Source organism: Lampris incognitus, unplaced genomic scaffold (genome assembly GCF_029633865.1).
Source record: "Lampris incognitus isolate fLamInc1 unplaced genomic scaffold, fLamInc1.hap2 scaffold_91, whole genome shotgun sequence".
Taxonomy (NCBI): Eukaryota; Metazoa; Chordata; class Actinopteri; order Lampriformes; family Lampridae; genus Lampris; species Lampris incognitus.
The window spans coordinates 272,136-344,224 of record NW_026611585.1 but is presented as its reverse complement, the minus strand read 5'-3'; positions in this window follow the sequence as shown (position 1 = coordinate 344,224).

Below are 72,089 nucleotides of genomic sequence, written 5' to 3'. Positions count from 1 at the left end.
ATTACCTCGTCTACTGTATCTGTGGCGAACAAATCCATATTGTACGTGGTCAAAATATGCTTAGTTTCTTTCGTTCGTAAAACGCGCTTACCGAAATAGAAGCCATTTTGTAGATGGTCCCAGGCACGTTCGCAAGCCCCCCCCCCCACACACACACACACACACACACACACACACGGGACGTCATTTTAAAGGCCCAGTTGTCCTCCATATGGGAACAGGTCTGAATACAGCGGCATGTACAGTATGAAAGATATGAGCAAAAACGCCATGTCGACTCAAATGAACCGCTGGGTCTCAATGACACAGCAGCTCGCTCAACGGTAAAATGGCTGACGGAGCCTGTGTGGCAAATAACGCGCGGAACATGGCGCCAAGCTTGCAGGACAAAAGACAGGTTTTGACCAGTGTCTCTGGCCAGCCCCTCGCTCACAAACCTAACGTTACGTTTCCCAAGTTAAGTGGCGAAGACACGTTCAGGTCGGCGACATTAAAAAAAACAGCCATTTTAGCTATCCACATACACACAAGTTGTCTTCACTCCAGTTGGTAACCCGTGTTAAGGCCGGCATTAGCTGCTAAGTAGGCGTTATAACCTGATATAAGAAAAAATATGTCCCACAGAATACCACACAAAACAGCTTGCATTGACTTATGTGCACATTACATTAAGTCGCAACGTTATTTCTCAATCAGCAATATTCGGAAACTTTACATCTGGATAAAAATAAAGTTACCTCCTGTCACGACCTCCTAACGAAACGCAGCCGACACGGGCTCGTCACAACATGGCGGCGATCAGGATAATGACCTCCCATCACCCCACGCGTGCGTCCCGCCCCTAAAGCGCCCGCCAATTATATTCAATTTTTAAAAACAGTATTTTATTTCAAATTGTTTATGTGATGAAAGAATACTGTTTCAATTCTTCGTTTTCACATCTAGGCAAATATTACGTGTTATATGGGTCCAAATTAAGTTACCTGAATCTGATCCATCCATTTCCCTAACCGCCTATCCTGCTCTGAGGTGGCGGGGATGCTGGAGCCTATCCCAGCAGTCACTCTGACCTTTCAGGCTAAACACGATTTCATTTAAATTCCATTTAGCTGCAGTTAATTGCGATTACATGCGCTTGACCCATGCCAAACTCGGAATGACACAACTGAATCAGGTGTGTATATATACACTCACTGGCCACTTTATTAGGTACACCTTGCTAGTACCGGGTTGGACCCCCTTTTGCCTTCAGAACTGCCTTAATCCTTCGTGGCATAGATTCAACAAGGTACTGGAAACATTCCTCAGAGAGTTTGGTCCATATTGTCATGATAGCATCACGCAGTTGCTGCAGATTTGTCGGCTGCACATCCATGATGCGACTCTCCCGGTCCACCACACCCCAAAGGTGCTCTATTGGATTGAGATCTGGTGACTGTGGAGGCCATTTGAGTACAGTGAACTCATTGTCATGTTCAAGAAACCAGTCTGAGATGATTCGAGCTTTATGACATGGCACGTTATCCTGCTGGAAGTAGCCATCAGAAGATGGGAACACTGTGGTCATAAAGGGATGGACATGGTCAGCAACAATACTCAGGTAGGCTGTAGCGTTGACACGATGCTCAATTGGTACTAAGGGGCCCAAAGTGTGCCAAGAAAATATCCCCCACACCATTACACCACCACCAGCAGCCTGAAGCGTTGATACAAGGCAGGATGGATCCATGCTTTCATGTTGTTGACGCCAAATTCTGACCCTACCATCCGAATGTCGCAGCAGAAATTGAGACTCATCAGACCAGGCAACGTTTTTCCAATCTTCTATTGTCCAATTTTGATGAGCCTGTGCGAATTGTAGCCTCAGTTTCCTGTTCCTAGCTGACGGGAGTGGCACCCGGTGTGGTCTTCTGCTGCTGTAGCCCATCTGCCTCAAGGTTCGACGTGTTGTGCGTTCAGAGATGCTCTTCTGCATACCTCGGTTGTAATGAGTGGTTCTTTGAGTTACTGTTGCCTTTCTATCAGCTCGAACCAGTCTGGCCATTCTCCTCTGACCTCTGGCATCAACAAGGCATTTTTGCCCACAGAACTGCCGCTCACTGGATATTTTCTCTTTTTCGGACCAGTCTCTGTCAACCCTAGAGATGGTTGTGCGTGAAAATCCCAGTAGATCAGCAGTTTCTGAAATACTCAGACCAGCCCGTCTGGCACCAACAACCATGCCACGTTCAAAGTCACTTAAATCACCTTTCTTCCCCATTCTGATGCTCGGTTTAAACTGCAGCAGATCGACTTGACCATGTCTACATGCCTAAATGCATTGAGTTGCTGCCATGTGATTGGCTGATTAGAAATTTGCATTAATGAGCAGCTGGACAGGTGTGCCTAATAAGGTGGCCGGTGAGTGTATATTGTAGCGAATTCGGGGGTCAACGCAACCACAGGAACTGCCTCGGCCGGGAAGCGAACCCGTATCGCCCGCACCGCAGGAGACATCGCTAACCGCTAGACTACAGGGTCAGACCCGCGAGCCAGCGGCCAGCGTGTCTTCTTATCCATGCACGTTACAATATTCTGATTTTGGGTGGTGATGGATGAGACGCCAGTCAAAGCAGAAAAAATATTTTAAAGTTGAGACTTAACATTTCTGTGTGGTTCACACTTTACAGAACATGTGCGGGCCAGTTAATATAAGATGTCGGCCCACAGTCGGCCCACGTGTTATGCACCATTACAGTGCCACCATTGCCAGACTTGGCCCGCCTTCGGTGAAAACACCACTTGTCGATGGTTTAAGGGCACATTTCGGCCAGAGTCGTCAGCTATGTGGGAGGTGATTCTGGATGTATTCAAGAGCTTTTGTGGATTAAAGTGTTGTTGAAGTGTGACCATTATAGAATAATTCATTACCCAAACCGCTCATCCTGCTGTCAGGGTCGCGGGGATACTGGAGTCTATCCCAGCAGTCATTGGGCGGCAGGCAGGGAGACACCCTGGACATGCCGCCATGCCATCATAGGGCAGGAATATTAGTCTAACTGTTCTAATATCAGCTGTTCCACCATGGTTACTACCTCAACCAGCAGTAGATTTCTCTATATTGGATGGTTTACACTCAAAAAGAAACACGGTCAATGTGTAGGCTTATGTGGACACTGTTATAAATAAAATATATGAACACTATTTACGTTAATACTAATTAGGATATTGTAATATATCCATACTCCCGCTAAGAGGCGCTGCTGTTTTCAGGAGTTTCCGGGTTGTGGAGTTCTCTCATGGATGTATTAAAGTATTATAGTTCTACTATAATACTTCCTTGGGTTCTCTTTTTTTTGTGAAGATTTTTTTTTAACAATTTCAAACTTACAAACAACATGGCAATAACATTTCCATGTTCGCACAATAGGACCTGGTGCATACAAAGGAAAGATTGAAAAAAATAAAACAAACGAGAGGTTGAAATAACATCAATATAAAATACATAAAATTAAACAGGGCTAGGGCTTTTTGGTTAATTATATTCTTCTATTATACTAAAACGTTTTACTGCATTTTTTATTTTCATGACTTTAAGGGCCTTTGTATAAGCAAGAAACTCTCTGCGAAATACACAAAAGTCAGGTTTCACTTTCACATATTTTGATTTGTGTTTATAACATTTCCCGAAAATAAGAACGTCGTTGACCAAAAAGTCATCGTTGCTATTGTCCATGGCAAGTCAATAAACAATGTCCGTCCGAGAAAAGTTTTCCAGTTGGAAAACCCTTGGGTAAAGCCAGTCATGTACATCAAGCCATAAAGTTTCATAATTCACACATTGGAAAAATAAATGATCAGTCGTTTGAGCATCATCACAAAATACACAATTATTGTTTTCAATTCCAAATCGCTGTCGTAACAATTCACTGGCTGGATACACTCCATTTAAAAATTTAAAATGGATTTCCTTTGCTTTGGGATTTATGGGGAATTTAAGATATTTAGTTAGTAACATGTGAATAGTTCTTTGAGTAGACTTGTGAAATTGAGTTTCTGTAAGATACTATAGAGTATGAAATGTTATTAAACATATTTATATAATTGTTTTATTTGGGAATCTGACTTCATTAAAATCACAGCCTCCAACTAAAAGTTGTGGGAGACAAGGGGTGATAGAGTAGAATATGTTAAAATTCCTTTGATTAATAGATTTGGGGATTGCTTTAGTTATAGATTTAAATACGTAACGGTTTCCAATTAAATCATATTTAAGGCAGAAATTCTCAAACGATATGATACAGCCACTACTATCAACTACGTAATTGGGTCACTGACCAAAAACCTTTCACCATCCAGTCCTTGTTATAAAATGATTTCTTTTTAACCATAATATATCTATTATTCCATAATGGTGTATTATGTGGGGTGAAATTGCGACTGTATAAGAGTTTCTAGTATAAAAAGACCTGCTGGTGAACAAGGGAAAATTCAATCGGGAGTCTTTGAATACTGAAGTCACATTTAAGTAACAATTCTATACTTCCCAACTTCTTAACTGTTTCTCTGGGAAAATGGAACCAAAAGCTATTGTTGTTCAGAAAAGACTTTAGCCAATTGATTTTCAACGTTCCATTTACAAAATCAAAACCGATAGCTTGTAGGCCTCCATCTTTAAAATCTCTGCTCTCTTAACTTAGTGGATTTTCATTTTCCAAAGATAATCAAAACTGACCTGATAGATCTTTTTAATAGCTCTACTTGGAATAGCCATCGAGTATGCCAGATACATGCACCTTGAAATGCTTTCCGTTTTAGTCAAAAAGATTCGACCTAATAAACTAATGCCTCTCCATAACCAAGAGTTAAGTCTAGTTTGGCATTCATCCACTACCTTCCACACATTCATATTTTGATACATATTTATGTCCAAGTACTAAACAGTGGATTTTACAGAAATGCTGTATGCCTCTGTTAAATGACCCTGATGAACTGGCATTAACTCACACTTGTTCAAATTTAACTTTAGACCAGAGGCTTTGGAGAAAAATCTGAATCATTTGAAGTATTCCGGGGACTTCAGTTAGCTGCTTCATAAAGATGGTTGTATCATCTGCTAACTGGCTAATGATTACTGGTTTCCCAAGTACATCTAATGGAGTGATAGTTGAATTTTTAATAAAGACAGAAAGCATTTCTGTAGCAATTATAAAGAGAGAAGGGGAAATGGGACAACCCTGCTTAACGCCGCGTTTGGTTATAAATCAGGGTGACGTACCTCTTGGTAAAGAGACTGAACAATTTGTATTTTCATAGAGATTCATGTTTTGAAACTTATCCCCAAAACCTAATAACATTAAACAATGGCATTTTTTTTTGAAAAAAGTGCTCAATTGAATCAAATGCTTTATAAAAGTCAAGAAATAGAATAAAACCATCATCTTCTATTAAATGTCTATAATCTAAAAGATCAAGCATTAAGCAAATATTGTTGTGAATGGATCTACCCTTCATAAAACCAGGTTGAGAATCCCTTATAATTTTATGTAGATTCTTTTTTAACCTATTAGCATAAATAAGGGTCACGATTTTGTAGTCGTTGTTGAATAATGTGATTGGTCTAAGATTATCTAATATTTTGGGGTCCTTATGAAGCTTGGGAATTAAAGTTATTATAGCTTGTTTCATAGTGGAAGGAAATTTAATATTGTCAGTTGATTCTTTTAACATAAGAGAGAATGTAACTTTAATAAGTCCCAAAAATGTCTATAGAAATTGGCAGTAAGTCCATCCCTACCTAGAGATTTGTCTAAAGACAAACTCATTACTGCTTTATCCAGCTCATCTGAAGTAATTTCAGCATCACACAACCATACGAACACATCAACAATACAGAGAATAAGAGCTTTGATATTGTTGAAGAAGTCAGCATCCTGAACAGAAAAGGTTGAATAATACAATTTACTGTGTTAGTAATTAGTATTAGTATTGAGTAGCAGCAGAATACTTCACAACTGCTATCATTAAACGTTTATTGACATGCTACAGTACCAGAGAAAAAGTAAAATCTATGTTAACATTATTTTATTATAATGTTAAACTTTATTTCACTCTCTCTCTCTCGCACACGTAAGGAATCCAGCTTTGGTAAGGAATGAGCTTTGGCTCAAGACAAATCAAACAATAGCAAACAAACAAACCAACACAAAACCCATTTCTGTCACGTATCTGGAAAGAACCCAAAAGCAGACGGGACAAGCAGGTAAGGGAAGAAATCAAGTCTTATGGCCGGACTTGATGAAGCAGCAATCATTGGCAACGCTGTCTTCGGGAGGGGGGCGGAGTCGGCTTGTGTTCGTCACGTCAATGCGTCTCTGTGTGTGTCGGAAAAAACAGTGCTTCGGCCTGGAGTCGCCTTGTCACCAAAGTGGGGAGGCGCTCTCCTTCCAGACTGCCGGCCCTCGGACAGATGCAGTTGGCGAACGCATGCAGTACGAGGGTGGGTGTTTGAATTAAAATAGGGATCGATTGGCCACTAAATTGGGAGAAAAAAGGGAAAAATCAAAAATACATTTAGAAAAAAAAAAAAAAAAGAAATCAACTCTTCATCCAAGTGGCCCATCCCAGGGGTAGAGCAGGAGTTGGCTCAGTGGCAGGTAGACTGGCTGGCACAAGTCCATCAATGGCTACCTTCCAGCCAACACTGGTCCACAGTGGAGGCTTTTTAAGGGTGACGCCGATTGCTTGATGGCCAGCTGCTGTGCCGGGGTGAAGGAGGGGTCAGCAGGTGTCCAGGGAGAAGAGGGGTTAGGCTTGGGCTTTTGGCTCATGACTTCTATTTATTTAGCACTGGCCTACTGATCTGAGGAATGCTATAATGCTCGACTTCACTCAATGTGGCCAGGGGTGCTCGGGCTGGACCCGTCAAACTGGGCAGCGCTGGCCGCTGAATGTGGCCGGGGCTCGACAATGTATGTGGGCAGGGGTGGTCGCGCTGGCACTACAATCAAGCCCAAAGTCGCGCGACGTTTCGCTGTTTATGTACCTTCTTCAGGCGAGGCCTTATTCAACTAAGAGAGGCAGGGTTAAGCTTAAGGTTAGGGTTAGGCTTTTAAATCCGCATTCCCAAATACATTGCAATTAACCTTGTGCACTGTCCATCGACAAGGTGTTTAGATGGCGGCCACAGTCCCCCACCAACTACCCCACCGTCCCACGCAATCCAAAAATTCAATGGCAGCTAATAATGGTCCCTCAGTTTGGCTCAGTCGCATCATCGGGACCCCAATTTGGTCCCCTGTTTCACTACAACAAAGCCCAAAGTCGCGCGACGTTTCGCTTTTCTTCAACCCTCTTCAGGCGAGGGTTTAGACTTTTCCACGAGCGGCATGTCGGTGGCCTTCTAAGGCTCGTGAAAATCAAATCACTTGATTGGAAGCTGCCAATTTGCCATAACAATATGGAAGGACCTCTAAAATCTGTTGTACATACTTTGTGCTACTGCACTTACCAGCATGCTTTGTGTCTTGCACATTTCCTATGTTCTTGTGGGTTTTGAAACATGTGAACCAATGGAATGTATTTGCTCTTTGTATTTTTATTTGAATTTTGTTATTAGCCAATGATGTGGTGTGGAGTTGTTATGCCCGCGAAATCACGAGCTTCGCAACGGTCCATCTCCTCACGGAGAGGGAGGAGTTAGGCAGCCCGAGTGAGTACGACGAAGAGAGAGGGCCATTTTTCTGCTGCTCCGTCTAAGTACCCGTTTCGCGGAGACTTTATACACAGCCCGTGTACTAGGCCCGCATTTGAGGTCAGGAGTGTTGCGATTGGCCCGCGGTCGTATGCTTGCTGGTGGGCTTTGTTTTAGTATGCCGATTATTTTGTTTATGCCCCATAGCCAGTGTCGCCGCTAGCTAGCTAAGTGCATTTAGCATCCAGTGCTAGTGTGTTAGCTAGCCGACTAGAGTTGTGGAGGCTAGTCAGAAGTCATCGGGCTGCGCTGGACGGTGATCTAACTAGGGGAGCCGCTCTGCTCCATTCCTGGGACCTGTCAGCTATCCAAAGAGGACTCGCTTCATCTGCTCTATCTTCGCCAGGGTTGTTTGAACATTGCAACCTTTGGCCATCTTGCGGCGGGTGGAGGCTGCTGCCGGGGAGCCGACACCTGCCAGCTGCTAGGCTAGCACTACGCCTTCCATCCTCTGGACTGCACACAGCCTCCCGGTCGAGGAAGCGATGGGTTGTGAGTAACCCGAAAATTTCATTTATACTCACACACACACGCACACTTTTATCTCGTCGCCTGGGCATCGTAGCGGTGGCTGCCTTGCCCTCCGCTCAGAGAGCTGCTTTAATGTGCACCAACGGGCCCCAACGGAAAGTGCTGGGTATTTGTGTGTTCTTTTGATACTTTCTTCCAGTTTATTGTGACCGCTTGTCCCACCCTGTGTAATTTCAATTAATGTTTATTTAATCAGCAATACTACACTCGTGTGGTACTCTCTCTCTCTCTCTCTCTCTCTCATTATTATCAAATAAATCCTATTATTATTAATTATATTTCGGGTGTATTGGCAGCTCATTTTCCGCATATGCAAAGCCTAGGTTACTTATAGAGTGCTGGTAATAAGCTTGTACAGTAATTCAGTACACAGCAGAGTTATAAGATCTGCATTAACCACATGTTTGTTTCATTCTGGGAAGATATACCATTCACCAGCCTTAGCTAAGTGTAGTATTTTCACAGTGGAGGCACCGCGCTACTAAATTGATTATTATCTTGGTTAATTATTTCTATTATCAATTATCACTAATATTGTCATTAGTGACACTAGCCTACTAGTACACAGGAGGTTCAGCCAGCTCACCATTCCACCGCTGAGAACTCAGGATCCTGTTGCGCTATTGATTTGCATTGTAACACTTTAGTAACTGGTAGCATTAGGCTTTTGTCTTGTTTAAATGTGCTTGGCGTTGCCCGCCAGTGAAAAAGGGTTTACAAATAGCTTTACACTAGTCCAACTCACCGAGCAGGGGGCGACGTCCCTCTTTGTCGGAGTCCGTCGTAATAAGAGAGAGTGAACCACAGCTCCGCCTCTAAATACGTCACTGGGAAATATGACACCACCTCCGGAGGGCGTGTGCTTTCCCCCGGGACAGACGTTCCCTAACCATGCCGTTGTCCCGGGAAAATGGACCCGCCCATCTGTTGGATCGCCAGGTCTTTCTCCGGAAACACCGGATGACGACCCAGTCGCCGGGGAGGTAGGAATGGAGAACCTTCTCAGCTGGGGTGGGGAGAGCAGCTGCCACCTGTTTGGGAGACTTGGGAGAGAGCAGAGGAGAGATTACAGCAGTGCTGTAGCATAGCATGCTCGTAAAGAGCGGTTTGGGGAAGAGCTCCCGGCGCAGGGCCCGTTCCCATGGTCGGAGGCCGTCCCATGACAATCTCAAAAGGACTAAGCCCTGCTCTGGAGTGTCTTTGTTGCACGCGCATGTACATAAGTACCAGAAGACGTAAGAAACTGTCTCTGTTGCCAGAGAGCACCAAAGTCCACGCCGAAAGCGTAGCGTGAATCCGTGTAGATGGTGACAGACCAGCCAGCTGCCAGCTCGCAGGCCGCAGAGAGGGCCGTGAGTTCAGCAGCCTGTGCAGAGAGGTGAGAGGGCAACGAGCTGCAATTAAGGCAAGCGGAGGCAGAGCAAACGGCCCAACCAACCTGACATTGGCCGGTGGTAAGACAGCGGGAAGCCGACCCTTCCACAAAAAGGACAACGTCAGGGTTGGCAAGAGGAGTGGAGCTGAGATCAGGCCGAGGTGAACAAACAGCAGAGACAGCTGCAACGCAGTCGTGTGGTTCACCATCGTCTGGTGAGGGAAGAAGGGTGGCGGGGTTAAGGACAGCGCAACGTTTGACAGTGATGGTGGGCATGTCAAGGAGCACAGTGTTGTAACGTAGCCACCGGGCTGCGGACAGCTGTGACCTTTTCTGTTCAAGTAGGAGGAGCGGGACCGCATGGGGAACCAGGAGAGTAACATCGGAGTACCCCACGATGTCTCACGAGGCCATCACAGCCTTTTCAGCAGCAGCGACGGCTCGAAGGCAGCGAGGCAAGCCAGCCGCTACCGGGTCAAGTTTGGCGGAGAAGTAAGCCACAGGGCGCAGCTTGCAGTCCCCCATGAGACTGACTGCAAGAGGACGGAGATCATGCAGCCGTTGCGCTCATCCACAGTTTGAGTGAATGCTTGAGCGGGCTCCGGATAGCCAAGAGTTGGTGCAATTTGGAGCTGGACTTTCAGTCCCTCAAAGGCTTTAGTTGCCTCTGGGGTCCACAAGAGGACCTGTGAGGCGGGTGCATGAGAGTCAATGAGGGCCCGAAGGGGTTTGTCAAAGGTTGCAAATGCCGGAACGAACAAGCGACACAGTAGGAAGCCATGCCTAAGAACAGGGTATCTGCAGGTTTCACTAAGTTAATTTTAAGACTTTTTAAGACCTTTTTAATGCCACTTGGATCGGAATTTAAGACCAAGATCTACAACAAAATATATACATATGGTTGGTAAGCCCTAACGCCCAACAGCTGAATATTTAAACATTTGATTCGCGCGAGTGCAGTTTTATCGAAATGGTTAAACAAATGTATGTTTTGTGACACGTTGATGTTGTAACCGCATTTCTTGACGTTCAGACCGAATATTTAAAGATTTGATTCGCGGAATTTCGCGCGATTGCAATCAGATAAGCTGAAGTCCTCCTCCATGTTGAAAAAGCTGCCAGAAACTACACGCTGCTGTGACTGGTTGATTCGCTGTGAGCATTTGATGACAAAACAACGAATCACAGCAGAGCGCGCAGCGGAGGTCCCTCCCCCCTCCATCTGGCCGATCAATTCTAGCATCAACTTTTCTTCTTCTTCTCTCGGCTGCTATTTTGTCATGACTTAGTTAGCATTTGTCCGCCAAATTCTGTGTAGTCTATACCATTTAGCAATTAACCGCTCAGTAAAACCAACATCGGTATTCTTTTCGATAACTAGTTACATTAATATTACCTACAACCGTGAGTTGCAGGTAATATTGCCATGGTATCGCATCATCCAGGTCATTTCTTTGTCTATGGGGGATACATATTTGTTTTAATTACAGGGAATAGCATGCTATAGGTAACAGGTGCGCCTGATACGAACCTGGAATTCATGAAAATAGCATGTGTGTTAGAGTTTGTGGGAGACCCCAAGCGCACGACACCAGACAGAGATGGGGTTAGCCGAAAACTGGCGTACTTTATTCAAACATAGGAAGGCAATGAGCGACAAGGAAAAAACGGAAAGTCCAAGGGGGGAAAAAACTCGCGGGTAATCCAAACGGGAACAAGGCAGGATACTTCCACGGGGAAACCTTGCAAGGGAAAAACATGAACCAAGGGCTGGGATGAGTTCGTAGAGAAAAGGACCGTGAGAGGAGAGTCGCCGCTACTGCGGGGAGGTAACAACACGAACTGACAACGGGCACGTGGGAGGCCACCAAACTTAAGCCCAGCCCTGATGACTAAGCCCGGCCCTGACGAGCCGATTGGCTGCCGGCGTGGGGTGGGCGGGCCACGGTGCGGGGTGGGCGAGCCATAACACTTGTTTCCCTTTTATTTTCTTTTTTTCCCCTCAAAATTCACTTAATCCTACCAAATGACCACTTCTATTAGTGCGAGACCGAGGGTGAACAGCCGCTTAATTGTCAGTGCACGACCTCATCTGGTTTCAATAGTACGCGTTTTAAATGATCCTTTTATCCTTTAAAGAATTCTGCTTACCCGTGCGATGAATCTCCCAGGGTTTTGCTGAGGGATCTCAGCGACACCGACCAAACGGACCACCCGCCTCTCCCTTTTTTCTTCTCAAACCTGGTGAGGTTATTGGGAGATCGGTGACTATGTCCTTGTCCCGAGACGATCGGTCAGCCGGTTGTCCGTCTGGCAGAGCGACGTGAGATCCCGCTTCTGACACCAAATTGTTGTGGATTTTCCTTTATCCTTTTAATGGGCTCTTGCCCCAGCAACCTCTGGGGAGAATAATCATGGGACAAATATTGAAGCAAACAGAGAATCTTTAATGCATCTGCAGATGGAGAGCCATAAGGCCACAGAGAGGTTCGTCTATGAGGATATGCTCTGCCTCTGAGCTGGAGATAGTGGTTTTTTATAGAACAGTCCGTCGCGTCATACACTATGTTTCCTGCGTCAACTAAGGTGTAATCTTAAAAAGGAATGAAGGAAACATCTACGTAAATCACGTTCTGTGCCTCGTGAGTGTCTGTACGCCTGTTGCACTTGTCTTTTGCTGTACCTGGCCGTTCCTGGGATGCGGCAACGGGGAGGCAAGCATAGTAACAGTTGCTATGTGGCCCCATGGAAGGTACGCATGAGAACAATTGGTATGTGTGTCTGCAGTGAGTGAGAAGTTTCATACACACAGACAAGTGGAAAACTACAGAGTACATACGGAGTGCATATGGAGAACATTTTGTACTCCACATACATCACCAACATCCTGCTCAGCTCTCCCCTTCTCAGCCTCCTCCTGCTCAGCTGCACCACTCTCCTCTCAGAGCCTCACCGCAGCCACATCGTGATGACACGACTGGTACGAATGACATTGCGAGCTACTTGGTGCGCCGAGAGCTTGTGAATTCCGGTCTCATCCAGTTCAACGAGCGCCCAGAAAAGTATTGGGCGTGGAAGTCCTGTTTCTTCAACGCCATTGAAGGACTGAACTTAACTGCCAGCGAGGAGCTCGACCTCTTGACAAAGTCGTTAGGAAAAGAGTTCTCAGAGCACGTTAAAAGGATTTGCTATGTGCACGTCGCCGACCCTGTAGTGGGCCTACAACATGTCTGGGAATGCCTAGAAGAGTGCTCCCCTGAAGTGATCGAGAGAGCGCTCTTCGAGAGGATAGAGAACTTTCCAAAAATCGCTCAGAAAGACCCCGTAAAGTTGAGGGAGCTGGGAGACCTGCTGATGGAGTTAGACTCTGCTACGTGTGAGGGCTACCTGCCGGGGATCTCGTACCTGGACACCGCCAGGCGTGTCAACCCGATCGTTGAGAAGCTGCCACACAGTCTACAAGAGAGGTGGATATCTAAGGGTTCCCAGTACAAAGAGCAGCACTATGTCTCCCCCCCCCCATTCACCTTCTTCGCAGACTTCATCTGCAGCGAGGCACACAGAAGAAATGACCCCAGCTTTACTCTCCCTTCAGCTCCATCGAAAACGTCCAACAAGTCCTCCACAGTGTCCTCAAAACATGAGCGATCAGAAAAGGAATCAAGACACGCCAAAAGGCATGTCTCCACCCACAAGACAGAGGTCTCAACAAACCGCTCAGCTTCTCAGTCACGCAGTTCGAGCAGCAAGCCTGGCGACAAAGGGAAACAATGTCCCATCCATCAGAAGCGCCATCCTCTAAAGAAATGTCGAGGTTTTCGAAGCAAGTCTCTTGAGGAGCGCAAAGCCTTTCTGAAAGAGAATGGTGCCTGCTACAGGTGTTTCTCCTCCACAACTCACCTGGCGAAGAACTGTAAGGCAACTTTGAAGTGCAGCGAATGTGAGAGCGATGACCACATAGCGGCGCTCCACCCTGGACCTCCTCCACGGGACAAAAAAGACAAGGACCCCACCTCAGAGCATGGCGGGGAGAGTGAAGAGGAGGCGCCTCCACCAGCAGTCACCTCTAACTGCACAGCACACCCAGACAGAGCTAGTAACGTCTACATCGTCCTGGACGACCAGAGCAACAGATCTCTGGCGAGGTCTGATTTCTTCTACTTCATCCAAATCAGAGGTTCAGACTCACCGTACACCCTGCGTACATGTGCAGGAGTCACCGAGACATCTGGAAGAAGAGCCACAGGGTTCTTGGCGGAGTCGTTGGATGGAAAAAACAAGTGTGCTGCTTCCAACACTCATTGAGTGCAACCATATGCCTGACGATCGGTCAGAAATCCCGACCCCAGAAGCTGCACAGCACCACAGCCACCTGAAGTCCATCGCTCGCAGAATCCCTCGCCTGGACCCTGAAGCCCAGATCCTGATACTTCTGGGACGCCACATCCTTCAGGTTCACAAAGTCAGGGAGCAACGCAATGGTCCTCCCAGCGCCCCCTATGCCCAACGTCTAGACCTGGGTTGGGTGGTTACAGGGGACGTGTGCCTGGGTTCAGCCCACAAGCCAGCAGCTGTGACTCCCTATCGCACCAGCGTGCTCGAAAACGGAAGGCCATCTCTCCTCGCTCCGTGCCCCAACCGTCTCCAGGTCAAGGAAAGGTTCCTCCTTACAGCATCAAACATGACACCCCAGTCCCTGATGACGACAAAGTGGGGCTTTCCATCGAAGATCGTCTGTTCCTGGAGTTCATGGACAGAGAGATGGTGATGGACGACACCAACAGCTGGGTGGCGCCTCTCCCATTCCGATCCCCTCGTCGACGGCTCCCTTACAATCGAGACCAAGCTCTCAGCAGACTTACCTCTCCCCGCCGCACCCTGGAAAGAAAGCCTAAGATGAAAGCCGACTTCGTCACACCTTCATGCAAAACATCTTTGATCGCGACCAGGCTGAGTTGGCCCCACCACTACCGGAGGGAAGTGAGTGCTGGTACTTACTTATCTTCGGCGTCTACCACCCTCAAAAGCCAGACAAGATCAGGGTTGTCTTCGATTCCAGCGCTCAACATCACGGCATCTCCCTGAACGATGTGCGTGCTACTTACCGGCCCGGATCTGAACAACAGCTTGCTGGGAGTCTTGCTGCGCTCCCGAAGAGAAACAGTGGCTGTCATAGCGGACATCGAGCAGATGTTTCACAGCTTCGTCGTTCGAGAAGACAACAGAGATTTCTTGTGTTTCCTGTGGTTCAACAACAACGACCCCAACCGAGAGATTGCCGAGTATCGCATGAAAGTCCACGTATTCGGCAACTCACCATCCCCAGCTGTCGCCATCTATGGACTTCACCGAGCAGCAGAACACAGCTCCAGGGAACACGGAATGGATGCCAAGCACTTAGTGGAACGCGACTTCTACGTCGACGACGGCCTCGCTCTGGCTGGGTTGCGTCCCGAGGGGCAGCCGTGAGTAGAGGGAGGAGTCGTTGGCAGCTTGACTGGAGGTGGCCACTTGCTGTGTATTTAGCATAGCAGCACACTCAGCTGCTCCCTCAACCTGTAGTGCGATGGTAATTGCTCTGGACAGCAGCAGATCGTCTTTTTCCAGCAGGAGAGTCTCACGCACCTTTGCGTTGTTGGTGTGTTCGATTAGCTGGTCGCGAACCATCTCGTCCTGAAGCGCGCCAAACTTGCATGAGCTAGCTAGCCCTCGCAAATTAGCTACGTACTGCCGCACAGACTCACCAGGCAGTTGGTGTCGCTGACGGAATATAAATCGCCGAAGGAGGGCACTCTGTGGAGCAGCGAAATGGGTGCTCATAAGTCCCACAGCTTCGTCAAAGTTTGTGACGTTCCCCAGAGTCCCGAGCACACGATGACCCTCTGCTCCCAAGCAGTGTAGCAACAGAGCCGTCTTCCTAGCCTGGCTCACGTCGTCGAGCCCTGAGGCGATGATGTAATTTTCAAAACTATGTAGCCAGCGAGTCCATGGTACCGGAGGCTCGCCAGGTAACGCCAGGAAGGGGGCAGGTGGTGGGAGAGAGATATCAGCCATCCTCGTCGCCAATATTGTATTGAGAAATCACGTCAGGACACAGCGCTGTCGCTCGACACAACCTCTACGTTGCATTCTTTATTTAGACTGACACAGCATCACAGGCAGACCCGATCAAACAACCCAGAGCCCGCAGGCATCACCAAGCGATCCCAGCACAATAGAACAGCACCAAATCAAATGCAGCACTGTCGATGTGTGCAGACATAACAAGGGGCTTACCAGCGTTTCCCATTGGAAGTAACAACCCCTTTCAGCCCGCGATTTAGCAAACACCGTTCACATGTGTCGCACCGGGCATTCATGCAGCATAAGCCTCGGTTTGTAGCTAAGAGCCGTTCACAATGTGCTGCACGAGGCCTACCTACACATGTTGCTAGTGCTAGCTAACGTTAGCTAGTACAAGAAGTGAATCTCTTGTGCTGCTTAGCTACGGGTGCTTAATAGTGACGAGCATAATCGTTCAATAAACATTAGGCTCACATGCATCGAAACTGACGATATTAAATGATTCCAAGTAGAAAATTCAACAAGCCAACTAGCTAGATAGCATTTGCCTTGGCGTGGGACTGACAAGCTAGCATAAGCTAACGTGAGCTAGTGAAAATTCGCACACATTAAAATGACATCTGGATGTAACGTTACATGTATATAGACATCTCCGATATCGTTATGCAAGCAGGTGAGCGGCTAACGTTAAACCGGAATTAAGCAAGCGAGACTGTGTGGCTAGCTAGAATTAGCAGGCCCCGTTTATAGCAGCTAGCAGCAGGTCTGTCTTCTAACGTCAGGCGTAGCCAATCGCTCGGTTGGTTGTCGGTGTGATAACGTGGCAATATTCGCTAACTTTAAAAAAAAAATATTCGCTAACTAACGTTAGCTAGCTTATGCTAGCTAGTCGTTTCCTAGCCAGGCTAGCTAGCTATGAACGTATAAACTGCCGTGCGATAACGTTATAATTAGCTTTAATCAGTCACTTAAAAATCACAACCGAGTGTGCCAAAATGTTACAAAAACATGTCGATATTCAATGTTTACTGGGGTTTTTCGCGCTTCGGCTCACTTCTTACCGAGAAATTGGCACTTGGCACAAGTTGGCCGTGAACTTGACTTCTCCTCAGGGCTCCAAGCAGTGAAAAGAAAAATGGCATAAAATCAAGAGATTTTGAGAACCAAAGTTTGGCTACGTCAGTAGTCACGTGACATACTGGATGGAAAAATAGTCTTTGGTTTTAAGTCAGTCAAATACATTGATCCAATGAGGCCCTGATTTCCATTGAATTAAAGTGATTTTAATACATATATAGACCCAAAATATCATAAATACCATTATATCGGGTCCAATCAAATAAAAAACACGCTTTAATTGAATGGCAGCATATGATCACTTTTTACTGTGTGGATGCAAACAGTGAAACTTATGTAACCCCTTTTTCACTGGCGGGTGAAGTAATACTTGGAGTAGTATTGGTCGAGGATCAATGACCACACCGGGTTAGAGAACTCAGGATTAATCGTGGCTCAGTAGGCAGACGTAATAACCATACGTGGTAGTGGTGTAACCATAATAACAGTCCGGGTAGTACATAGCACCTATTGTAGTTCCAGTGGATATACATGGCGTTATATCACTACAACCAGCTGCACTGATGTTTGCTCGGGAGCTACAGACGCCTGTGGATCTGGTCTTTGGCAAGCCGCCAAACCCACCAGTACGAGTGCCGCCGGGCCAGGACTATGTAGACGCACTACAGGACCGGATGGAGGCTCCTCATCAGCTGGCTCCAGAAAATATGGCTTCTGCAGGGGAAAGGCAGAAGAGAGCCTATGATGTACGTTGCCACTGCAAAGAGTACCAGCAGGGGGACAACGTATGGGTGTATAACCCACGGCGAACGAAGGGACGGTCCCCAAAGCTGAACAGCAACTGGGAGGGGCCCTGCCTCATCCTGAAGAGGATCTCAGAGGTCATCTATAGAGTGAAGCTCCACAGCCGCCCTCGGATAGTCATCCTTCACCAAGATCGCCTCGCACCTTACTTAGTACAGACCAGGCTACCGGGGTCCAGGGAGGGGGTAAGGACACTGCTGGATCAAAGCCAACCTCCCTGGATGTCAGCAAGGAGCTACCATTAGAGCACCTTGTTTTGGGCCAGGGAGGGGGCGGGGACACTGGGTTTACAGAGCTGCCCTCCCTGGCCAGGAATGGAAACAGCGGTGACGTCGACGTCGACGGTGGGGGCTCAGACCCAGCGGATGCAGAGCCGCCCCCGTCATCCATCAGCAGCCCGCGGCAAGGAGCAGCCCGGGATGGGAGAGCTGCTCGGCGGAAGAAACCCTCATGGTGGATGGACCCATCCACATGGGATTTGGGTTAGGCCAACGGGACGTTGGTCTTTCAAGGAAGGAGGCAGTGTGGCGAATTCAACTAGAGTGTTCCTGCTCCAAGTTCATTTGCATGTTACCCACGATGCAACTGAAATGTCGATGTTTTGGTTATGTTGTGGGCTATTGAACACGTTAAAAACGGGCATATCTGTTACAGATAGCGGGGATGCGGTGCAAGGTGATGGGGACGTTACGAGAGAAGTTGATTAGACAACATGCTATTTCCCACCATGAGGGTAAAGAGTAGGCATATAGATAAGGTCGCTTCTGTGGCCAAGAAAAGGATCAAGCTGAGACCAAAACGAATTTGTGACTGTTATGACTAGCTTGGCTTGCGGTCATTAAAAGCTTGCTTGCTAACTCTGAAAGGTTTGCTGAGAAGTCCATTATTTGACCACGTCAAAATATCATCATGTTAATTTTATGTCAACCCATTTGGCCCCGTTACACTGGGAGGAGCCATTGCATATGAAGCCCCTGCCCCCCCCCCCAAAAAAAAACAAACAAAAACAAAACAAAAATAAAAAATGATGTCAGTCATTTATTTGCGACTGTTGTGCGGACTGTGTGTGTTGAGCAGCGACCCCCGGTACACCCTTGTTACAGTCGTTTTTGCTGACCCGGAGGTTGTACTGTCAAGCAACCGCCACAAACAACGCGCGCGGACAGCCTGGACACGGCAGCACTGGCCATCCTACAAGATTAATAAAGTGTGAGTATTAATCATATACGTTTTGATGCAAGCTGTGCCTTGCCCCTTTAAGGAGAGGGCTTAGTGGGTATTGTGTGTGTGTGTGTGGGGGGGTGATGTAGACGCAGCCGTGTGTGTGTGTGTGTGTGTGTGTGTGTGTGTGTGTGTGTGTGTGTGTGTCTGTGTATTTTCTGTTTGTAGCCGCAGCCGCGGAGACGCTAGTTTGCCGACAGATAGGAAGGTAGCCACCGTTACCAGTGATGATTTGTATGCATCACAGGGAGGGAGGGAGGGAGGGAGGGAGGGAGGGAGGCTGCCGTGTGTTAAATGGGACTGCAGTGCAGGGCAGTGGCCAGCCCGTTCTCCACCGCGGAGTTGGTCCGGACTCTTTATGAAGTTGTTACCAGCTACGAGCCAGGCTAAGCTAAATAGACTAGCGAGACACCCACCGGAGGCTTCCAACTACGGTTCGGAGCCGCGACGCTGGAGAGGTAACAGTACTAGACGTGCTGCTGCACTAGACGTTTTGTTGTTTTGTTGTGTTAATTTACAAGTAAAGCTGAGCGTCGCTGTGTAAGTTAGCTTTTACCTAATCAACGTTAGCCAACTTGCTAAGTAGGCTGTTGCTCTGCGTGCGCGTTTTCATTTTTGGGGTAGCATGCGGCGATAGCTTTTGTTAAAAAGCATGCTAATTTGCCCTGGGAATCAGTGGAGGCTGATGGAAGTGACCCATTTGTATCTTAACTGTCATCTTCTCTCTATAGACACTGTGGGACCTGAGCAGGACCCAAACAGACCTCACCTACGATGCAGTCCCAGGTAGACCAGTATAGTATGGTCTATAATAGCAGATCATGATCCAGCTCAAGGTTATTGTAGTTCACTAAAACTGAACTAAAACCAGGTGTGAAAAGAGAAGAAAAAAAAACAAAAAAAAAACGTTTCAGTTCACTGAAATAAAAATAAAACTTGACTTTAGAGGAGCAAGAAGAGGAAGCGAGTGAAGGCAGAGCCGAAGATCAAATGGTGGATGTTGAAGAAGGAAAACTGTTGTGTGGAGTTCAGGCAGGGGTTAAGACAGGCACTGGGTGGATAGTGGAGAGTTGCCGGACGGCTGGGCAACCACTGCAGAAATAGTGAGGGAGACAGCTAGGAAGGTACTTGGTGTGTCGGCAGGACAGAGGAAGGAAGACAAGGAGACTTGGTGGTGGAGTGAGGAAGTACAGCAAAGTATACAGAAGAAGAGGTTGGCAAAGAAGAAATGGGATAGTCAGAGAGATGAAGAAAGTAGACAGGAGTACAAGGAGACACAGCGTAAAGCTAAGAGAGGTGGCAAAGGCAAAAGGCGTATGGTGAGTTGTATGACAGGTTAGACACTAAGGAAGGAGAAAAGGACTTGTACCGATTGGCTAGACAGAGGGACCGAGCTGCAAAGGATGTGCAGCAGCTTAGGGTGATGAAGGATAGAGATGGAAATGTGCTGACGAGCGAAGAGAGTGTGCTGAGAAGGTGGAAGGAGTACATTGGGGGGCTGATGAATGAAGAAAATGAGAGAGAGAGAGCAGGTTGGATGATGTGGGGATAGTGAATCAGGAAGTGCAGTGGATTAGCAAGGAGGACGTGAGGGCAGCTATGAAGAGGATGAAGAGTGGCAAGGCAGCTGGTCCTGATGACATACCTGTGGAGGCATGGAGATGTTTAGGAGAGATGGCAGTGGGGTTTTTTAACTAGATTGTTTAACTCAAACTTGGAAAGGGAGAGGATGCCTGAGGAGTGGAGAAGAAGCATACCGGTACCGATTTTCAAGAACCAGGGCGATGTGCAGAACTGTAGCAACTACAGAGGTATAAAGTTGATCAGCCACAGCATGAAGATTTGGGAAAGAGTAATCGAAGCTAGGTTAAGAGGAGGAGAGGTGACGATTAGCGAGCGGCAGTATGGTTTCATGCCACGAAAGAGCACCACAGATGCGATGTTTGCTTTGAGAATGTTGATGGAGAAGTATAGAGAAGGCCAGAAGGAGTTACATTGTGTCTTTGTAGATTTAGAGAACGCATAAGCCAGGGTGCCGAGAGAGGAGATGTGGTATTGTATGAGGAAGCCGGGAGTTGCCGAGAAGTATGTAGGAGTGGTGCAGGATATGCACGTGGAAGTGTGACAGTGGCGAGGTGACAGATGGGTTCAAGGTGGAGGTGGGATTACATCAAGGATCGGCTCTGAGCCCCTTCTTGTTTGCAATGGTGATGGACAGGTTGACGGATGAGATCAGGCAGGAGTCTCCATGGACGATGATGTTCGCGGATGACATTGTGATCTGTGGCGAGAGTAGGGTGCAGGTGGAGGAGAGCCTGGAGATGTGGAGGTATGCACTGGAGAGAAGAGGAATGAAAGTCAGTAGGAGCAAGACGGAATACCTGTGTGTGAAAGAGAGGGAAGACAGTGGAATGGTCAGGAGTGGAGGTGACGAAGGCATATGACTTTAAATACTTGGGGTCAACAGTCCAAAGTAACGGGGAGTGCAGGAGAGAGGTGAAGAAGAGAGTGCAGGTAGGGCGGAGAAGAATGTCAGGAGTGATTTGCGACAGAAGGGTGCCAGCAAGAGTTAAAGGGAAGGTTTACAAGATGGTTGTGAGACCAGCTACGTTGTATGGTTTGGAGACAGTGGCACTGACGAAAAGACAGCAGGAGGCGGAGCTGGAGGTGGCAGAGTTGAAGATGCTAAGGTTTTCACTGGGAGTGACGAAGAAGCACAGGATTAGGCACGATTATATTAGAGGGACCGCTCAAGTCGGACGGTTTGGAGACAAAGCAAGAGAGGCAAGATTGAGATGGCTTGGACATGTGTGGAGGAGAGATGCTGATTATGGAGCTGCCAGGGAAGAGAAGAAGAGGAAGGCCAAAGAGGAGGTTTATGGATGTGGTGAGGGAAGACATGCAGGTGGCTGGTGTGACAGAGGAAGACGCAGAAGACAGGAAGAAATGGAAACGGATGATCCGCTGTGGCGACCCCTAACGGGAGCAGCCGAAAGTAGTAGATCTATGTCATATGTACATTATTTACAATTAGTTCATAAGTCATTCATAATTCATGTGTGATTTCGTCATTCCTAGGTTATGTGCAGCTATTTACATGCAGTTATGTAGCCTACAATTATTATTTACACGCAGTCATGTGCAGTTATTTACATATGTTATGTAGTTATGTCATAGACATGTGATAACATTTTATAATTTATGCAATGTTTATTGAAACATTCTTTCTCTGTATTGCCCCCCTATACAGTTTTACGAAAAGGTTTGAATTCTCAAAGTTCTTCAGTAAAGTTCCTCAACTTGGACTGGGACTCTGTATTTCTTTGGGATTCTTCATGTTGGCTATCTGTCCGCCTGTCTATACATGGACACAAATACGTAGGACAGAATAGGCGGTCTTCTCGTTCCCCCCCGCCGTTTAAAGAAAAAAAAATGTGTGTCTTTTTCTATCTTATTCCTCAAGGGTTAAAACCTCAACTAGGGCTTCTTGTTACCTTTCCAGGGTACAAGCCACAACTAGGGTTACCTGGCAGAATTCGGGTTTGAGGTTAAGATTGGGGTTAAGCAGGGGAAAGGGTACCCACATCCGGCCACTCGTCAGGCGCTGGCATAATAGGTGTACGTTATGTACAGTAGATTGGATGATTGTATGACCGCCTGGCCAGCAGGTGGAGTCATGGAGGCACCAATCTCAGTAATATGAGGCGCATAGATGACGTCGGCATGCAGCGCAGGCGATTCTGAACGGTGCAAATAAACGAAGCACATGGCTGCATGGAGTTGAGCTCCCGAAAAATACAAGAGTTAATTAAATGCGATAAAGTGGAAACGGTTAATTTAAATGCGATAAAGTGGAAACGTTGTAGAACCAACATCATCACAGCTCAGTACTGCACGTGTACAGCACGTGTACAGCCAGTGTATGGTCCCACAGCTGTGGTCAGCATCACGTCAGATGTCACGCTCTCCACAAAAGGCGGCCCCCCACGCCGTTGTCACGGGAAACGTGACGCGACATCCGGCAAACGCGCGCCCTCCCCATAGACGGAAAAAAACAGAAAGGGGGAGAAAAAAAGAAAAAAAAAAGACAAAAGGGGACAGTGTGTTTTTTCCAGAGACGGGTTCGGGTTAGAGTTATAGGACCGTGTGTCCGAGGAAAGTGACGTGTTGTTGACAAAATTGGAGTTTGGAGAGAGTAGCTTGGTGACCTTCTTGGGCCAGATGGCGTAAGAGAGAGACCGAGTCACAGCTGCACTGCGTTGTGGTGGGGGCACAAAGCAGGAGGTCGTCGACGTACTGCCATAGGGTTGAGCCGCGCGTCAGCGTAAGTGTGCTAAGGCTGTCTCGAAGCGCCCCGTTGTAGATCGTGGGGCTTTCACAATAGCCCTGACACAGCCTTGTCCATGTGTAAGGCCGACCGTCAAATAGGAACGCAAACCAGAACTGGCCGTCAGGATGAACAGGGACGCTGAAGAAAGCGTTGGCAAGGTCCACAACGGTAAACCGCCGTGCAGAAGGGGGAACCTGAGACATAAGGGTGTAGGGATTGGGGACGCAGGGCGTGCGGGCCCTGACAGCTGCATTTACTGCCTGAAGGTCTTGAACGAACCTCCATTCAGTGGGCTGTCCGGGTGGGCGTATCTTCTTCGCGGGGAAGATGGGAGTGGAAACCGGGGAGGTGGGGCAAGGGACAATTATGCCCTTGACACGCAAGGCATTGAATACAGGGCAGATGCCATTAACCGCTTCCGGTTTCAAAGGGTACTGAGGTTGGTGGGGACGGAAGTCGGATTTCGGGGTAATGATGACGGGCTCACAATTACGTATGAGACCTACATCCTATTTCCTGTCAGCCCAAAGATGGGAGGGGATGTTGTGAAGCTGCGGAGCAAGTGCAGTGTGTGTGTGTGTGTGTGTGCGTTTGTGTGTATGGGCCTCAGTCACTGACGGTGAGGGGGCGGACAGAGCCAACATTCGTGGCGTCACAGCAACGGTGGCGCTGACGTCTACCCGGTATAATTTTAGTGAGGGGGACCAGTCGCGTGAAGAGTCGGCGGGAAGCCAATCTGACGCCAGAGAAGCTTGTCGCGCGAGTGGACCCGTATCTGTCCACTGGGAACCCCGTGGTTTTACCAAGGAGACGTGCGGGACCGAGTCATCAACCGAAAACAACGCAGTTTGGTTGGTGTCTAATGTACACGTGACATGAGCGGTGCAGTGTAGGTTGTCCGCTGTCATGTAGGTCGATGCGTCCCCTGTTGTGGTGTGTGAGCAAGGGAGCAGAGCCACTGTGTGTATTGGGAGGCGGTAGGAGCCCACATGTAGACCCGTAGAGGGAGGGCGGGGTTATGTGTATGCAAAAAAATATTCGCTGCTGGTAACGAAGTGATGTACAGCCCTGATGAGGTGGAAACAACAGAGATGCCCAGTTGGATCATGCCATCTCCATCCAGCAAATTAAATGGGCAGTTATCAGAAATTAAAACAGGCAATTTTGTTGATGAGCTGTCATCCAGGCAAACAAGCGCACAGGAATGGATAATGGCTCCGTGACACACGTACCACTCGCAACAGTGGAGAGGACCGTTTGGCCGCTCCGTGTTAACCGTGGCCGGCCGATAGGCGGTTCTCACCACCGTTCGTGTGGCTCCCGTGTCTAACAAGAAAGGCAGCTCAGCATTTGCAAGACGCAAGGGTATCATTGGCAGTTTTCGGAAAGCTAGCTCATGAGATACATACTGTCCAACTGGGGAAGCTAACAGCAAAGCAGAGTCTTCATTGCAAATCAGTATATTTGGTTGTGTCTGTGCATTCATACGACCTGATGTGGCAGCAGATGTGTCCAGGACCCCCACCTCCTCCTCCCGTGTCGCCTGTCAGTCCGAACCCCGGTATGAGCCTCCCCGTGGGGCCCACTGGTTGTGAGGTCCGTTGCTCCATCCTTGGCCTCTTCCGCGCCTTTGGTTGATGCTCTTGACGGAGTGGACAGTCTTCAGCCCAGTGACCGGGCTGGCCACATGTGAAGCAGCAGTCGTCACCCGGTTGGGGGCCGCTGGGCTGGGCGTGTTGTCACGGGTTCTGACATCGTGAACGGTCCCCGGGTCTGTCCTGTTGCACAGGTTAGTAGGGTGAAGGAAGCCGCTGCGGCACCATGGAGGAGAGAGAGAGAGGTGCGATGTTTGTCCTGAGCCTGCCTTGCCTTCTGTTCTTCTTCCTTTTTCGGCATTTGATCGTGGGCATGATCAGCATGTCTCAGCAAGTCTTCCAGTCGTCTCTTTCCGTATCCTACGCAGTGTGTTTCTATGGCTTTCCTAACTCCGTCCTGCAGGCCGGCCAGGAAATGTTTGCAGAGGTGAGTTTCCCATTGGCCCCTCGCTGTGGACGGGGGAGAGAGAATTGGTGGCGGTTGGGGTGTTGGTGGTGGTGGTGGTGTCAGACGGGGTGTCGGTGGTGGTCCCAGGATCGGTCTCATGGCGCCGCGTTGTTGGACAGGTTGTTGGACGCACCCGGAGTCGTCAGAGGGGTGTCCCAGAGACATCGCTATGAGCTGCGGATATAAGGAAGACAAAAGGAGAGAGAGAGGCTGGCTGCCATGTGAGTATGGCGGAGGGGTGGATGTCAGAGATGGAATAGGAGAGGTGTGTGAGAACGGGTCTTTGGTTGATACGTGAGCTGTCGTATCTCTGTCTTTACCGAGTCGTCGCTGCGCGTCACAGTCCTCTATAGCCTTTTTCTTTCCCTACTTTCACACTCTTTCTCCCACATTCCCAAAATTCTTTCTTGCTCTGCCATATACTCTAACCATGTTGTAGGAATCTTTTTCCTTTCTAAGACCTTCGCTTTTCCCTTTTCCATGGACTGTCGGACTTTCATTAGTTTATTCTTGCTCAAAGTTCCTTCAACAGGAAACCCATGATCCTGCATCCAGTCTAAAACATATTTTACCGAGTCTTCACCATATTTCCTTATCACTCATTATCTGATAGATCGGACCCCCCATATTTATCGGGGGCAGTTTACTGCCCTTGTTTCCCTTTTATTTTCTTTTTTTCCCCTCAAAATTCACTTGATCCTTCCAAATGACCACTTCTATTAGTGCGAGACCGAGGGTGAACAGCCGCTTAATTGTCAGTGCACGACCTCATCTGGTTTCAATAGTACGCGTTTTAAATGATCATTTTATCCTTTAAAGAATTCTGCTTACCCGTGCGATGAATCTCCCAGGGTTTTGCTGAGGGATCTCAGCGACACCGAACAAACGGACCACCCGCCTCTCCCTTTCTTCTTCTCAAACCTGGTGAGGTTATTGGGAGATCGGTGACCATGTTCTTGTCCCGAGATGATCGGTCAGCCGGTTGTCCGTCTGGCGGGGCGACGTGAGATCCCGCTTCTGACACCAATTGTTGTGGATTTTCCTTTATCCTTTTAATGGGCTCTTGCCCCAGCAACCTCTGGGGAGAATAATCATCGGACAAATATTAAAGAAAACAGAGAATCTTTAATGCATCTGCAGATGGAGAGACAAGGCCACACAGAGGTTTGTCTGTGAGGATATGCTCTGCCTCTGAGCTGGAGATAGTGGTTTTTTATAGAACAGTCCGTCGCGTCATACACTATGTTTCCTGCGTCAACTAAGGTGTAATCTTACAAAGGAATGAAGGAAACATCTACGTTAATCACGTTCTGTGCCTCGTGAGTGTCTGTACGCCTGTTGCACTTGTCTTTTGCTGTACCTGGCCGTTCCTGGGATGCGGCAACAGGGAGGCAAGCATAGTAACAGTTGCTATGTGGCCCCATGGAAGGTACGCATGAGAACAATGGTTATGTGTGTCTGCAGTGAGTGAGAAGTTTCATACACACAGACAAGTGGAAAACTACAGAGTACATACGGAGTGCATATGGAGAACATTTTGTACTCCACATACATCACCAACATCCTGCTCAGCTCTCCCCTTCTCAGCCTCCTCCTGCTCAGCTGCACCACTCTCCTCTCAGAGCCTCACCGCAGCCACATCGGGATGACACGACTGGTACGAATGACATTGCGAGGTACTTGGTGCGCCGAGAGCTTGTGAATTCCGGTCTCATCCAGTTCAACGAGCGCCCAGAAAATTATTGGGCATGGAAGTCCTCTTTCTTCAACGCCATTGAAGGACTGAACTTAACTGCCAGCGAGGAGCTCGACCTCTTGACAAAGTCGTTAGGAAAAGAGTTCTCAGAGCACGTTACAAGGATTCGCTATGTGCACGTCGCCGACCCTGTAGTGGGCCTACAACATGTCTGGGAACGCCTAGAAGAGTGCTCCCCTGAAGTGATCGAGAGAGCGCTCTTCGAGAGGATAGAGAACTTTCCAAAAATCTCTCAGAAAGACCCCGTAAAGTTGAGGGAACTGGGAGACCTGCTGATGGAGTTAGACTCTGCTAAGTGTGAGGGCTACCTGCCGGGGCTCTCGTACCTGGACACCGCCAGGGGTGTCAACCCGATCGTTGAGAAGCTACCACACAGTCTACAAGAGAGGTGGATAACTAAGGGTTCCCAGTACAAAGAGCAGCACCATGCCCCCCCCCATTCACCTTCTTCGCAGACTTCCTCTGCAGCGAGGCACACAGAAGAAACGACCCCAGCTTTACTCTCCCTTCAGCTCCCTCGAAAACGTCCAACAAGTCCTCCACAGGGTTCTCAAAACATGAGCGATCAGAAAAGGAATCAAGACACGCCAAAAGGCATGTCTCCACCCACAAGACAGAGGTCTCAACAAACCGCTCAGCTTCTCAGTCACGCAGTTCGAGCAGCATGCCTGGCGACAAAGGGAAACAATGTCCCATCCATCAGAAGCGCCATCCTCTAAAGAAATGTCGGGGTTTTCGAAGCTAGTCTCTTGAGGAGCGCAAAGCCTTTCTGAATGAGAATGGTGCCTGCTACAGGTGTTGCTCCTCCACAACTCACTTGGCGAAGAACTGTAAGGCAACTTTGAAGTGCAGCGAATGTGAGAGCGATGACCACATAGCGGCGCTCCACGCTGGACCTCCTCCACGGGACAAAAAAGACAAGGACCCCACCTCAGAGCATGGCGGGGAGAGTGAAGAGGAGGCGCCTCCACCAGCAGTCACCTCTAAATGCACAGCACACCCAGACAGAGCTAGTAACGTCTACATCGTCCTGGACGACCAGAGCAACAGATCTCTGGCGAGGTCTGATTTCTTCTACCTCATCCAAATCAGAGGTTCAGACTCACCGTACACCCTGCGTTGCGTACATGTGCAGGAGTCACCGAGACATCTGGAAGAAGAGCCACAGGGTTCTTGGCGGAGTCGTTGGATGGAAAAAACAAGTGTGCTGCTTCCAACACTCATTGAGTGCAACCATATGCCTGACGATCGGTCAGAAATCCCGACCCCAGAAGCTGCACAGCACCACAGCCACCTGAAGTCCATCGCTCGCAGAATCCCTCGCCTGGACCCTGAAGCCCAGATCCTGATACTTCTGGGACGCCACATCCTTCAGGTCCACAAAGTCAGGGAGCAACGCAATGGTCCTCCCAGCGCCCCCTATGCCCAACGTCTAGACCTGGGTTGGGTGGTTATAGGGGACGTGTGCCTGGGTTCAGCCCACAAGCCAGCAGCTGTGACTTCCTATCGCACCAGCGTGCTCGAAAACGGAAGGCCATCTCTCCTCGCTCCGTGCCCCAACCGTCTCCAGGTCAAGGAAAGGTTCCTCCTTACAGCATCAAACATGACACCCCAGTCCCTGATGACGACAAAGTGGGGCTTTCCATCGAAGATCGTCTGTTCCTGGAGTTCATGGACAGAGAGATGGTGATGGACGACACCAACAGCTGGGTGGCGCCTCTCCCATTCCGATCCCCTCGTCGACGGCTCCCGAACAATCGAGACCAAGCTCTCAGCAGACTTACCTCTCCCCGCCGCACCCTGGAAAGAAAGCCTAAGATGAAAGCCGACTTCGTCACACCTTCATGCAAAACATCTTTGATCGCGACCAGGCGGAGTTGGCCCCAACACTACCGGAGGGAAGTGAGTGCTGGTACTTACTTATCTTCGGCGTCTACAACCCTCAAAAGCCAGACAAGATCAGGGTTGTCTTCGATTCCAGCGCTCAACATCACGGCATCTCCCTGAACGATGTGCGTGCTACTTACCGGCCCGGATCTGAACAACAGCTTGCTGGGAGTCTTGCTGCGCTCCCGAAGAGAAACAGTGGCTGTCATAGCGGACATCGAGCAGATGTTTCACAGCTTCGTCGTTCGAGAAGACAACAGAGATTTCTTGTGTTTCCTGTGGTTCAACAACAACGACCCCAACCGAGAGATTGCCGAGTATCGCATGAAAGTCCACGTATTCGGCAACTCACCATCCCCAGCTGTCGCCGTCTATGGACTTCACCGAGCAGCAGAACACAGCTCCAGGGAACACGGAATGGATGCCAAGCACTTAGTGGAACGCGACTTCTACGTCGACGACGGCCTCGCTCTGGCCTCGACTAGCTTATGCTAGCTAGTCGTTTCCTAGCCAGGCTAGCTAGCTATGAACGTATAAACTGCCGTGCGATAACGTTATAATTAGCTTTAATCAGTCACTTAAAAATCACACCCGAGTGTGCCAAAATGTTACAAAAACATGTCAATATTCAATGTTTACTGGGGTTTTTCGCGCTTTGGCTCACTTCTTACCGAGAAATTGGCACTTGGCACAAGTTGGCCGTGAACTTGACTTCTCCTCAGGGCTCCAAGCAGTGAAAAGAAAAATGGCATAAAATCAAGAGATTTTGAGAACCAAAGTTTGGCTGCGTCAGTAGTCACGTGACATACTGGATGGAAAAATAGTTTTTGGTTTTAAGTCAGTCAAATACATTGAACCAATGAGGCCCTGATTTCCATTGAATTAAAGTGATTTTAATACATATATAGACCCAAAATATCATAAATACAATTATATCGGGTCCAATCAAATAAAAAACACGCTTTAATTGAATGGCAGCATATGATCACTTTTTACTGTGTGGATGCAAACAGTGAAACTTATGTAACCCCTTTTTCACTGGCGGGTGAAGTAATACTTGGGGTAGTATTGGTCGAGGATCAATGACCACACCGGGTTATAGAACTCAGGTTTAATCGTGGCTCAGTAGGCAGACGTAATAACCATACGTGGTAGTGGTGTAACCATAATAACAGTCCGGGTAGTACATAACACCTAGTGTAGTTCCAGTGGATATACATGGCGTTATATCACTACAACCAGCTGCACTGATGTTTGCTCGGGAGCTACAGACGCCTGTGGATCTGGTCTTTGGCAAGCCGCCAAACCCACCAGTACGAGTGCCGCCGGGCCAGGACTATGTAGACGCACTACAGGACCGGATGGAGGCTCCTCATCAGCAGGCTCCAGAGAATATGGCTTCTGCAGGGGAAAGGCAGAAGAGAGCCTATGATGTACGTTGCCACCGCAAAGAGTACCAGCAGGGGGACAACGTATGGGTGTATAACCCACGGCGAACGAAGGGACGGTCCCCAAAGCTGAACAGCAACTGGGAGGGGCCCTGCCTCATCCTGAAGAGGATCTCAGAGGTCATCTATAGAGTGAAGCTCCACAGCCGCCCTCGGATAGTCATCCTTCACCAAGATCGCCTCGCACCTTACTTAGTACAGACCAGGCTACCGGGGTCCAGGGAGGGGGTAAGGACACTGCTGGATCAAAGCCAACCTCCCTGGATGTCAGCAAGGAGCTACCATTAGAGCACCTTGTTTTGGGCCAGGGAGGGGGCGGGGACACTGGGTTTACAGAGCTGCCCTCCCTGGCCAGGAATGGAAACAGCGGTGACGTCGACGTCGACAGTGGGGGCTCAGACCCAGCGGATGCAGAGCCGCCCCCGTCATCCATCAGCAGCCCGCGGCAAGGAGCAGCCCGGGATGGGAGAGGTGCTCGGCGGAAGAAACCCTCATGGTGGATGGACCCATCCACATGGGATTTGGGTTAGGCCAACGGGACGTTGGTCTTTCAAGGAAGGAGGCAGTGTGGCGAATTCAACTAGAGTGTTCCTGCTCCAAGTTCATTTGCATGTTACCCACGATGCAACTGAAATGTCGATGTTTTGGTTATGTTGTGGGCTATTGAACACGTTAAAAACGGGCATATCTGTTACAGATAGCGGGGATGCGGTGCAAGGTGATGGGGACGTTACGAGAGAAGTTGATTAGACAACATGCTATTTCCCACCATGAGGGTAAAGAGTAGGCAAATAGATAAGGTCGCTTCTGTGGCCAAGAAAAGGATCAAGCTGAGACCAAAACGAATTTGTGACTGTTATGACTAGCCTGGCTTGCGGTCATTAAAAGCTTGCTTGTTAACTCTGAAAGGTTTGCTGAGAAGTCCATTATTTGACCACGTCAAAATATCATCATGTTAATTTTATGTCAACCCATTTGGCCCCGTTACACTGGGAGGAGCCATTACATATGAAGCCCCTGCCCCTCCCCCCCCCAAAAAAACAAACAAAAACAAAACAAAAATAAAAAATGATGTCAGTCATTTATTTGCGACTGTTGTGCGGACTGTGTGTGTTGAGCAGCGACCCCCGGTACACCCTTGTTACAGTCGTTTTTGCTGACCCGGAAGTTGTACTGTCAAGCAAGCGCCACAAACAACGCGCGCGGACAGCCTGGACACGGCAGCACTGGCACATCCTACAAGATTAATAAAGTGTGAGTATTAATCATATACGTTTTGATGCAAGCTGTGCCTTGCCCCTTTAAGGAGAGGGCTTAGTGGGTATTGTGTGTGTGTGTGGGGGGGGTGATGTAGACGCAGCCGTGTGTGTGTGTGTGTGTCTGTGTATTTTCTGTTTGTAGCCGCAGCCGCGGAGACGCTAGTTTGCCGACAGATAGGAAGGTAGCCACCGTTACCAGTGATGATTTGTATGCATCACAGGGAGAGAGGGAGGGAGGGAGGGAGGGAGGGAGGCTGCCGTGTGTTAAATGGGACTGCAGTGCAGTGCAGTGGCCGGCCCGTTCTCCACTGCAGAGTTGGTCCGGACTCTTTATGAAGTTGTTAACAGCTACGAGCCAGGCTAAGCTAAATAGACTAGCGAGACACCCACCGGAGGCTTCCAACTACGGTTCGGAGCCGCGACGCTGGAGAGGTAACAGTATTAGACGTGCTGCTGCACTAGACGTTTTGTTGTTTTGTTGTGTTAAGTTACAAGTAAAGCTGAGCGTCGCTGTGTAAGTTAGCTTTTACCTAATCAACGTTAGCCAACTTGCTAAGTAGGCTGTTGCTCTGCGTGCGCGTTTTCATTTTTGGGGTAGCATGCGGCGATAGCTTTTGTTAAAAAGCATGCTAATTTGCCCTGGGAATCAGTGGAGGCTGATGGAAGTGACCCATTTGTATCTTAACTGTCATCTTCTTCTCTCTATAGACACTGTGGGACTTGAGCAGGACCCAAACAGACCTCACCTACGATGCAGTCCCAGGTAGACCAGTATAGTATGGTCTATAATAGCAGATCATGATCCAGCTCAAGGTTATTGTAGTTCACTAAAACTGAACTAAAACCAGGTGTGAAAAGAGAAGAAAAAAAAACATTTCAGTTCACTGAAATAAAAATAAAACTTGACTTTAGAGGAGCAAGAAGAGGAAGCGAGTGAAGGCAGAGCCGAAGATCAAATGGTGGAAGTTGAAGAAGGAAAACTGTTGTGTGGAGTTCAGGCAGGGGTTAAGACAGGCACTGGGTGGATAGTGGAGAGTTGCCGGACGGCTGGGCAACCACTGCAGAAATAGTGAGGGAGACAGCTAGGAAGGTACTTGGTGTGTCGGCAGGACAGAGGAAGGAAGACAAGGAGACTTGGTGGTGGAGTGAGGAAGTACAGCAAAGTATACAGAAGAAGAGGTTGGCAAAGAAGAAATGGGATAGTCAGAGAGATGAAGAAAGTAGACAGGAGTACAAGGAGACACAGCGTAAAGCTAAGAGAGGTGGCAAAGGCAAAAGGCGTATGGTGAGTTGTATGACAGGTTAGACACTAAGGAAGGAGAAAAGGACTTGTACCGATTGGCTAGACAGAGGGACCGAGCTGCAAAGGATGTGCAGCAGCTTAGGGTGATGAAGGATAGAGATGGAAATGTGCTGACGAGCGAAGAGAGTGTGCTGAGAAGGTGGAAGGAGTACATTGGGGGGCTGATGAATGAAGAAAATGAGAGAGAGAGAGCAGGTTGGATGATGTGGGGATAGTGAATCAGGAAGTGCAGTGGATTAGCAAGGAGGACGTGAGGGCAGCTATGAAGAGGATGAAGAGTGGCAAGGCAGCTGGTCCTGATGACATACCTGTGGAGGCATGGAGATGTTTAGGAGAGATGGCAGTGGGGTTTTTAACTAGATTGTTTAACTCAATCTTGGAAAGGGAGAGGATGCCTGAGGAGTGGAGAAGAAGCATACCGGTACCGATTTTCAAGAACCAGGGCGATGTGCAGAACTGTAGCAACTACAGAGGTATAAAGTTGATCAGCCACAGCATGAAGATTTGGGAAAGAGTAATCGAAGCTAGGTTAAGAGGAGGAGAGGTGACGATTAGCGAGCGGCAGTATGGTTTCATGCCACGAAAGAGCACCACAGATGCGATGTTTGCTTTGAGAGTGTTGATGGAGAAGTATAGAGAAGGCCAGAAGGAGCTACATTGTGTCTTTGTAGATTTAGAGAACGCATAAGCCAGGGTGCCGAGAGAGGAGATGTGGTATTGTATGAGGAAGCCGGGAGTTGCCGAGAAGTATGTAGGAGTGGTGCAGGATATGCACGTGGAAGTGTGACAGTGGCGAGGTGACAGATGGGTTCAAGGTGGAGGTGGGATTACATCAAGGATCGGCTCTGAGCCCCTTCTTGTTTGCAATGGTGATGGACAGGTTGACGGATGAGATCAGGCAGGAGTCTCCATGGACGATGATGTTCGCGGATGACATTGTGATCTGTAGCGAGAGTAGGGTGCAGGTGGAGGAGAGCCTGGAGATGTGGAGGTATGCACTGGAGAGAAGAGGAATGAAAGTCAGTAGGAGCAAGACGGAATACCTGTGTGTGAAAGAGAGGGAAGACAGTGGAATGGTCAGGAGTGGAGGTGACGAAGGCATATGACTTTAAATACTTGGGGTCAACAGTCCAAAGTAACGGGGAGTGCAGGAGAGAGGTGAAGAAGAGAGTGCAGGTAGGGCGGAGAAGAGTGTCAGGAGTGATTTGCGACAGAAGGGTGCCAGCAAGAGTTAAAGGGAAGGTTTACAAGATGGTTGTGAGACCAGCTACGTTGTATGGTTTGGAGACAGTGGCACTGACGAAAAGACAGCAGGAGGCGGAGCTGGAGGTGGCAGAGTTGAAGACGCTAAGGTTTTCACTGGGAGTGACGAAGAAGCACAGGATTAGGCACGATTATATTAGAGGGACCGCTCAAGTTGGACGGTTTGGAGACAAAGCAAGAGAGGCAAGATTGAGATGGCTTGGACATGTGTGGAGGAGGGATGCTGAGTATATTGGGAGAAGGATGCCGATTATGGAGCTGCCAGGGAAGAGAAGAAGAGGAAGGCCAAAGAGGAGGTTTATGGATGTGGTGAGGGAAGACATGCAGGTGGCTGGTGTGACAGAGGAAGACGCAGAAGAAAGGAAGAAATGGAAACGGATGATCCGCTGTGGCGACCCCTAACGGGAGCAGCCGAAAGTAGTAGATCTATGTCATATGTACATTATTTACAATTAGTTCATAAGTCATTCATAATTCATGTGTGATTTCGTCATTCCTAGGTTATGTGCAGCTATTTACATGCAGTTATGTAGCCTACAATTATTATTTACATGCAGTCATGTGCAGTTATTTACATATGTTATGTAGTTATGTCATAGACATGTGATAACATTTTATAATTTATGCAATGTTTATTGAAACATTCTTTCTCTGTATTGCCCCCCTATACAGTTTTACAAAAAGGTTTGAATTCTCAAAGTTCTTCAGTAAAGTTCCTCAACTTGGACTGGGACTCTGTATTTCTTTGGGATTCTTCATGTTGGCTATCTGTCCGCCTGTCTATACATGGACACAAATACGTAGGACAGAATAGGCGGTCTTCTCGTTCCCCCCCGCCATTTAAAGAAAAAAAAATTGTGTGTCTTTTTCTATCTTATCCCTCAAGGGTTAAAACCTCAACTAGGGCTTCTTGTTACCTTTCCAGGGTTCAAGTCACAACTAGGGTTACCTGGCAGAATTCGGGTTTAAGGTTAAGATTGGGGTTAAGCCAGGGGAAAGGGTACCCCCCATCCGGCCACTCGTCAGGCGCTGGCATAATAGGTGTACGTTATGTACAGTAGATTGGATGATTGTATGACCGCCTGGCCAGCAGGTGGAGCCATGGAGGCACCAATCTCAGTAATATGAGGCGCATAGATGACGTCATCATGCAGCGCAGGCGATTCTGAACGGTGGAAATAAACGAAGCACATGGTTGCATGGAGTTGAGCTCCCGAAAAATACAAGAGTTAATTAAATGCGATAAAGTGGAAACGGTTAATTTAAATGCGATAAAGTGGAAACGTTGTAGAACCAGCATCATCACAGCTCAGTACTGCACGTGTACAGCACGTGTACAGCCAGTGTATGGTCCCACAGCTGTGGTCAGCATCACGTCATTCAGCACGCTGTTGTTCAGCAAGCTGTGTGTACAGCTAGCCGTGTATCAGTCAACCAAACGACCAGCTTATGTTAGCTCATGTACAGTTTGGAAACAGCTAATGTTATCTTGTGTACAGGAGGAAATACATTGTCAACGAACATTTGTGTCATCTCGTCTTTTATGGGTGGCGTTCACAACGCCGCTAAATCTCAACAATTGCGACAGATAGTAAATCTGTGTCAGTCCAAACGTTTGTAGTTCAAACGTTTACAATAGGTTAGAAATTTAAATCTGCATTCCCAAATAAATTGGAATTAACCTTGTACACTGTCCATCAAACAAGATGTTTAGATGGCGGCCACAGTCCCCCACCAACGAAAGTCGCGCGACGTTTCGGTTTTATGGAACCTTCTTCAGGCGAGGGCTTAGACTTTTCACGACCGGGCGGCATCTCGGTGGCCTTCTAAGGCTCGTAAAAATCAAATTAACAATCGAAAAAATAGCCAACATTAATCCAACTCACCGAACAGCGGGCGACGTAGCTCTGTGCCAGACTCCGACGAAAAGAGAGAATGAGGCTCCGCCTCTAAATATATACTGGGAAATTTGACACCACTTCCGGTAGATGACAAGCTCTCCGGAAAAGGCGGCCCCCCACGCCGTTGTCACGGGAAACGTGACGCGACATCCGGCAAACGAGCGCCCTCCCCATAGACGGAAAAAAACAGAAAGGGGGAGAAAAAAAGAAAAAAGGGGACAGGGTTATTTTTCCAGAGACGGGTTAGGGTTATAGGACCGTGTGTCCGAGGAAAGTGACGTGTTGTTGACAAAATTGGAGTTTGGAGAGACTAGCTTGGTGACCTTCTTGTGCCAGATGGCGTAAGAGAGAGACCGAGTCACGGCTGCACTGCGTTGTGGTGGGGGCACAAAGCAGGAGGTCGTCGACGTACTGCCAAAGGGTTGAGCCGCGCGTCAGCGTAAGTGTGCTAAGGCTGTCTCGAAGTGCCCCGTTGTAGATCGTGGGGCTTTCATAATAGCCCTGACACAGCCTTGTCCATGTGTAAGGCCGACCGTCAAATAGGAACGCAAACCAGAACAGGGACGCTGAAGAAAGCGTTGGCAAGGTCCACAACGGTAAACCGCCGTGCAGAAGGGGGAACCTGAGACATAAGGGTGTAGGGATTGGGGACGCAGGGCGTGCGGGCCCTGACAGCTGCATTTACTGCCTGAAGGTCTTGAACGAACCTCCATTCAGTGGGCGTATCTTCTTCACGGGGAAGATGGGAGTGGAAACCGGGGAGGTGGGCCAAGGGACAATTATGCCCTTGACACGCAAGGCATTGAATACAGGGCAGATGCCATTAACCCCTTCCGGTTTCAAAGGGTACTGAGGTTGGTGGGGACGGAAGTCGGATTTCGGGGTAATGATGACGGGCTCACAATTACGTATGAGACCTACATCCTATTTCCCGTCAGCCCAAAGATGGGAGGGGATGTTGTGAAGCTGCGGAGCAAGTGCAGTGTGTGTGTGTGTGCCAGTGTATGGGCCTCAGTCACTGATGGTGAGGGGGCGGACAGAGCCAACATTCGTGACGTCACCGCAACGGTGGCGCTGTCGTCTACCCGGTATAATTTTAGTGAGGGGGACCAGTCGCGTGAAGAGTCGGCGGGAAGCCAATCTGACGCCAGAGAAGCTTGTCGCGCGAGTGGACCCGTATCTGTCCACTGGGAACCCCGTGGTTTTACCAAGGAGACGTGCGGGACCGAGTCATCAACCGAAAACAACGCAGTTTGGTCGTTGTCTAATGTACACGTGACATGAGCTGTGCAGTGTAGGTTGTCCGCTGTCATGTAGGTCGATGCGTCCCCTGTTGTGGTGTGTGAGCAAGGGAGCAGAGCCACTGTGTGTATTGGGAGGCGGTAGGAGCCCACATGTAGACCCGTAGAGGGAGGGCGGGGTTATGTGTATGCAAAAAAATATTCGCTGCTGGTAACGAAGTGATGTACAGCCCTGATGAGGTGGAAACAACAGAGATGCCCAGTTGGATCATGCCATCTCCATCCAGCAAATTAAATGGGCAGTTATCAGAAATTAAAACAGGCAATTTTGTTGATGAGCTGTCATCCAGGCAAACAAGCGCACAGGAACGGATAATGGCTCCGTGACACACGTACCACTCGCAACAGTGGAGAGGACCGTTTGGCCGCTCCGTGTTAACCGTGGCCGGCCGATAGGCGGTTCTCACCACCGTTCGTGTGGCTCCCGTGTCTAACAAGAAAGGCAGCTCAGCATTTGCAAGACGCAAGGTTATCATTGGCAGTTTTCGGAAAGCTAGCTCATGAGATACATACTGTCCAACTGGGGAAGCTAACAGCAAAGCAGAGTCTTCATTGCAAATCAGTGTATTTGGTTGTGTCTGTGCATTCATACGACCTGATGTGGCAGCAGATGTGTCCAGGACCCCCACCTCCTCCTCCCGTGTCGCCTGTCAGTCCGAACCCCGGTATGAGCCTCCCCGTGGGGCCCACTGGTTGTGAGGTCCGTTGCTCCATCCTTGACCTCTTCCGCGCCTATGGTTGATGCCCTTGACGGAGTGGACAGTCTTCAGCCCAGTGACCGGGCTGGCCACATGTGAAGCAGCAGTCGTCACCCGGTTGGGGGCCGCTGGGCTGGGCGTGTTGTCACGGGTTCTGACATCGTGAACGGTCCCCGGGTCTGTCCTGTTGCACAGGTTAGTAGGGTGAAGGAAGCCGCTGCGGCACCATGGAGGAGAGAGAGAGAGGTGCGATGTTTGTCCTGAGCCTGCCTTGCCTTCTGTTCTTCTTCCTTTTTCGGCATTTGATCGTGGGCATGATCAGCATGTCTCAGCAAGTCTTCCAGTCGTCTCTTTCCGTATCCTACGCAGTGTGTTTCTATGGCTTTCCTAACTCCGTCCTGCAGGCCGGCCAGGAAATGTTTGCAGAGGTGAGTTTCCCATTGGCCCCTCGCCGTGGACGGGGGAGAGAGAATTGGTGGCGGTTGGGGTGTTGGTGGTGGTGGTGGTGTCAGACGGGGTGTCGGTGGTGGTCCCAGGATCGGTCTCATGGCGCCGCGTTGTTGGACAGGTTGTTGGACGCACCCGGAGTCGTCAGAGGGGTGTCCCAGAGACATCGCTATGAGCTGCGGATATAAGGAAGACAAAAGGAGAGAGAGAGGCTGGCTGCCATGTGAGTATGGCGGAGGGGTGGATGTCAGAGATGGAATAGGAGAGGTGTGTGAGAACGGGTCTTTGGTTGATACGTGAGCTGTCGTATCTCTGTCTTTACCGAGTCGTCGCTGCGCGTCACAGTCCTCTATAGCCTTTTTCTTTCCCTACTTTCACACTCTTTCTCCCACATTCCCAAAATTCTTTCTTGCTCTGCCATATACTCTAACCATGTTGTAGGAATCTTTTTCCTTTCTAAGACCTTCGCTTTTCCCTTTTCCATGGACTGTCGGACTTTCATTAGTTTATTCTTGCTCAAAGTTCCTTCAACAGGAAACCCATGATCCTGCATCCAGTCTAAAACATATTTTACCGAGTCTTCACCATATTTCCTTATCACTCATTATCTGATAGATCGGACCCTCCATATTTATCGGGGGCAGTTTACTGCCCTTGTTTCCCTTTTATTTTCTTTTTTTCCCCTCAAAATTCACTTGATCCTTCCAAATGACCACTTCTATTAGTGCGAGACCGAGGGTGAACAGCCGCTTAATTGTCAGTGCACGACCTCATCTGGTTTCAATAGTACGCGTTTTAAATGATCATTTTATCCTTTAAAGAATTCTGCTTACCCGTGCGATGAATCTCCCAGGGTTTTGCTGAGGGATCTCAGCGACACCGAACAAACGGACCACCCGCCTCTCCCTTTCTTCTTCTCAAACCTGGTGAGGTTATTGGGAGATCGGTGACTATGTTCTTGTCCCGAGATGATCGGTCAGCCGGTTGTCCGTCTGGCGGGGCGACGTGAGATCCCGCTTCTGACACCAAATTGTTGTGGATTTTCCTTTATCCTTTTAATGGGCTCTTGCCCCAGCAACCTCTGGGGAGAATAATCATCGGACAAATATTAAAGAAAACAGAGAATCTTTAATGCATCTGCAGATGGAGAGACATAAGGCCACACAGAGGTTTGTCTGTGAGGATATGCTCTGCCTCTGAGCTGGAGATAGTGGTTTTTTATAGAACAGTCCGTCGCGTCATACACTATGTTTCCTGCGTCAACTAAGGTGTAATCTTACAAAGGAATGAAGGAAACATCTACGTTAATCACGTTCTGTGCCTCGTGAGTGTCTGTACGCCTGTTGCACTTGTCTTTTGCTGTACCTGGCCGTTCCTGGGATGCGGCAACGGGGAGGCAAGCATAGTAACAGTTGCTATGTGGCCCCATGGAAGGTACGCATGAGAACAATGGTTATGTGTGTCTGCAGTGAGTGAGAAGTTTCATACACACAGACAAGTGGAAAACTACAGAGTACATACGGAGTGCATATGGAGAACATTTTGTACTCCACATACATCACCAACATCCTGCTCAGCTCTCCCCTTCTCAGCCTCCTCCTGCTCAGCTGCACCACTCTCCTCTCAGAGCCTCACCGCAGCCACATCGTGATGACACGACTGGTACGAATGACATTGCGAGGTACTTGGTGCGCCGAGAGCTTGTGAATTCCGGTCTCATCCAGTTCAACGAGCGCCCAGAAAATTATTGGGCATGGAAGTCCTCTTTCTTCAACGCCATTGAAGGACTGAACTTAACTGCCAGCGAGGAGCTCGACCTCTTGACAAAGTCGTTAGGAAAAGAGTTCTCAGAGCACGTTACAAGGATTCGCTATGTGCACGTCGCCGACCCTGTAGTGGGCCTACAACATGTCTGGGAACGCCTAGAAGAGTGCTCCCCTGAAGTGATCGAGAGAGCGCTCTTCGAGAGGATAGAGAACTTTCCAAAAATCTCTCAGAAAGACCCCGTAAAGTTGAGGGAACTGGGAGACCTGCTGATGGAGTTAGACTCTGCTAAGTGTGAGGGCTACCTGCCGGGGCTCTCGTACCTGGACACCGCCAGGGGTGTCAACCCGATCGTTGAGAAGCTGCCACACAGTCTACAAGAGAGGTGGATAACTAAGGGTTCCCAGTACAAAGAGCAGCACCATGCCCCCCCCCCCATTCACCTTCTTCGCAGACTTCCTCTGCAGCGAGGCACACAGAAGAAACGACCCCAGCTTTACTCTCCCTTCAGCTCCCTCGAAAACGTCCAACAAGTCCTCCACAGGGTTCTCAAAACATGAGAGATCAGAAAAGGTATCAAGACACGCCAAAAGGCATGTCTCCACCCACAAGACAGAGGTCTCAACAAACCGCTCAGCTTCTCAGTCACGCAGTTCGAGCAGCATGCCTGGCGACAAAGGGAAACAATGTCCCATCCATCAGAAGCGCCATCCTCTAAAGAAATGTCGGGGTTTTCGAAGCAAGTCTCTTGAGGAGCGCAAAGCCTTTCTGAAAGAGAATGGTGCCTGCTACAGGTGTTGCTCCTCCACAACTCACTTGGCGAAGAACTGTAAGGCAACTTTGAAGTGCAGCGAATGTGAGAGCGATGACCACATAGCGGCGCTCCACCCTGGACCTCCTCCACGGGACAAAAAAGACAAGGACCCCACCTCAGAGCATGGCGGGGAGAGTGAAGAGGAGGCGCCTCCACCAGCAGTCACCTCTAAATGCACAGCACACCCAGACAGAGCTAGTAACGTCTACATCGTCCTGGACGACCAGAGCAACAGATCTCTGGCGAGGTCTGATTTCTTCTACCTCATCCAAATCAGAGGTTCAGACTCACCGTACACCCTGCGTTGCGTACATGTGCAGGAGTCACCGAGACATCTGGAAGAAAAGCCACAGGGTTCTTGGCGGAGTCGTTGGATGGAAAAAACAAGTGTGCTGCTTCCAACACTCATTGAGTGCAACCATATGCCTGACGATCGGTCAGAAATCCCGACCCCAGAAGCTGCACAGCACCACAGCCACCTGAAGTCCATCGCCGTGAACTTGACTTCTCCTCAGGGCTCCAAGCAGTGAAAAGAAAAATGGCATAAAATCAAGAGATTTTGAGAACCAAAGTTTGGCTGCGTCAGTAGTCACGTGACATACTGGATGGAAAAATAGTCTTTGGTTTTAAGTCAGTCAAATACATTGAACCAATGAGGCCCTGATTTCCATTGAATTAAAGTGATTTTAATACATATATAGACCCAAAATATCATAAATACAATTATATCGGGTCCAATCAAATAAAAAACACGCTTTAATTGAATGGCAGCATATGATCACTTTTTACTGTGTGGATGCAAACAGTGAAACTTATGTAACCCCTTTTTCACTGGCGGGTGAAGTAATACTTGGGGTAGTATTGGTCGAGGATCAATGACCACACCGGGTTATAGAACTCAGGTTTAATCGTGGCTCAGTAGGCAGACGTAATAACCATACGTGGTAGTGGTGTAACCATAATAACAGTCCGGGTAGTACATAACACCTAGTGTAGTTCCAGTGGATATACATGGCGTTATATCACTACAACCAGCTGCACTGATGTTTGCTCGGGAGCTACAGACGCCTGTGGATCTGGTCTTTGGCAAGCCGCCAAACCCACCAGTACGAGTGCCGCCGGGCCAGGACTATGTAGACGCACTACAGGACCGGATGGAGGCTCCTCATCAGCAGGCTCCAGAGAATATGGCTTCTGCAGGGGAAAGGCAGAAGAGAGCCTATGATGTACGTTGCCACCGCAAAGAGTACCAGCAGGGGGACAACGTATGGGTGTATAACCCCACGACGAACGAAGGGACGGTCCCCAAAGCTGAACAGCAACTGGGAGGGGCCCTGCCTCATCCTGAAGAGGATCTCAGAGGTCATCTATAGAGTGAAGCTCCACAGCCGCCCTCGGATAGTCATCCTTCACCAAGATCGCCTCGCACCTTACTTAGTACAGACCAGGCTACCGGGGTCCAGGGAGGGGGTAAGGACACTGCTGGATCAAAGCCAACCTCCCTGGATGTCGGCAAGGAGCTACCATTAGAGCACCTTGTTTTGGGCCAGGGAGGGGGCGGGGACACTGGGTTTACAGAGCTGCCCTCCCTGGCCAGGAATGGAAACAGCGGTGACGTCGACGTCGACAGTGGGGGCTCAGACCCAGCGGATGCAGAGCCGCCCCCGTCATCCATCAGCAGCCCGCGGCAAGGAGCAGCCCGGGATGGGAGAGGTGCTCGGCGGAAGAAACCCTCATGGTGGATGGACCCATCCACATGGGATTTGGGTTAGGTCAACGGGACGTTGGTCTTTCAAGGAAGGAGGCAGTGTGGCGAATTCAACTAGAGTGTTCCTGCTCCAAGTTCATTTGCATGTTACCCACGATGCAACTGAAATGTCGATGTTTTGGTTATGTTGTGGGCTATTGAACACGTTAAAAACGGGCATATCTGTTACAGATAGCGGGGATGCGGTGCAAGGTGATGGGGACGTTACGAGAGAAGTTGATTAGACAACATGCTATTTCCCACCATGAGGGTAAAGAGTAGGCAAATAGATAAGGTCGCTTCTGTGGCCAAGAAAAGGATCAAGCTGAGACCAAAACGAATTTGTGACTGTTATGACTAGCTTGGCTTGCGGTCATTAAAAGCTTGCTTGTTAACTCTGAAAGGTTTGCTGAGAAGTCCATTATTTGACCACGTCAAAATATCATCATGTTAATTTTATGTCAACCCATTTGGCCCCGTTACACTGGGAGGAGCCATTACATATGAAGCCCCTGCCCCTCCCCCCCAAAAAAAAAATAAACAAAAACAAAACAAAAATAAAAAATGATGTCAGTCATTTATTTGCGACTGTTGTGCGGACTGTGTGTGTTGAGCAGCGACCCCCGGTACACCCTTGTTACAGTCGTTTTTGCTGACCCGGAAGTTGTACTGTCAAGCAAGCGCCACAAACAACGCGCGCGGACAGCCTGGACACGGCAGCACTGGCACATCCTACAAGATTAATAAAGTGTGAGTATTAATCATATACGTTTTGATGCAAGCTGTGCCTTGCCCCTTTAAGGAGAGGGCTTAGTGGGTATTGTGTGTGTGTGGGGGGGGTGATGTAGACGCAGCCGTGTGTGTGTGTGTGTGTCTGTGTATTTTCTGTTTGTAGCCGCAGCCGCGGAGACGCTAGTTTGCCGACAGATAGGAAGGTAGCCACCGTTACCAGTGATGATTTGTATGCATCACAGGGAGAGAGGGAGGGAGGGAGGGAGGGAGGGAGGCTGCCGTGTGTTAAATGGGACTGCAGTGCAGGGCAGTGGCCGGCCCGTTCTCCACTGCAGAGTTGGTCCGGACTCTTTATGAAGTTGTTACCAGCTACGAGCCAGGCTAAGCTAAATAGACTAGCGAGACACCCACCAGAGGCTTCCAACTACGGTTCGGAGCCGCGACGCTGGAGAGGTAACAGTACTAGACGTGCTGCTGCACTAGACGTTTTGTTGTTTTGTTGTGTTAAGTTACAAGTAAAGCTGAGCGTCGCTGTGTAAGTTAGCTTTTACCTAATCAACGTTAGCCAACTTGCTAAGTAGGCTGTTGCTCTGCGTGCGCGTTTTCATTTTTGGGGTAGCATGCGGCGATAGCTTTTGTTAAAAAGCATGCTAATTTGCCCTGGGAATCAGTGGAGGCTGATGGAAGTGACCCATTTGTATCTTAACTGTCATCTTCTTCTCTCTATAGACACTGTGGGACTTGAGCAGGACCCAAACAGACCTCACCTACGATGCAGTCCCAGGTAGACCAGTATAGTATGGTCTATAATAGCAGATCATGATCCAGCTCAAGGTTATTGTAGTTCACTAAAACTGAACTAAAACCAGGTGTGAAAAGAGAAGAAAAAAAAAACATTTCAGTTCACTGAAATAAAAATAAAACTTGACTTTAGAGGAGCAAGAAGAGGAAGCGAGTGAAGGCAGAGCCGAAGATCAAATGGTGGAAGTTGAAGAAGGAAAACTGTTGTGTGGAGTTCAGGCAGGGGTTAAGACAGGCACTGGGTGGATAGTGGAGAGTTGCCGGACGGCTGGGCAACCACTGCAGAAATAGTGAGGGAGACAGCTAGGAAGGTACTTGGTGTGTCGGCAGGACAGAGGAAGGAAGACAAGGAGACTTGGTGGTGGAGTGAGGAAGTACAGCAAAGTATACAGAAGAAGAGGTTGGCAAAGAAGAAATGGGATAGTCAGAGAGATGAAGAAAGTAGACAGGAGTACAAGGAGACACAGCTTAAAGCTAAGAGAGGTGGCAAAGGCAAAAGGCGTATGGTGAGTTGTATGACAGGTTAGACACTAAGGAAGGAGAAAAGGACTTGTACCGATTGGCTAGACAGAGGGACCGAGCTGCAAAGGATGTGCAGCAGCTTAGGGTGATGAAGGATAGAGATGGAAATGTGCTGACGAGCGAAGAGAGTGTGCTGAGAAGGTGGAAGGAGTACATTGGGGGGCTGATGAATGAAGAAAATGAGAGAGAGAGAGCAGGTTGGATGATGTGGGGATAGTGAATCAGGAAGTGCAGTGGATTAGCAAGGAGGACGTGAGGGCAGCTATGAAGAGGATGAAGAGTGCCAAGGCAGCTGGTCCTGATGACATACCTGTGGAGGCATGGAGATGTTTAGGAGAGATGGCAGTGGGGTTTTTAACTAGATTGTTTAACTCAATCTTGGAAAGGGAGAGGATGCCTGAGGAGTGGAGAAGAAGCATACCGGTACCGATTTTCAAGAACCAGGGCGATATGCAGAACTGTAGCAACTACAGAGGTATAAAGTTGATCAGCCACAGCATGAAGATTTGGGAAAGAGTAATCGAAGCTAGGTTAAGAGGAGGAGAGGTGACAATTAGCGAGCGGCAGTATGGTTTCATGCCACGAAAGAGCACCACAGATGCGATGTTTGCTTTGAGAGTGTTGATGGAGAAGTATAGAGAAGGCCAGAAGGAGCTACATTGTGTCTTTGTAGATTTAGAGAACGCATAAGCCAGGGTGCCGAGAGAGGAGATGTGGTATTGTATGAGGAAGCCGGGAGTTGCCGAGAAGTATGTAGGAGTGGTGCAGGATATGCACGTGGAAGTGTGACAGTGGCGAGGTGACAGATGGGTTCAAGGTGGAGGTGGGATTACATCAAGGATCGGCTCTGAGCCCCTTCTTGTTTGCAATGGTGATGGACAGGTTGACGGATGAGATCAGGCAGGAGTCTCCATGGACGATGATGTTCGCGGATGACATTGTGATCTGTAGCGAGAGTAGGGTGCAGGTGGAGGAGAGCCTGGAGATGTGGAGGTATGCACTGGAGAGAAGAGGAATGAAAGTCAGTAGGAGCAAGACGGAATACCTGTGTGTGAAAGAGAGGGAAGACAGTGGAATGGTCAGGAGTGGAGGTGACGAAGGCATATGACTTTAAATACTTGGGGTCAACAGTCCAAAGTAACGGGGAGTGCAGGAGAGAGGTGAAGAAGAGAGTGCAGGTAGGGCAGAGAAGAGTGTCAGGAGTGATTTGCGACAGAAGGGTGCCAGCAAGAGTTAAAGGGAAGGTTTACAAGATGGTTGTGAGACCAGCTACGTTGTATGGTTTGGAGACAGTGGCACTGACGAAAAGACAGCAGGAGGCGGAGCTGGAGGTGGCAGAGTTGAAGACGCTAAGGTTTTCACTGGGAGTGACGAAGAAGCACAGGATTAGGCACGATTATATTAGAGGGACTGCTCAAGTTGGACGGTTTGGAGACAAAGCAAGAGAGGCAAGATTGAGATGGCTTGGACATGTGTGGAGGAGGGATGCTGATTATGGAGCTGCCAGGGAAGAGAAGAAGAGGAAGGCCAAAGAGGAGGTTTATGGATGTGGTGAGGGAAGACATGCAGGTGGCTGGTGTGACAGAGGAAGACGCAGAAGACAGGAAGAAATGGAAACGGATGATCCGCTGTGGCGACCCCTAACGGGAGCAGCCGAAAGTAGTAGATCTATGTCATATGTACATTATTTACAATTAGTTCATAAGTCATTCATAATTCATGTGTGATTTCGTCATTCCTAGGTTATGTGCAGCTATTTACATGCAGTTATGTAGCCTACAATTATTATTTACACGCAGTCATGTGCAGTTATTTACATATGTTATGTAGTTATGTCATAGACATGTGATAACATTTTATAATTTATGCAATGTTTATTGAAACATTCTTTCTCTGTATTGCCCCCCTATACAGTTTTACAAAAAGGTTTGAATTCTCAAAGTTCTTCAGTAAAGTTCCTCAACTTGGACTGGGACTCTGTATTTCTTTGGGATTCTTCATGTTGGCTATCTGTCCGCCTGTCTATACATGGACACAAATACGTAGGACAGAATAGGCGGTCTTCTCGTTCCCCCCCGCCGTTTAAAGAAAAAAAAATGTGTGTCTTTTTCTATCTTATTCCTCAAGGGTTAAAACCTCAACTAGGGCTTCTTGTTACCTTTCCAGGGTACAAGCCACAACTAGGGTTACCTGGCAGAATTCGGGTTTGAGGTTAAGATTGGGGTTAAGCCAGGGGAAAGGGTACCCACATCCGGCAACTCGTCAGACGCTGGCATAATAGGTGTACGTTATGTGCAGTAGATTGGATGATTGTATGACCGCCTGGCCAGCAGGTGGAGTCACGGAGGCACCAATCTCAGTAATATGAGGCGCATAGATGACGTCGGCATGCAGCGCAGGCGATTCTGAACGGTGCAAATAAACGAAGCACATGGCTGCATGGAGTTGAGCTCCCGAAAAATACAAGAGTTAATTAAATGCGATAAAGTGGAAACGGTTAATTTAAATGCGATAAAGTGGAAACGTTGTAGAACCAGCATCATCACAGCTCAGTACTGCACGTGTACAGCACGTGTACAGCCAGTGTATGGTCCCACAGCTGTGGTCAGCATCACGTCAGATGTCACGCTCTCCACAAAAGGCGGCCCCCCACGCCGTTGTCACGGGAAACGTGACGCGACATCCGGCAAACGCGCGCCCTCCCCATAGACGGAAAAAAACAGAAAGGGGGAGAAAAAAAGAAAAAAAAAAGACAAAAGGGGACAGTGTGTTTTTTCCAGAGACGGGTTCGGGTTAGAGTTATAGGACCGTGTGTCCGAGGAAAGTGACGTGTTGTTGACAAAATTGGAGTTTGGAGAGAGTAGCTTGGTGACCTTCTTGGGCCAGATGGCGTAAGAGAGAGACCGAGTCACAGCTGCACTGCGTTGTGGTGGGGGCACAAAGCAGGAGGTCGTCGACGTACTGCCATAGGGTTGAGCCGCGCGTCAGCGTAAGTGTGCTAAGGCTGTCTCGAAGCGCCCCGTTGTAGATCGTGGGGCTTTCACAATAGCCCTGACACAGCCTTGTCCATGTGTAAGGCCGACCGTCAAATAGGAACGCAAACCAGAACTGGCCGTCAGGATGAACAGGGACGCTGAAGAAAGCGTTGGCAAGGTCCACAACGGTAAACCGCCGTGCAGAAGGGGGAACCTGAGACATAAGGGTGTAGGGATTGGGGACGCAGGGCGTGCGGGCCCTGACAGCTGCATTTACTGCCTGAAGGTCTTGAACGAACCTCCATTCAGTGGGCTGTCCGGGTGGGCGTATCTTCTTCGCGGGGAAGATGGGAGTGGAAACCGGGGAGGTGGGGCAAGGGACAATTATGCCCTTGACACGCAAGGCATTGAATACAGGGCAGATGCCATTAACCGCTTCCGGTTTCAAAGGGTACTGAGGTTGGTGGGGACGGAAGTCGGATTTCGGGGTAATGATGACGGGCTCACAATTACGTATGAGACCTACATCCTATTTCCTGTCAGCCCAAAGATGGGAGGGGATGTTGTGAAGCTGCGGAGCAAGTGCAGTGTGTGTGTGTGTGCCAGTGTATGGGCCTCAGTCACTGATGGTGAGGGGGCGGACAGAGCCAACATTCGTGACGTCACCGCAACGGTGGCGCTGTCGTCTACCCGGTATAATTTTAGTGAGGGGGACCAGTCGCGTGAAGAGTCGGCGGGAAGCCAATCTGACGCCAGAGAAGCTTGTCGCGCGAGTGGACCCGTATCTGTCCACTGGGAACCCCGTGGTTTTACCAAGGAGACGTGCGGGACCGAGTCATCAACCGAAAACAACGCAGTTTGGTCGTTGTCTAATGTACACGTGACATGAGCTGTGCAGTGTAGGTTGTCCGCTGTCATGTAGGTCGATGCGTCCCCTGTTGTGGTGTGTGAGCAAGGGAGCAGAGCCACTGTGTGTATTGGGAGGCGGTAGGAGCCCACATGTAGACCCGTAGAGGGAGGGCGGGGTTATGTGTATGCAAAAAAATATTCGCTGCTGGTAACGAAGTGATGTACAGCCCTGATGAGGTGGAAACAACAGAGATGCCCAGTTGGATCATGCCATCTCCATCCAGCAAATTAAATGGGCAGTTATCAGAAATTAAAACAGGCAATTTTGTTGATGAGCTGTCATCCAGGCAAACAAGCGCACAGGAACGGATAATGGCTCCGTGACACACGTACCACTCGCAACAGTGGAGAGGAACGTTTGGCCGCTCCGTGTTAACCGTGGCCGGCCGATAGGCGGTTCTCACCACCGTTCGTGTGGCTCCCGTGTCTAACAAGAAAGGCAGCTCAGCATTTGCAAGACGCAAGGTTATCATTGGCAGTTTTCGGAAAGCTAGCTCATGAGATACATACTGTCCAACTGGGGAAGCTAACAGCAAAGCAGAGTCTTCATTGCAAATCAGTGTATTTGGTTGTGTCTGTGCATTCATACGACCTGATGTGGCAGCAGATGTGTCCAGGACCCCCACCTCCTCCTCCCGTGTCGCCTGTCAGTCCGAACCCCGGTATGAGCCTCCCCGTGGGGCCCACTGGTTGTGAGGTCCGTTGCTCCATCCTAGGCCTCTTCCGCGCCTTTGGTTGATGCCCTTGACGGAGTGGACAGTCTTCAGCCCAGTGACCGGGCTGGCCACATGTGAAGCAGCAGTCGTCACCCGGTTGGGGGCCGCTGGGCTGGGCGTGTTGTCACGGGTTCTGACATCGTGAACGGTCCCCGGGTCTGTCCTGTTGCACAGGTTAGTAGGGTGAAGGAAGCCGCTGCGGCACCATGGAGGAGAGAGAGAGAGGTGCGATGTTTGTCCTGAGCCTGCCTTGCCTTCTGTTCTTCTTCCTTTTTCGGCATTTGATCGTGGGCATGATCAGCATGTCTCAGCAAGTCTTCCAGTCGTCTCTTTCCGTATCCTACGCAGTGTGTTTCTATGGCTTTCCTAACTCCGTCCTGCAGGCCGGCCAGGAAATGTTTGCAGAGGTGAGTTTCCCATTGGCCCCTCGCCGTGGACGGGGGAGAGAGAATTGGTGGCGGTTGGGGTGTTGGTGGTGGTGGTGGTGTCAGACGGGGTGTCGGTGGTGGTCCCAGGATCGGTCTCATGGCGCCGCGTTGTTGGACAGGTTGTTGGACGCACCCGGAGTCATCAGAGGGGTGTCCCAGAGACATCGCTATGAGCTGCGGATATAAGGAAGACAAAAGGAGAGAGAGAGGCTGGCTGCCATGTGAGTATGGCGGAGGGGTGGATGTCAGAGATGGAATAGGAGAGGTGTGTGAGAACGGGTCTTTGGTTGATACGTGAGCTGTCGTATCTCTGTCTTTACCGAGTCGTCGCTGCGCGTCACAGTCCTCTGTAGCCTTTTTCTTTCCCTACTTTCACACTCTTTCTCCCACATTCCCAAAATTCTGTCTTGCTCTGCCATATACTCTAACCATGTTGTAGGAATCTTTTTCCTTTATAAGACCTTCGCTTTTCCCTTTTCCATGGACTGTTGGACTTTCATTAGTTTATTCTTGCTCAAAGTTCCTTCAACAGGAAACCCATGATCCTGCATCCAGTCTAAAACATATTTTACCGAGTCTTCACCATATTTCCTTATCACTCATTATCTGATAGATCGGACCCTCCATATTTATCGGGGGCAGTTTACTGCCCTTGTTTCCCTTTTATTTTCTTTTTTTCCCCTCAAAATTCACTTGATCCTTCCAAATGACCACTTCTATTAGTGCGAGACCGAGGGTGAACAGCCGCTTAATTGTCAGTGCACGACCTCATCTGGTTTCAATAGTACGCGTTTTAAATGATCATTTTATCCTTTAAAGAATTCTGCTTACCCGTGCGATGAATCTCCCAGGGTTTTGCTGAGGGATCTCAGCGACACCGAACAAACGGAGCACCCGCCTCTCCCTTTCTTCTTCTCAAACCTGGTGAGGTTATTGGGAGATCGGTGACTATGTTCTTGTCCCGAGATGATCGGTCAGCCGGTTGTCCGTCTGGCGGGGCGACGTGAGATCCCGCTTCTGACACCAAATTGTTGTGGATTTTCCTTTATCCTTTTAATGGGCTCTTGCCCCAGCAACCTCTGGGGAGAATAATCATCGGACAAATATTAAAGAAAACAGAGAATCTTTAATGCATCTGCAGATGGAGAGACATAAGGCCACACAGAGGTTTGTCTGTGAGGATATGCTCTGCCTCTGAGCTGGAGATAGTGGTTTTTTATAGAACAGTCCGTCGCGTCATACACTATGTTTCCTGCGTCAACTAAGGTGTAATCTTACAAAGGAATGAAGGAAACATCTACGTTAATCACGTTCTGTGCCTCGTGAGTGTCTGTACGCCTGTTGCACTTGTCTTTTGCTGTACCTGGCCGTTCCTGGGATGCGGCAACGGGGAGGCAAGCATAGTAACAGTTGCTATGTGGCCCCATGGAAGGTACGCATGAGAACAATGGTTATGTGTGTCTGCAGTGAGTGAGAAGTTTCATACACACAGACAAGTGGAAAACTACAGAGTACATACGGAGTGCATATGGAGAACATTTTGTACTCCACATACATCACCAACATCCTGCTCAGCTCTCCCCTTCTCAGCCTCCTCCTGCTCAGCTGCACCACTCTCCTCTCAGAGCCTCACCGCAGCCACATCGTCATGACACGACTGGTACGAATGACATTGCGAGGTACTTGGTGCGCCGAGAGCTTGTGAATTCCGGTCTCATCCAGTTCAACGAGCGCCCAGAAAATTATTGGGCATGGAAGTCCTCTTTCTTCAACGCCATTGAAGGACTGAACTTAACTGCCAGCGAGGAGCTCGACCTCTTGACAAAGTCGTTAGGAAAAGAGTTCTCAGAGCACGTTACAAGGATTCGCTATGTGCACGTCGCCGACCCTGTAGTGGGCCTACAACATGTCTGGGAACGCCTAGAAGAGTGCTCCCCTGAAGTGATCGAGAGAGCGCTCTTCGAGAGGATAGAGAACTTTCCAAAAATCTCTCAGAAAGACCCCGTAAAGTTGAGGGAACTGGGAGACCTGCTGATGGAGTTAGACTCTGCTAAGTGTGAGGGCTACCTGCCGGGGCTCTCGTACCTGGACACCGCCAGGGGTGTCAACCCGATCGTTGAAAAGCTGCCACACAGTCTACAAGAGAGGTGGATAACTAAGGGTTCCCAGTACAAAGAGCAGCACCATGCCCCCCCCCCCATTCACCTTCTTCGCAGACTTCCTCTGCAGCGAGGCACACAGAAGAAACGACCCCAGCTTTACTCTCCCTTCAGCTCCCTCGAAAACGTCCAACAAGTCCTCCACAGGGTTCTCAAAACATGAGAGATCAGAAAAGGTATCAAGACACGCCAAAAGGCATGTCTCCACCCACAAGACAGAGGTCTCAACAAACCGCTCAGCTTCTCAGTCACGCAGTTCGAGCAGCATGCCTGGCGACAAAGGGAAACAATGTCCCATCCATCAGAAGCGCCATCCTCTAAAGAAATGTCGGGGTTTTCGAAGCAAGTCTCTTGAGGAGCGCAAAGCCTTTCTGAATGAGAATGGTGCCTGCTACAGGTGTTGCTCCTCCACAACTCACTTGGCGAAGAACTGTAAGGCAACTTTGAAGTGCAGCGAATGTGAGAGCGATGACCACATAGCGGCGCTCCACCCTGGACCTCCTCCACGGGACAAAAAAGACAAGGACCCCACCTCAGAGCATGGCGGGGAGAGTGAAGAGGAGGCGCCTCCACCAGCAGTCACCTCTAAATGCACAGCACACCCAGACAGAGCTAGTAACGTCTACATCGTCCTGGACGACCAGAGCAACAGATCTCTGGCGAGGTCTGATTTCTTCTACCTCATCCAAATCAGAGGTTCAGACTCACCGTACACCCTGCGTTGCGTACATGTGCAGGAGTCACCGAGACATCTGGAAGAAGAGCCACAGGGTTCTTGGCGGAGTCGTTGGATGGAAAAAACAAGTGTGCTGCTTCCAACACTCATTGAGTGCAACCATATGCCTGACGATCGGTCAGAAATCCCGACCCCAGAAGCTGCACAGCACCACAGCCACCTGAAGTCCATCGCCGTGAACTTGACTTCTCCTCAGGGCTCCAAGCAGTGAAAAGAAAAATAGCATAAAATCAAGAGATTTTGAGAACCAAAGTTTGGCTGCGTCAGTAGTCACGTGACATACTGGATGGAAAAATAGTCTTTGGTTTTAAGTCAGTCAAATACATTGAACCAATGAGGCCCTGATTTCCATTGAATTAAAGTGATTTTAATACATATATAGACCCAAAATATCATAAATACAATTATATCGGGTCCAATCAAATAAAAAACACGCTTTAATTGAATGGCAGCATATGATCACTTTTTACTGTGTGGATGCAAACAGTGAAACTTATGTAACCCCTTTTTCACTGGCGGGTGAAGTAATACTTGGGGTAGTATTGGTCGAGGATCAATGACCACACCGGGTTATAGAACTCAGGTTTAATCGTGGCTCAGTAGGCAGACGTAATAACCATACGTGGTAGTGGTGTAACCATAATAACAGTCCGGGTAGTACATAACACCTAGTGTAGTTCCAGTGGATATACATGGCGTTATATCACTACAACCAGCTGCACTGATGTTTGCTCGGGAGCTACAGACGCCTGTGGATCTGGTCTTTGGCAAGCCGCCAAACCCACCAGTACGAGTGCCGCCGGGCCAGGACTATGTAGACGCACTACAGGACCGGATGGAGGCTCCTCATCAGCAGGCTCCAGAGAATATGGCTTCTGCAGGGGAAAGGCAGAAGAGAGCCTATGATGTACGTTGCCACCGCAAAGAGTACCAGCAGGGGGACAACGTATGGGTGTATAACCCCACGACGAACGAAGGGACGGTCCCCAAAGCTGAACAGCAACTGGGAGGGGCCCTGCCTCATCCTGAAGAGGATCTCAGAGGTCATCTATAGAGTGAAGCTCCACAGCCGCCCTCGGATAGTCATCCTTCACCAAGATCGCCTCGCACCTTACTTAGTACAGACCAGGCTACCGGGGTCCAGGGAGGGGGTAAGGACACTGCTGGATCAAAGCCAACCTCCCTGGATGTCAGCAAGGAGCTACCATTAGAGCACCTTGTTTTGGGCCAGGGAGGGGGCGGGGACACTGGGTTTACAGAGCTGCCCTCCCTGGCCAGGAATGGAAACAGCGGTGACGTCGACGTCGACGGTGGGGGCTCAGACCCAGCGGATGCAGAGCCGCCCCCGTCATCCATCAGCAGCCCGCGGCAAGGAGCAGGCCGGGATGGGAGAGGTGCTCGGCGGAAGAAACTCTCATGGTGGATGGACCCATCCACATGGGATTTGGGTTAGGCCAACGGGACGTTGGTCTTTCAAGGAAGGAGGCAGTGTGGCGAATTCAACTAGAGTGTTCCTGCTCCAAGTTCATTTGCATGTTACCCACGATGCAACTGAAATGTCGATGTTTTGGTTATGTTGTGGGCTATTGAACACGTTAAAAACGGGCATATCTGTTACAGATAGCGGGGATGCGGTGCAAGGTGATGGGGACGTTACGAGAGAAGTTGATTAGACAACATGCTATTTCCCACCATGAGGGTAAAGAGTAGGCAAATAGATAAGGTCGCTTCTGTGGCCAAGAAAAGGATCAAGCTGAGACCAAAACGAATTTGTGACTGTTATGACTAGCTTGGCTTGCGGTCATTAAAAGCTTGCTTGCTAACTCTGAAAGGTTTGCTGAGAAGTCCATTATTTGACCACGTCAAAATATCATCATGTTAATTTTATGTCAACCCATTTGGCCCCGTTACACTGGGAGGAGCCATTGCATATGAAGCCCCTGCCCCCCCCCCCAAAAAAAAACAAACAAAAACAAAACAAAAATAAAAAATGATGTCAGTCATTTATTTGCGACTGTTGTGCGGACTGTGTGTGTTGAGCAGCGACCCCCGGTACACCCTTGTTACAGTCGTTTTTGCTGACCCGGAAGTTGTACTGTCAAGCAAGCGCCACAAACAACGCGCGCGGACAGCCTGGACACGGCAGCACTGGCACATCCTACAAGATTAATAAAGTGTGAGTATTAATCATATACGTTTTGATGCAAGCTGTGCCTTGCCCCTTTAAGGAGAGGGCTTAGTGGGTATTGTGTGTGTGTGTGTGGGGGGGTGATGTAGACGCAGCCGTGTGTGTGTGTGTGTGTGTGTGTCTGTGTATTTTCTGTTTGTAGCCGTAGCCGCGGAGACGCTAGTTTGCCGACAGATAGGAAGGTAGCCACCGTTACCAGTGATGATTTGTATGCATCACAGGGAGGGAGGGAGGGAGGCTGCCGTGTGTTAAATGGGACTGCAGTGCAGTGCAGTGGCCGGCCCGTTCTCCACCGCGGAGTTGGTCCGGACTCTTTATGAAGTTGTTACCAGCTACGAGCCAGGCTAAGCTAAATAGACTAGCGAGACACCCACCGGAGGCTTCCAACTACGGTTCGGAGCCGCGACGCTGGAGAGGTAACAGTACTAGACGTGCTGCTGCACTAGACGTTTTGTTGTTTTGTTGTGTTAAGTTACAAGTAAAGCTGAGCGTCGCTGTGTAAGTTAGCTTTTACCTAATCAACGTTAGCCAACTTGCTAAGTAGGCTGTTGCTCTGCGTGCGCGTTTTCATTTTTGGGGTAGCATGCGGCGATAGCTTTTGTTAAAAAGCATGCTAATTTGCCCTGGGAATCAGTGGAGGCTGATGGAAGTGCCCCATTTGTATCTTAACTGTCATCTTCTTCTCTCTATAGACACTGTGGGACCTGAGCAGGACCCAAACAGACCTCACCTACGATGCAGTCCCAGGTAGACCAGTATAGTATGGTCTATAATAGCAGATCATGATCCAGCTCAAGGTTATTGTAGTTCACTAAAACTGAACTAAAACCAGGTGTGAAAAGAGAAGAAAAAAAACAAAAAAAAACGTTTCAGTTCACTGAAATAAAAATAAAACTTGACTTTAGAGGAGCAAGAAGAGGAAGCGAGTGAAGGCAGAGCCGAAGATCAAATGGTGGAAGTTGAAGAAGGAAAACTGTTGTGTGGAGTTCAGGCAGGGGTTAAGACAGGCACTGGGTGGATAGTGGAGAGTTGCCGGACGGCTGGGCAACCACTGCAGAAATAGTGAGGGAGACAGCTAGGAAGGTACTTGGTGTGTCGGCAGGACAGAGGAAGGAAGACAAGGAGACTTGGTGGTGGAGTGAGGAAGTACAGCAAAGTATACAGAAGAAGAGGTTGGCAAAGAAGAAATGGGATAGTCAGAGAGATGAAGAAAGTAGACAGGAGTACAAGGAGACACAGCTTAAAGCTAAGAGAGGTGGCAAAGGCAAAAGGCGTATGGTGAGTTGTATGACAGGTTAGACACTAAGGAAGGAGAAAAGGACTTGTACCGATTGGCTAGACAGAGGGACCGAGCTGCAAAGGATGTGCAGCAGCTTAGGGTGATGAAGGATAGAGATGGAAATGTGCTGACGAGCGAAGAGTGTGCTGAGAAGGTGGAAGGAGTACATTGGGGGGCTGATGAATGAAGAAAATGAGAGAGAGAGAGCAGGTTGGATGATGTGGGGATAGTGAATCAGGAAGTGCAGTGGATTAGCAAGGAGGACGTGAGGGCAGCTATGAAGAGGATGAAGAGTGGCAAGGCAGCTGGTCCTGATGACATACCTGTGGAGGCATGGAGATGTTTAGGAGAGATGGCAGTGGGGTTTTTAACTAGATTGTTTAACTCAAACTTGGAAAGGGAGAGGATGCCTGAGGAGTGGAGAAGAAGCATACCGGTACCGATTTTCAAGAACCAGGGCGATGTGCAGAACTGTAGCAACTACAGAGGTATAAAGTTGATCAGCCACAGCATGAAGATTTGGGAAAGAGTAATCGAAGCTAGGTTAAGAGGAGGAGAGGTGACGATTAGCGAGCGGCAGTATGGTTTCATGCCACGAAAGAGCACCACAGATGCGATGTTTGCTTTGAGAGTGTTGATGGAGAAGTATAGAGAAGGCCAGAAGGAGTTACATTGTGTCTTTGTAGATTTAGAGAACGCATAAGCCAGGGTGCCGAGAGAGGAGATGTGGTATTGTATGAGGAAGCCGGGAGTTGCCGAGAAGTATGTAGGAGTGGTGCAGGATATGCACGTGGAAGTGTGACAGTGGCGAGGTGACAGATGGGTTCAAGGTGGAGGTGGGATTACATCAAGGATCGGCTCTGAGCCCCTTCTTGTTTGCAATGGTGATGGACAGGTTGACAGATGAGATCAGGCAGGAGTCTCCATGGACGATGATGTTCGCGGATGACATTGTGATCTGTGGCGAGAGTAGGGTGCAGGTGGAGGAGAGCCTGGAGATGTGGAGGTATGCACTGGAGAGAAGAGGAATGAAAGTCAGTAGGAGCAAGACGGAATACCTGTGTGTGAAAGAGAGGGAAGACAGTGGAATGGTCAGGAGTGGAGGTGACGAAGGCATATGACTTTAAATACTTGGGGTCAACAGTCCAAAGTAACGGGGAGTGCAGGAGAGAGGTGAAGAAGAGAGTGCAGGTAGGGCGGAGAAGAATGTCAGGAGTGATTTGCGACAGAAGGGTGCCAGCAAGAGTTAAAGGGAAGGTTTACAAGATGGTTGTGAGACCAGCTACGTTGTATGGTTTGGAGACAGTGGCACTGACGAGAAGACAGCAGGAGGCGGAGCTGGAGGTGGCAGAGTTGAAGACGCTAAGGTTTTCACTGGGAGTGACGAAGAAGCACAGGATTAGGCACGATTATATTAGAGGGACCGCTCAAGTTGGACGGTTTGGAGACAAAGCAAGAGAGGCAAGATTGAGATGGCTTGGACATGTGTGGAGGAGAGATGCTGATTATGGAGCTGCCAGGGAAGAGAAGAAGAGGAAGGCCAAAGAGGAGGTTTATGGATGTGGTGAGGGAAGACATGCAGGTGGCTGGTGTGACAGAGGAAGACGCAGAAGACAGGAAGAAATGGAAACGGATGATCCGCTGTGGCGACCCCTAACGGGAGCAGCCGAAAGTAGTAGATCTATGTCATATGTACATTATTTACAATTAGTTCATAAGTCATTCATAATTCATGTGTGATTTCGTCATTCCTAGGTTATGTGCAGCTATTTACATGCAGTTATGTAGCCTACAATTATTATTTACATGCAGTCATGTGCAGTTATTTACATATGTTATGTAGTTATGTCATAGACATGTGATAACATTTTATAATTTATGCAATGTTTATTGAAACATTCTTACTCTGTATTGCCCCCCTATACAGTTTTACAAAAAGGTTTGAATTCTCAAAGTTCTTCAGTAAAGTTCCTCAACTTGGACTGGGACTCTGTATTTCTTTGGGATTCTTCATGTTGGCTATCTGTCCGCCTGTCTATACATGGACACAAATACGTAGGACAGAATAGGCGGTCTTCTCGTTCCCCCCCGCCGTTTAAAGAAAAAAAAATGTGTGTCTTTTTCTATCTTATTCCTCAAGGGTTAAAACCTCAACTAGGGCTTCTTGTTACCTTTCCAGGGTACAAGCCACAACTAGGGTTACCTGGCAGAATTCGGGTTTGAGGTTAAGATTGGGGTTAAGCCAGGGGAAAGGGTACCCACATCCGGCCACTCGTCAGGCGCTGGCATAATAGGTGTACGTTATGTACAGTAGATTGGATGATTGTATGACCGCCTGGCCAGCAGGTGGAGTCATGGAGGCACCAATCTCAGTAATATGAGGCGCATAGATGACGTCGGCATGCAGCGCAGGCGATTCTGAACGGTGCAAATAAACGAAGCACATGGCTGCATGGAGTTGAGCTCCCGAAAAATACAAGTTAATTAAATGCAATAAAGTGGAAACGGTTAATTTAAATGCGATAAAGTGGAAACGTTGTAGAACCAGCATCATCACAGCTCAGTACTGCACGTGTACAGCACGTGTACAGCCAGTGTATGGTCCCACAGCTGTGGTCAGCATCACGTCATTCAGCACGCTGTTGTTCAGCAAGCTGTGTGTACAGCTAGCCGTGTATCAGTCAACCAAACGACCAGCTTATGTTAGCTCATGTACAGTTTGGAAACAGCTAATGTTAGCTTGTGTACAGGAGGAAATACATTGTCAACGAACATTTGTGTCATCTCGTCATTTATGGTTGGCGTTCACAACGCCGCTAAATCTCAACAATTGCGACAGATAGTAAATCTGTGTCAGTCCAAACGTTTGTAGTTCAAACGTTTACAATAGGTTAGAAATTTAAAACCGCATTCCCAAATAAATTGGAATTAACCTTGTACACTGTCCATCAACAAGATGTTTAGTTGGCGGCCACCTTCTTCAGGCGAGGGCTTAGACTTTTCACGACCGGGCGGCATCTCGGTGGCCTTCTAAGGCTCGTAAAAATCAAATTAACAATGGAAAAAATAGCCAACATTAATCCAACTCACCGAACAGCGGGCGACGTAGCTCTGTGCCGGACTCCGTCGAAAAGAGAGAATGAGGCTCCGCCTCTTAATATATACTGGGAAATATGACACCACTTCCGGTAGATGTCACGCTCTCCACAAAAGGCGGCCCCCCACGCCGTTGTCACGGGAAACGTGACGCGACATCCGGCAAACGCGCGCCCTCCCCATAGACGGAAAAAAACAGAAAGGGGGAGAAAAAAAGAAAAAAAAAAGACAAAAGGGGACAGTGTGTTTTTTCCAGAGACGGGTTCGGGTTAGAGTTATAGGACCGTGTGTCCGAGGAAAGTGACGTGTTGTTGACAAAATTGGAGTTTGGAGAGAGTAGCTTGGTGACCTTCTTGTGCCAGATGGCGTAAGAGAGAGACCGAGTCACAGCTGCACTGCGTTGTGGTGGGGGCACAAAGCAGGAGGTCGTCGACGTACTGCCATAGGGTTGAGCCGCGCGTCAGCGTAAGTGTGCTAAGGCTGTCTCGAAGCGCCCCGTTGTAGATCGTGGGGCTTTCACAATAGCCCTGACACAGCCTTGTCCATGTGTAAGGCCGACCGTCAAATAGGAACGCAAACCAGAACAGGGACGCTGAAGAAAGCGTTGGCATGGTCCACAACGGTAAACCGCCGTGCAGAAGGGGGAACCTGAGACATAAGGGTGTAGGGATTGGGGACGCAGGGCGTGCGGGCCCTGACAGCTGCATTTACTGCCTGAAGGTCTTGAACGAACCTCCATTCAGTGGGCTGTCCGGGTGGGCGTATCTTCTTCGCGGGGAAGATGGGAGTGGAAACCGGGGAGGTGGGGCAAGGGACAATTATGCCCTTGACACGCAAGGCATTGAATACAGGGCAGATGCCATTAACCGCTTCCGGTTTCAAAGGGTACTGAGGTTGGTGGGGACGGAAGTCGGATTTCGGGGTAATGATGACGGGCTCACAATTACGTATGAGACCTACATCCTATTTCCTGTCAGCCCAAAGATGGGAGGGGATGTTGTGAAGCTGCGGAGCAAGTGCAGTGTGTGTGTGTGTGTGTGTGTGCGTTTGTGTGTATGGGCCTCAGTCACTGATGGTGAGGGGGCGGAAAGAGCCAACATTCGTGGCGTCACAGCAACGGTGGCGCTGACGTCTACCCGGTATAATTTTAGTGAGGGGGACCAGTCGCAGAAGAGTCGGCGGGAAGCCAATCTGACGCCAGAGAAGCTTGTCGCGCGAGTGGACCCGTATCTGTCCACTGGGAACCCCGTGGTTTTACCAAGGAGACGTGCGGGACCGAGTCATCAACCGAAAACAACGCAGTTTGGTCGGTGTCTAATGTACACGTGACATGAGCGGTGCAGTGTAGGTTGTCCGCTGTCATGTAGGTCGATGCGTCCCCTGTTGTGGTGTGTGAGCAAGGGAGCAGAGCCACTGTGTGTATTGGGAGGCGGTAGGAGCCCACATGTAGACCCGTAGAGGGAGGGCGGGGTTATGTGTATGCAAAAAAATATTCGCTGCTGGTAACGAAGTGATGTACAGCCCTGATGAGGTGGAAACAACAGAGATGCCCAGTTGGATCATGCCATCTCTAGCCAGCAAATTAAATGGGCAGTTATCAGAAATTAAAACAGGCAATTTTGTTGATGAGCTGTCATCCAGGCAAACAAGCGCACAGGAATGGATAATGGCTCCGTGACACACGTACCACTCGCAACAGTGGAGAGGACCGTTTGGCCGCTCCGTGTTAACCGTGGCCGGCCGATAGGCGGTTCTCACCACCGTTCGTGTGGCTCCCGTGTCTAACAAGAAAGGCAGCTCAGCATTTGCAAGACGCAAGGTTATCATTGGCAGTTTTCGGAAAGCTAGCTCATGAGATACATACTGTCCAACTGGGGAAGCTAACAGCAAAGCAGAGTCTTCATTGCAAATCAGTGTATTTGGTTGTGTCTGTGCATTCATACGACCTGATGTGGCAGCAGATGTGTCCAGGACCCCCTCCTCCTCCTCTCGTGTCGCCTGTCAGTCCGAACCCCGGTATGAGCCTCCCCGTGGGGCCCACTGGTTGTGAGGTCCGTTGCTCCATCCTCGGCCTCTTCCGCGCCTTTGGTTGATGCCCTTGACGGAGTGGACAGTCTTCAGCCCAGTGACCGGGCTGGCCACATGTGAAGCAGCAGTCGTCACCCGGTTGGGGGCCGCTGGGCTGGGCGTGTTGTCACGGGTTCTGACATCGTGAACGGTCCCCGGGTCTGTCCTGTTGCACAGGTTAGTAGGGTGAAGGAAGCCGCTGCGGCACCATGGAGGAGAGAGAGAGAGGTGCGATGTTTGTCCTGAGCCTGCCTTGCCTTCTGTACTTCTTCCTTTTTCTGCATTTGATCGTGGGCATGATCAGCATGTCTCAGCAAGTCTTCCAGTCGTCTCTTTCCGTATCCTACGCAGTGTGTTTCTATGGCTTTCCTAACTCCGTCCTGCAGGCCGGCCAGGAAATGTTTGCAGAGGTGAGTGTTGTGGTTACACCGCCCCGAGCTGCCTCCCCGGCACGTTCAAGCCACTCCCCCAGCTCGGACGTGCCGGAAACATCCGAGCGCTCGGCTCGCGCTCTGAGGAGACGAGCGCTGCACTGCACCAGGTGTTTGCCATCATCCATCAGGCACACCTGTGGCAATCAGGCAGCCTTCTACAAGAAGCCTCCCAGAACGTCTCTCTGTGCTTCGACGTACTGAACCCTGCGGTAAAGTTCTGACAAGCCCTCCAGCGTTCCTTGCATTCTGTTTATTCCCCAGTGTCTTATCTTCCTGTCTCTGTTTCCTCCCAAGACTCTCCCTCCGCGATTTCCACGGCTCCCCGCGTCTCCCTCGTCCCCAGCGACCTTCACGTTTTCTCCCCGGACCTCTCCTGCGATCTCCCCCCTTGTCCCTCTATCTGGACCCCTCCCTTCGGACTCGACTTCCCGGATCTCGGACCTGGACTTTCTCGGACAACCCCTCTTGGATCACGGACTGGACTTTCTTGCCAGGTGCACGCACATTTTTTCAACACCTCCTGGTCATTTACATACCGCACCACACATAGGCTAAAAACACTCACGCATAGTTATACACGCAAACCACGGGACACCACACATAGTTTATTCACACATCCCACTAACAGAACGCCTTTTTCACCATACATTTCCCTCCCACAATAAAACGACCGGGCGGCATCTCGGTGGCCTTCTAAGGCTCGTAAAAATCAAATTAACGATCGAAAAAATAGCCAACATTAGTCCAACTCACCGAACAGCGGGCGACGTAGTTCTCTGCCGGACTCCGTCGAAAACAGAGAATGGAGCTCCGCCTCTAAATATAAACTGGGAAATATGACACCACCTCCGGTAGATGGCACGCTCTCCGGAAAAGGTGGCCCCCCCAGACCGTTGTCACGGGAGACGTGACGCGACATCCGGCAAACGCGCGTCCTCCCCATAGACGGAAAAAAACAGAAAGGGGGAGAAAAAAAGAAAAAAAAGAAAAAAAGGGACAGTGTGTTTTTTCCAGAGACGGGTTAGGGTTAGAGTTATAGGACTGTGTGTCCGAGGAAAGTAACGTGTTGTTGACAAAATTGGAGTTTGGAGAGACTAGCTTGGTGACCTTCTTGGGCCAGATGGCGTAAGAGAGAGACCGAGTCACGGCTGCACTGCGTTGTGGTAGGGGCACAAAGCAGGAGGTCGTCGACGTACTGCCATAGGGTTGAGCCGCGCGTCAGCGTAAGTGTGCTAAGGCTGTCTCGAAGCGCCCCGTTGTAGATCGTGGGGCTTTCACAATAGCCCTGACACAGCCTTGTCCATGTGTAAGGCCGACCGTCAAATAGGAACGCAAACCAGAACAGGGACGCTGAAGAAAGCGTTGGCATGGTCCACAACGGTAAACCGCCGTGCAGAAGGGGGAACCTGAGACATAAGGGTGTAGGGATTGGGGACGCAGGGCGTGCGGGCCCTGACAGCTGCATTTACTGCCTGAAGGTCTTGAACGAATCTCCATTCATTGGGCTGTCTGGGTGGGCGTATCTTCTTCACGGGGAAGATGGGAGTGGAAACCGGGGAGGTGGGGCAAGGGACAATTATGCCCTTGACACGCAAGGCATTGAATACAGGGCAGATGCCATTAACCGCTTCTGGTTTCAAAGGGTACTGAGGTTGGTGGGGACGGAAGTCGGATTTCGGGGTAATGATGACGGGCTCACAATTACGTATGAGACCTACATCCTATTTCCCGTCAGCCCAAAGATGGGAGGGGATGTTGTGAAGCTGCGGAGCAAGTGCAGTGTGTGTGTGTGTGCCAGTGTATGGGCCTCAGTCACTGACGGTGAGGGGGCGGACAGAGCCAACATTCGTGACGTCACCGCAACGGTGGCGCTGACGTCTACCCGGTATAATTTTAGTGAGGGGGACCAGTCGCGTGAAGAGTCGGCGGGAAGCCAATCTGACGCCAGAGAAGCTTGTCGCGCGAGTGGACCCGTATCTGTCCACTGGGAACCCCGTGGTTTTACCAAGGAGACGTGTGGGACCGAGTCATCAACCGAAAACAACGCAGTTTGGTCGTTGTCTAATGTACACGTGACATGAGCGGTGCAGTGTAGGTTGTCCGCTGTCATGTAGGTCGATGCGTCCCCTGTTGTGGTGTGTGAGCAAGGGAGCAGAGCCACTGTGTGTATTGGGAGGCGGTAGGAGCCCACATGTAGACCCGTAGAGGGAGGGCGGGGTTATGTGTATGCAAAAAAATATTCGCTGCTGGTAACGAAGTGATGTACAGCCCTGATGAGGTGGAAACAACAGAGATGCCCAGTTGGATCATGCCATCTCCATCCAGCAAATTAAATGGGCAGTTATCAGAAATTAAAACAGGCAATTTTGTTGATGAGCTGTCATCCAGGCAAACAAGCGCACAGGAACGGATAATGGCTCCGTGACACACGTACCACTCGCAACAGTGGAGAGGACCGTTTGGCCGCTCCGTGTTAGCCGTGGCCGGCCGATAGGCGGTTCTCACCACCGTTCGTGTGGCTCCCGTGTCTAACAAGAAAGGCAGCTCAGCATTTGCAAGACGCAAGGTTATCATTGGCAGTTTTTGGAAAGCTAGCTCATGAGATACATACTGTCCAACTGGGGAAGCTAACAGCAAAGCAGAGTCTTCATTGCAAATCAGTGTATTTGGTTGTGTCTGTGCATTCATACGACCTGATGTGGCAGCAGATGTGTCCAGGACCCCCACCTCCTCCTCCCGTGTCGCCTGTCAGTCCGAACTCCGGTATGAGCCTCCCCGTGGGGCCCACTGGTTGTGAGGTCCGTTGCTCCATCCTCGGCCTCTTCCGCGCCTTTGGTTGATGCCCTTGACGGAGTGGACAGTCTTCAGCACAGTGACTGGGCTGGCCACATGTGAAGCAGCAGTCGTCACCCGGTTGGGGGCCGCTGGGCTGGGCGTGTTGTCACGGGTTCTGACATCGTGAACGGTCCCCGGGTCTGTCCTGTTGCACAGGTTAGTAGGGTGAAGGAAGCTGCTGCGGCACCATGGAGGAGAGAGAGAGAGGTGCGATGTTTGTCCTGAGCCTGCCTTGCCTTCTGTTCTACTTCCTTTTTCGGCATTTGATCGTGGGCATGATCAGCATGTCTCAGCAAGTCTTCCAGTCGTCTCTTTCCGTATCCTACGCAGTGTGTTTCTATGGCTTTCCTAACTCCGTCCTGCAGGCCGGCCAGGAAATGTTTGCAGAGGTGAGTTTCCCATTGGCCTCTCGCCGTGGACGGGGGAGAGAGAACTGGTGGCGGTTGGGGTGTTGGTGGTGGTGGTGGTGTCAGACGGGGTGTCGGTGGTGGTCCCAGGATCGGTCTCATGGCGCCGCGTTGTTGGACAGGTTGTTGGACGCACCCGGAGTCGTCAGAGGGGTGTCCCAGAGACATCGCTATGAGCTGCGGATATAAGGAAGACAAGAGAGGCTGGCTGCCATGTGAGTATGGCGGAGGGGTGGATGTCAGAGATGGAATAGGAGAGGTGTGTGAGAACGGGTCTTTGGTTGATACGTGAGCTGTCGTATCTCTGTCTTTACCAAGTCGTCGCTGCGCGTCACAGTCCTCTGTAGCCTTTTTCTTTCCCTACTTTCACACTCTTTCTCCCACATTCCCAAAATTCTTTCTTGCTCTGCCATATACTCTAACCATGTTGTAGGAATCTTTTTCCTTTCTAAGACCTTCGCTTTTCCCTTTTCCATGGACTGTCGGACTTTCATTAGTTTATTCTTGCTCAAAGTTCCTTCAACAGGAAACCCATGATCCTGCATCCAGTCTAAAACATATTTTACCGAGTCTTCACCATATTTCCTTATCACTCATTATCTGATAGATCGGACCCTCCATATTTATCGGGGGCAGTTTACTGCCCTTGTTTCCCTTTTATTTTCTTTTTTTCCCCTCAAAATTCACTTGATCCTTCCAAATGACCACTTCTATTAGTGCGAGACCGAGGGTGAACAGCCGCTTAATTGTCAGTGCACGACCTCATCTGGTTTCAATAGTACGCGTTTTAAATGATCATTTTATCCTTTAAAGAATTCTGCTTACCCGTGCGATGAATCTCCCAGGGTTTTGCTGAGGGATCTCAGCGACACCGAACAAACGGACCACCCGCCTCTCCCTTTCTTCTTCTCAAACCTGGTGAGGTTATTGGGAGATCGGTGACTATGTTCTTGTCCCGAGATGATCGGTCAGCCGGTTGTCCGTCTGGCGGGGCGACGTGAGATCCCGCTTCTGACACCAAATTGTTGTGGATTTTCCTTTATCCTTTTAATGGGCTCTTGCCCCAGCAACCTCTGGGGAGAATAATCATCGAACAAATATTAAAGAAAACAGAGAATCTTTAATGCATCTGCAGATGGAGAGACATAAGGCCACACAGAGGTTTGTCTGTGAGGATATGCTCTGCCTCTGAGCTGGAGATAGTGTTTTTTTATAGAACAGTCCGTCGCGTCATACACTATGTTTCCTGCGTCAACTAAGGCGTAATCTTACAAAGGAATGAAGGAAACATCTACGTTAATCACGTTCTGTGCCTCGTGAGTGTCTGTACGCCTGTTGCACTTGTCTTTTGCTGTACCTGGCCGTTCCTGGGATGCGGCAACGGGGAGGCAAGCATAGTCACAGTTGCTATGTGGCCCCATGGAAGGTACGCATGAGAACAATGGTTATGTGTGTCTGCAGTGAGTGAGAAGTTTCATACACACAGACAAGTGGAAAACTACAGAGTACATACGGAGTGCATATGGAGAACATTTTGTACTCCACATACATCACCAACATCCTGCTCAGCTCTCCCCTTCTCAGCCTCCTCCTGCTCAGCTGCACCACTCTCCTCTCAGAGCCTCACCGCAGCCACATCGTGATGACACGACTGGTACGAATGACATTGCGAGGTACTTGGTGCGCCGAGAGCTTGTGAATTCCGGTCTCATCCAGTTCAACGAGCGCCCAGAAAATTATTGGGCATGGAAGTCATCTTTCTTCAACGCCATTGAAGGACTGAACTTAACTGCCAGCGAGGAGCTCGACCTCTTGACAAAGTCGTTAGGAAAAGAGTTCTCAGAGCACGTTACAAGGATTCGCTATGTGCACGTCGCCGACCCTGTAGTGGGCCTACAACATGTCTGGGAACGCCTAGAAGAGTGCTCCCCTGAAGTGATCGAGAGAGCGCTCTTCGAGAGGATAGAGAACTTTCCAAAAATCTCTCAGAAAGACCCCGTAAAGTTGAGGGAACTGGGAGACCTGCTGATGGAGTTAGACTCTGCTAAGTGTGAGGGCTACCTGCCGGGGCTCTCGTACCTGGACACCGCCAGGGGTGTCAACCCGATCGTTGAGAAGCTGCCACACAGTCTACAAGAGAGGTGGATAACTAAGGGTTCCCAGTACAAAGAGCAGCACCATGCCCCCCCCATTCACCTTCTTCGCAGACTTCCTCTGCAGCGAGGCACACAGAAGAAATGACCCCAGCTTTACTCTCCCTTCAGCTCCCTCGAAAACGTCCAACAAGTCCTCCACAGGGTTCTCAAAACATGAGCGATCAGAAAAGGTATCAAGACACGCCAAAAGGCATGTCTCCACCCACAAGACAGAGGTCTCAACAAACCGCTCAGCTTCTCAGTCACGCAGTTCGAGCAGCATGCCTGGCGAAGCGCCATCCTCTAAAGAAATGTCGGGGTTTTCGAAGCAAGTCTCTTGAGGAGCGCAAAGCCTTTCTGAATGAGAATGGTGCCTGCTACAGGTGTTGCTCCTCCACAACTCACTTGGCGAAGAACTGTAAGGCAACTTTGAAGTGCAGCGAATGTGAGAGCGATGACCACATAGCGGCGCTCCACCCTGGACCTCCTCCACGGGACAAAAAAGACAAGGACCCCACCTCAGAGCATGGCGGGGAGAGTGAAGAGGAGGCGCCTCCACCAGCAGTCACCTCTAAATGCACAGCACACCCAGACAGAGCTAGTAACGTCTACATCGTCCTGGACGACCAGAGCAACAGATCTCTGGCGAGGTCTGATTTCTTCTACCTCATCCAAATCAGAGGTTCAGACTCACCGTACACCCTGCGTTGCGTACATGTGCAGGAGTCACCGAGACATCTGGAAGAAAAGCCACAGGGTTCTTGGCGGAGTCGTTGGATGGAAAAAACAAGTGTGCTGCTTCCAACACTCATTGAGTGCAACCATATGCCTGACGATCGGTCAGAAATCCCGACCCCAGAAGCTGCACAGCACCACAGCCACCTGAAGTCCATCGCCGTGAACTTGACTTCTCCTCAGGGCTCCAAGCAGTGAAAAGAAAAATGGCATAAAATCAAGAGATTTTGAGAACCAAAGTTTGGCTGCGTCAGTAGTCACGTGACATACTGGATGGAAAAATAGTCTTTGGTTTTAAGTCAGTCAAATACATTGAACCAATGAGGCCCTGATTTCCATTGAATTAAAGTGATTTTAATACATATATAGACCCAAAATATCATAAATACAATTATATCGGGTCCAATCAAATAAAAAACACGCTTTAATTGAATGGCAGCATATGATCACTTTTTACTGTGTGGATGCAAACAGTGAAACTTATGTAACCCCTTTTTCACTGGCGGGTGAAGTAATACTTGGGGTAGTATTGGTCGAGGATCAATGACCACACCGGGTTATAGAACTCAGGTTTAATCTTGGCTCAGTAGGCAGACGTAATAACCATACGTGGTAGTGGTGTAACCATAATAACAGTCCAGGTAGTACATAACACCTAGTGTAGTTCCAGTGGATATACATGGCGTTATATCACTACAACCAGCTGCACTGATGTTTGCTCGGGAGCTACAGACGCCTGTGGATCTGGTCTTTGGCAAGCCGCCAAACCCACCAGTACGAGTGCCGCCGGGCCAGGACTATGTAGACGCACTACAGGACCGGATGGAGGCTCCTCATCAGCAGGCTCCAGAGAATATGGCTTCTGCAGGGGAAAGGCAGAAGAGAGCCTATGATGTACGTTGCCACCGCAAAGAGTACCAGCAGGGGGACAACGTATGGGTGTATAACCCACGGCGAACGAAGGGACGGTCCCCAAAGCTGAACAGCAACTGGGAGGGGCCCTGCCTCATCCTGAAGAGGATCTCAGAGGTCATCTATAGAGTGAAGCTCCACAGCCGCCCTCGGATAGTCATCCTTCACCAAGATCGCCTCGCACCTTACTTAGTACAGACCAGGCTACCGGGGTCCAAGGAGTGGGTAAGGACACTGCTGGATCAAAGCCAACCTCCCTGGATGTCAGCAAGGAGCTACCGTTAGATCACCTTGTTTTGGGCCAGGGAGGGGGCGGGGACACTGGGTTTACAGAGCTGCCCTCCCTGGCCAGGAATGGAAACAGCGGTGACGTCGACGTCGACGGTGGGGGCTCAGACCCAGCGGATGCAGAGCCGCCGCCGTCATCCATCAGCAGCCCGCGGCAAGGAGCAGCCCGGGATGGGAGAGGTGCTCGGCGGAAGAAACCCTCACGGTGGATGGACCCATCAACATGGGATTTGGGTTAGGCCAACGGGACGTTGGTCTTTCAAGGAAGGAGGCAGTGTGGCGAATTCAACTAGAGTGTTCCTGATCCAAGTTCATTTGCATGTTACCCACGATGCAACTGAAATGTCGATGTTTTAGTTATGTTGTGGGCTATTGAACACGTTAAAAACGGGCATATCTGTTACAGATAGCGGGGATGCGGTGCAAGGTGATGGGGACGTTACGAGAGAAGTTGATTAGACAACATGCTATTTCCCACCATGAGGGTAAAGAGTAGGCAAATAGATAAGGTCGCTTCTGTGGCCAAGAAAAGGATCAAGCTGAGACCAAAACGAATTTGTGACTGTTATGACTAGCTTGGCTTGCGGTCATTAAAAGCTTGCTTGTTAACTCTGAAAGGTTTGCTGAGAAGTCCATTATTTGACCACGTCAAAATATCATCATGTTAATTTTATGTCAACCCATTTGGCCCCGTTACACTGGGAGGAGCCATTACATATGTAGCCCCTGCCCCTCCCCCCCAAAAAAAAACAAACAAAAACAAAACAAAAATAAAAAATGATGTCAGTCATTTATTTGCGACTGTTGTGCGGACTGTGTGTGTTGAGCAGCGACCCCCGGTACACCCTTGTTACAGTCGTTTTTGCTGACCCGGAGGTTGTACTGTCAAGCAAGCGCCACAAACAACGCGCGCGGACAGCCTGGACACGGCAGCACTGGCACATCCTACAAGATTAATAAAGTGTGAGTATTAATCATATACGTTTTGATGCAAGCTGTGCCTTGCCCCTTTAAGGAGAGGGCTTAGTGGGTATTGTGTGTGTGTGGGGGGGGGGGGTGATGTAGACGCAGCCGTGTGTGTGTGTGTGTGTCTGTGTATTTTCTGTTTGTAGCCGCAGCCGCGGAGACGCTAGTTTGCCGACAGATAGGAAGGTAGCCACCGTTACCAGTGATGATTTGTATGCATCACAGGGAGAGAGGGAGGGAGGGAGGGAGGGAGGCTGCCGTGTGTTAAATGGGACTGCAGTGCAGGGCAGTGGCCGGCCCGTTCTCCACTGCAGAGTTGGTCCGGACTCTTTATGAAGTTGTTACCAGCTACGAGCCAGGCTAAGCTAAATAGACTAGCGAGACACCCACCAGAGGCTTCCAACTACGGTTCGGAGCCGCGACGCTGGAGAGGTAACAGTACTAGACGTGCTGCTGCACTAGACGTTTTGTTGTTTTGTTGTGTTAAGTTACAAGTAAAGCTGAGCGTCGCTGTGTAAGTTAGCTTTTACCTAATCAACGTTAGCCAACTTGCTAAGTAGGCTGTTGCTCTGCGTGCGCGTTTTCATTTTTGGGGTAGCATGCAGCGATAGCTTTTGTTAAAAAGCATGCTAATTTGCCCTGGGAATCAGTGGAGGCTGATGGAAGTGACCCATTTGTATCTTAACTGTCATCTTCTTCTCTCTATAGACACTGTGGGACCTGAGCAGGACCCAAACAGACCTCACCTACGATGCAGTCCCAGGTAGACCAGTATAGTATGGTCTATAATAGCAGATCATGATCCAGCTCAAGGTTATTGTAGTTCACTAAAACTGAACTAAAACCAGGTGTGAAAAGAGAAGAAAAAAAACAAAAAAAAACGTTTCAGTTCACTGAAATAAAAATAAAACTTGACTTTAGAGGAACAAGAAGAGGAAGCGAGTGAAGGCAGAGCCGAAGATCAAATGGTGGAAGTTGAAGAAGGAAAACTGTTGTGTGGAGTTCAGGCAGGGGTTAAGACAGGCACTGGGTGGATAGTGGAGAGTTGCCGGACGGCTGGGCAACCACTGCAGAAATAGTGAGGGAGACAGCTAGGAAGGTACTTGGTGTGTCGGCAGGACAGAGGAAGGAAGACAAGGAGACTTGGTGGTGGAGTGAGGAAGTACAGCAAAGTATACAGAAGAAGAGGTTGGCAAAGAAGAAATGGGATAGTCAGAGAGATGAAGAAAGTAGACAGGAGTACAAGGAGACACAGCGTAAAGCTAAGAGAGGTGGCAAAGGCAAAAGGCGTATGGTGAGTTGTATGACAGGTTAGACACTAAGGAAGGAGAAAAGGACTTGTACCGATTGGCTAGACAGAGGGACCGAGCTGCAAAGGATGTGCAGCAGCTTAGGGTGATGAAGGATAGAGATGGAAATGTGCTGACGAGCGAAGAGAGTGTGCTGAGAAGGTGGAAGGAGTACATTGGGGGGCTGATGAATGAAGAAAATGAGAGAGAGAGAGCAGGTTGGATGATGTGGGGATAGTGAATCAGGAAGTGCAGTGGATTAGCAAGGAGGACGTGAGGGCAGCTATGAAGAGGATGAAGAGTGGCAAGGCAGCTGGTCCCGATGACATACCTGTGGAGGCATGGAGATGTTTAGGAGAGATGGCAGTGGGGTTTTTAACTAGATTGTTTAACTCAAACTTGGAAAGGGAGAGGATGCCTGAGGAGTGGAGAAGAAGCATACCGGTACCGATTTTCAAGAACCAGGGCGATGTGCAGAACTGTAGCAACTACAGAGGTATAAAGTTGATCAGCCACAGCATGAAGATTTGGGAAAGAGTAATCGAAGCTAGGTTAAGAGGAGGAGAGGTGACGATTAGCGAGCGGCAGTATGGTTTCATGCCACGAAAGAGCACCACAGATGCGATGTTTGCTTTGAGAATGTTGATGGAGAAGTATAGAGAAGGCCAGAAGGAGTTACATTGTGTCTTTGTAGATTTAGAGAACGCATAAGCCAG